General features: G+C 36.6%; 1 protein-coding gene across 1 annotated transcript; it reads right to left on the bottom strand.

Moving 5' to 3' along the window:
* Nucleotides 1–27,497: 27,497 nt before the first annotated feature.
* LOC129927400 (uncharacterized) lies at nucleotides 27,498–63,485 on the bottom strand. The gene is made up of 13 exons (XM_056036325.1): nucleotides 63,028–63,485; nucleotides 62,420–62,465; nucleotides 60,014–60,123; nucleotides 59,418–59,482; nucleotides 58,872–59,047; nucleotides 58,302–58,363; nucleotides 57,749–57,801; nucleotides 56,729–56,795; nucleotides 47,693–47,785; nucleotides 45,731–45,808; nucleotides 37,132–37,190; nucleotides 34,889–34,998; nucleotides 27,498–28,883 (listed from the first exon to the last, which is right to left on the bottom strand). The coding sequence occupies exons 1-13, from the start codon at nucleotides 63,145–63,147 to the stop codon at nucleotides 28,681–28,683; spliced, it is 1,242 nt and encodes a 413-aa protein (XP_055892300.1). The 5' UTR covers nucleotides 63,148–63,485; the 3' UTR covers nucleotides 27,498–28,680.
* Nucleotides 63,486–72,089: the final 8,604 nt, after the last annotated feature.

The raw sequence follows: 72,089 nt of genomic DNA, 5'->3' as shown, positions 1-72,089 counted from the left end.
ATATATTCCAAATCTTGCGTGAGGTTACCTGTAGAACTTTCGTCACTTTTTAACAAAGAAAAAAAATGCGATCTTAGACGATACCTCGCTTCTAAACAATAAGAAGCTAGTGTTAGAACTTCTCCCCCTTTTCTGGAAACATTGCAGAATAAACAAAACCAGCTTAAAGATCATTTGTGTCACCCAAGAGTACAGGTAGCATACAATCAAAGGGCAGTAATTGCGTCTAGTCGTAGCTCAGAGCTATTGAGACAGCAAGAAGTCATCAAGGACACAAAATGGCCACCATGACAGCCATGGAGGGAATCAGCGGAAAGCGAGGGGGGGGGGATATTAATCTTTTATCAATAACTATATCAATGAATAATGAGTCTACGCTTGATAGTCGCAGCTGAAAATGAAACACACACACACATGCACACACACACACACAAAATAAAATATGAAACTGTGGCCCTTGAATTATCATGGTTAGGAAATTATAAAAGAATTGTCTCCCTTTGTTCACGTCCAAAAACACGGCCATATTTGTCCGGGAGACCCGGACTTGGGGAGAGATGGAAACAGAGAGGGAGGGGGAGGAAGGGAAGTGCTGACTGCCAGAAGAGAAAACCTCTTGATGGATGGAGGACCGGTTATTACGGAGAGTCTGGGATGTAATGGACTCTGATGATAGAAACAAAGTAAAGTATGCTGAGAGATGGAGTGAGAGGCCCAGGAACTGAAACATAGAGAAAGTGCAAGAACTAGAGACAGAGAAAAGAAATAGAGAGAGAGACAGTGAAACAGAGAGAGACATAGATAGACAGAGAAAGAGACAGAGAAAGAAAGACAGGTAGAGACAGAGAAATAGAGAGAGATAAAGAAAGAGAGAGAGAGAAAGGGAGAGACAGAGGAAGAGAGACAGATCAATAGAGAGAGATAAAGAAAGAGAGAAAGGGAGAGACAGAAGAAGAGAGACAGACAGAAAAAGAAAGAGACAGAAAGAAAGAGAGGGAGACAGAGAGAGAGACAGAGGGACGATAGATAAAAGAAACACAGAATGGGAAAGAGACAGAGAATGAGAGACATAGAAAGAGAGAGAGAAAGAGACAGAGAGAGAGACTGAGAGAGATGAAATGAACTGAACTGAAAGAGACAGGAAGTTGGGTGTCAGAAATAAAGAAAGAGAGAGAGAGTAAGAGAGAAAATTAGAAAGATGAAGAGTTTAAGTATAAGACTTGTTAGTTGGAGGAGAAAGAAAGACGAGTATAAGAATTAAGGAGAAACAGACATAGAGAGAGAGAGAGAGGCGGCGAGATAATGTGTGAGAGAGAAATTGAAAATAAAACAAACACTATAGAAAAAAGAATACTTTTAGAAAACAAAGCTTATCTAAGGAACGGAATTGCTACGTACTGCCATTTATCTGACAATTACAGGGTTTATCTCCTATTTTACTAACTAAAAAATATATAATTGATGAGTATTAAATGATTTGCTAATTGGTTACTAATTTATGGGTTGATTCGTGTATAATGCAAAATTTCAACTTGATCCGACAATGAGAAGTGGGAGGAAGAACGTGTCCAACGTAATAAGGGGACTGAATACACTCACATCTCATTAAGTAGCATTTATTTTTCTTATTTTCAGAACAAACAATATAATGAATGACCAACAATTTACTAACTTAAATGTTTAATTTTGTGATTGATTCATGTCTTGTCAGGTTTAATGAATAATTGTGCAAAGTTTTAACTTGATCCAAGAATCAAGAATGGGAGAAAAAAACATGTTCAAACTTTTTATCAGACAGCCAGCCAGACAGACGCACAGACAGGCAAACAGAGTGAGTTGATATAAGCTTTGTAAAGAGAGAGAAAGAAAGAGAGATAACTTTGGAATGGGCTGTATTCTATAGGAAGTTGCAATCGTGATTGAAAGACCATTTCACACTGTTCTAGTTGGATGTCTGCATATACGAAGCTACAATCGTGATTGAAAGACCACTTCACACTGTTCTAGTTGGATGTCTGCATATACGAAGTTACAATCGTGATTGAAAGACCACTTCACACTGTTCTAGTTGGATGTCTGCATATACGAAGTTACAATCGTGATTAAAAGACCACTTCACACTGTTCTAGTTGGATGTCTGCATATACGAAGTTACAATCGTGATTGAAAGACCATTTCACACTGTTCTAGTTGGATGTCTGCATATACGAAGTTACAATCGTGATTGAAAGACCACTTCACACTGTTCTAGTTGGATGTCTGCATATACGAAGTTACAATCGTGATTGAAAGACCACTTCACACTGTTCTAGTTGGATGTCTGCATATACGAAGTTACAAACGTGATTGAAAGACCACTTCACACTGTTCTAGTTGGATGTCTGCATATACGAAGTTACAATCGTGATTGAAAGACCACTTCACACTGTTCTAGTTGGATGTCTGCATGTCTCACGTGCTTTGGCAGTAATGTCACATGAAACATTAACACATTGAGCACATGAGCGCATAGAACGCGAGGAACACATTGAACAAATTAAACACATTAAACACAATGAACACAGGAAACAGATTGAAAACACGTGGACCACATGGACCACATTGAAATTCATTGAATACATTGAACACATACAACACGACATATATTGTACAATTGCATTTTTTATTTTGTTCATTCCGTGTTATTGACCTTTTACAAAATGTATATGTACCTGTCCACAGCCTCTTATAGCAATGGCCACACACACACACACACACACACACACACACACACACACACACACAGAGAGAGAGAGAGAGAGAGAGAGAGAGAGAGAGAGAGAGAGAAAGAGAGAGAGAGATATATACTAAGTCAAAAAACAAATTATAAATGTTTTCTGCCATAGAAAAAAAATCACTTCCTGTTTCCATGTAGATGAGTCCCAGCCGCCGTCTTGCCACAGATTAAAACCTAGGAGCAGCAAGTAGTAGGCGTCTTGTCAATTAAATCAAAAGCTGTTTGAAATATTACAAGAGACAACAACAAAACAAACAATAAACTGCTAACAACAAACAAGAAAACATACAAGATGGAGTTGGATGGTCGATGTGTACGTTTGTTTTATAAGAAGATGGTTAAATCAAAGATTAATTCAATAGGAAAGTTTTCATTAATTCAATTAAATACGGTTTAAATAAAAAAAAAAATTTTTTTGTTAATGCAGCAGGGAAAGGAAATGTTTTCCCAAAATGTATTGTAAAGTAATTTGTGCAGTGTCAGGAGGCGCTGTGACTGAGCGGTACAGCGCTTGGCTTCCAAACCGGGGACCGGGGTTCGAATCCTGGTGAAGACTAGGATTTTTAATTTCGGGATCTTCGAGAGCCCTGTGAGTCCACCCAGCTCTAATGGTTTCTTGACCTTAGTTAGGGGAAAAGTAAAGGCGGATGGTCGTTGTGCTGGCCACAAGACACCCTTGTTAACCGTAGGCCACAGAAACAGATGCCCTTTACATCATCTGCCCTATAGGCCACAAGGTCTGAAAGGGGAACTTTACTTTACTTTTGTGCAGTGGCGTGTCTTCAGTGTCCACAGGGAAATTATTTTTTGTTAAAGGCAGCACGGAAAGAAAATATTGTTCCAAAATTTAATATAGTTGTTTGTCCTGTGGCAAGCTTTCCATGGACACAGGGAGCTATGTGGTTTTCCATGCACCCCCCCTCCACAAATGTTTTTAAAAGTTTCAAATAATCTTTTTTTTTCAACGGCTCTTGTATGATGTAAGGCCTTAATTAGCTTTGTCTTTCTGTCAAAATAAAATTTAAAAAAAAAATGAAAACACATTGAAAAGATTATTTCTCCTTTTAATAAACAAATAAATGTAATATAATCTGAAATGTCATTATCGATGATAAGCTGTTCATTGTTTTAAATTAAAATAACAATACCAAAACATTATGTAATATTTAGTTTTGTTGCCAAAAAGTCTAAAATTCTTTTTATAGATTATAGATTATTCGGTTTGTTTTTAAGTTTAAAGAAAAGTAAATGCCTATTGATTCCTTGAAATTCTATTACTTCAGATTATTTTTAAAAATCGTAGCTTGAATTTTTTTTTTGCCTATTGGCGGATTCTTTATGGGCCGCCTCTGAGTTTGTGTTAATAATACAAACTCGGTTTGTAATCTTGTTTTCCTTCTTCAGCCATCGTGATGTTTTCTTGTTTGTTTGTTGTCTACATCTATGTCAACATTGGAAAAAAAAAGGTACTTTAGAAACTCACTGACGTGGTGACTATGGCTTTGGGCAGGACATGATTAAAGATTTTAGTTGTAAATGAGTTGATGCTTTATGCAAATTTCGAGAACCACTTCTCTTGCAGCTTGATGTTTCTACTATCAGGGTGAGTGTGCTAGTTATTAAGGAGTGCGGTACTGTATGTGTGTATTGTATGATGAAACTTTCAGGAGGAGTGTCGAAGTTTACAAAAGAAGTAGAACTGAGAGGAGAGTAAGAGACGGAATCCCTGTTTTTTAATGCAGTGTTTCCCAAATTGTGTTCCGCGGAACCCTAGTGTTCCGCGAGGCCTGAATAGGAGTTCCACGAACTACTGGAATAATTAACTATTGGGTCACCACGTAAATTAGTCTCTCTAAAATATAACTAAAGTGTTCAGCTAAATACTCAGAATGTGCGAAGTGTTAGGTTTAAGACAAAGTTTGGGGTCCACTGGTTTAGTGAATGTTGAAATCAGTAGTTGTAAAGTGAGTTGAAGTATACTTTGGAATCATTTGACATCCTGTCATTTAATTACATAATTTTACACAGAAATTTAAAGCTTAAATAAAAGTCAGGTAATTACTATATTTGAAACAAGAAGTTTTTTGAACTTTTAAGTTTTAATATTAATTAATTCACCTACGAGTGTATGCTGGGATAGTAACCCTAAGTCACAACCCAGCACAGAGTCTTATCAACACTACTAATCTCACTTTTCTCGTTGTGACAGCGAAACATGTTAAAATGTGTTTATCTCTAACTTTTAGTTTTCGCTCAAGGAGATCTCCAACTTTTAGTAAGAAATCCCATCAACCGAGATTTGCTGAAAATAAGAATGTTGAATCCATTGCTCGAATTAATTCACTTAAAAAACGCAGTAGTTTCCCCTGTCTTCGTTTCTTCTCTTGTAATAAAAGAGAGTTCCATGCTGTTTACAAAGGTGATGACGTCATAGATTTCTGCGCCTTATCTTCGTGCCCATGTAATCGAGACAAGTGGTACTATTTGGTCGGAAGTAATTGTTTCGCTTTGTTTTTTCTTTGAAAGATCCGCTTCAACTAAACCACGACCAATGAGATGTTAGGTCACTGCCAAATGGTTTGGAGTAGAAATATAGGTGACATTAGGATATTGTTCAGTTGCTCTTTCTCTCTCTCTCTCTCTCTCTCTCTCTCACTCTCTCTTTCTTTCTCTCTCTCTTACTCTCTCTCTTACTTCGTCATTTGTTTTTACAAATATTCTCTTTCACATTCTTGTAATCTATTCTTACTTTTAGTTCAGTGTCTTTGACATTCCAGTCTGTCTCTCCTTACATTGAGTGTCTTTGACCTTCCTGTCTGTCTCTCCTTACATTGAGTGTCTTTGACCTTCCTGTCTGTCTCTCCTTACATTGAGTGTCTTTGACCTTCCTGTCTGTCTCTCCTTACATTGACTGTCTTTGACCTTTCTGTCTGTCTCTCCTTACATTGAGTGTCTTTGACCTTCCTGTCTGTCTCTCCTTACATTGAGTGTCTTTGACCTTCCTGTCCGTCTCTCCTTACATTGAGTGTCTTTGACCTTTCTGTCTGTCTCTCCTTACATTGAGTGTCTTTGACCTTCCTGTCCGTCTCTCCTTACATTGAGTGTCTTTGACCTTTCTGTCTGTCTCTCCTTACATTGAGTGTCTTTGACCTTCCTGTCCGTCTCTCCTTACATTGAGTGTCTTTGACCTTTCTGTCTGTCTCTCCTTACATTGAGTGCCTTTGACCTTTCTGTCTGTCTCTCCTTACATTGAGTGTCTTTGACCTACATATCTGTCTCTCCTTACATTGAGTGTCTTTGACACCCGAGTCTTTCTTTATATCGACTTTAGTGACTTCCACAAACGTCTAATTCCATTTCAAATGCTATCCACTAGAACAGTGATTCCCAAAGTGGTCCATATAGACCCCCTAGGGTCTACGAAGACTTCCAAGGGGTCTACGAAAAGGAAAACATAAATTGGGGGTCTATGCGATGTCCATGGGGGTCTACAATAAGATTTCATTTAAACAGGTCGTGACTTTAATAATTTTAACATCAAATTAATGTAATTCTTTCATACACTAATATATGATTTGTACCCGAGTTAATCCTTTAAATATTTATCCTGCTATTCAAGCGAAAAATTGTTATATCTAATTTAAATACTTATTTAAATAGCTTCATTTTGTCTACATGCAATCAATGTTTAACAAAAAGTATATAGACTGTATAGCGTTGATTATTTAAAATTGGTATTTATTCCTTCCTTGTCATACTAGCGGTTGCCTAAGTACCTTTTTATACCGATATGAAATTAATTATACTGGAGGATCATTTGAGGCATTGCCTGCACCCTGACAAAATAGATACAGATTTGAAAAACGTTTGAACAGTCAAAGATCAGAATAGACCCACACAATCTCTCTTCGACATTATAAAGAAGATAATACTTTGTGAGCGTCTTACAAAATCTCTTTACATATAGCAAAATACGGAAAACACTATAGGTAAAACATTGATTTTACCCGCCGTTGTAGTTTTAAATAACTGTTTTACACAAATCTACATCTGATATTTTTAAACGAATTTCTTTAATCAACAATACAGCTCAATGTCACATCTGTGGCATAAGTTATAAAATTAAAAGCTTTTTTTTTGTAATTCTTTCCAAACGACATACATACTGTTAGGGATCATCGGCGTCGCAGGCTCTGACAGGGTGTAGCGCTGTGTGATGCAAACTGCCTAAAGGGTCGCCGGCTCCTTATTTTTAACAGGGTTGACCCACAAAACCTTTCCAATGTTTGGGTATAGCTGCAAGACAGCACAGTTTTAATTTAAAAAATTCAATACAAGTTAAGTAGGGGGTCTACCGAAAGCCAGAAAACTTGGCAAGGGGTCTACGAGACAAAAAAGTTTGGGAACCACTGCACTAGAATGACTAGATCTCTATGTTAGATGATCTGAAAGGTCTCATTTATTTTAATATCAGTAAAGCTCAACGGATGTTTACATTGTTAAATTACTGAACTTTTTTATTTTTAAATTCTAGTTTTATGTTTGTCTGTCATACATTGCCTACGGAAGCTGTAACTTTACTGTCGTGCCCACGGAGTCTTCATATTTTCTGTATCTTTTCTGTATTGTTTCCACAGTCTGTATCTTTTTCTGTCCTGCCTACGGTGTCTTTTTATTGTCTATCAAGGCTACGGAGCAGGTATCTTTTTCGTGGCTACCTAAGCGACAAATGTTTATATAACGTAGATTTAGAAATTGAAGATCGCTAAATAAATTAATAAATAAAGAATTATTTTGACGCTAGTTACATTTGTTGGACGACAAATAAATTGCTTTGAAGACGCTAAATAAATAACTTATACGATGCTAGATTAATAAAAAAAAAAAAAACCATGCTAAATAACTAGCTTATAAGACGCTAAAATACTTTTTTTAGAACCTTAAAAATATATTCGTCGACAAGTAAATAACTTATATTAAAGAAATAGCATATAAGACGCTAAAAGTATATTTATTAGACGCTAACTAAATCTTTTAGGAGCTAACTAAATGAATTACGTGATGCTAAATATTGACGTTCAATTAGAGACCTACTAAATAATGAGATGCTAGGAGGTGTTGAGTTAATAAGAGATACGCAATCCCTACATCGTGCCTTACTAAATCAGATCTTTTGACAACCAAAGTATACAAGTACTTTTTTTTTTAAAGAACAAAGCTTATATTGAGTGTTTCAATTAATTTGGATCAGTCATGTGATTAAATTTGTTATAGATTTAGATTAACAATGAAAAAAAATTTGTGCGATAAGAAATATTTGTTTACCAACTGTTTTTGTTTAGCGCTATGTCATGCTTTTAGAGTTCTCACTACCCTATGATCCGATCACTTGTCTGGACCAGTTGGGAAGGGGTGAGGGGGAGAAAGAACAGAGTATCTGGGTGATCGCTTTTTAAATGTGTTTTCTTTTTAAAAGGGGGGACGGCCTGACTTCGAACTTCTTAAGCTTTACGTGGTAAACCCTCTACTAGCGAAGAGTCCATAAACAGGAAAGATTGTTTAGTTAGATTCTATTTCAGGCTTTGCGTTCCCTCAAGCGACAATCTAATATAAAGGGGACTAATTCAGCTTAAAGTCACCATTTCAGTCCAGTACTATTTCCTTCCCTTGTTTGAGATATTAAACAAAAAAATTTAATACCAATAGTTAATATTGGTTAATTTTTTTATAGCTTCTTGTGTTGTCAGGTAAAAGAAATAATTTTGTAAAATTTCAGCTTGATGTGAGCTTGGGTGTGGGAGAAATAACGTGTACAAACTTTTCACCAGACACACAGAGTGAGTTGATAGAAGCTTTGTAAAAACCGATTGAAAGTTAGAAAAAAAAAAAGAAAATAAAAAACATCCTGCCCTCTATGTCTTATTTTACTTCAAACAAAAAAGTTTCATCCGCAGTACCCCCCTCCCCCTTTTGATTTTGTCCGTTAGACACTAATTAGTGTCAACTAAAAGAAACATGACATTTAGAAGTGACTTTTTAAACAGCGTTTATGATTGAATAAATATTTCAGTTTGTTATAAAATGTAATACTTACAAAATAAAACAAACATACAAACAACAAAAACACAAGAAACTTAGGCTAATTAGTTTGCAATTTGAACATTTCTTTTTCTTTTTTTGTTTATTCAACCCTGATTGAGAAGTGATTTATACATGATATTAGACGCTAATTCTTCAATTGGCAGAGTTCTACGCCATACTGTAATGCAGTGGTGCTCAACCTGTGTTAATCTGGGGTTCTATAACTTTATGTTACGCGTAACAGAGGCATATACATACTAAGACTCTGAGCCTCCATCATGCACTGTGTGCATGCATTTCAAGAGCCCGGATAGCATCACAGCTGTAGCATTTGATTGCTAGATTTATCGATTTCCAACAAGGATTTTGAGAATCTCTTTATCTATAAAAACGTGTACATATGGATAAATTATTTTATTTAAAAAAAGTGTTTTGAAAACACTGAAAATTCTGATAATCTCGATTAAAGAAATTTTTTTTGTTGGAATTAATTGCTGGGACTACTTTTTCTTGGGCGTCTTCAAGTTTCATCGATTTCTTTTCCTTTTCTCTATTTTACTTCTTTGTTATGATAAATCTTTTTCTTTGTTTTATAATTTCTTCTTTCTTTCTTTTGTATTCACTTTCTTTGTATTTCTTCTTTCCTTTATTTCATTTTCATTCTTCGTCTTTCTACTTTTTTTCTCGCCGTTCTTCTTCTTATGAGGCGCGGTGGCTGAGTGGTAACGCGCTTGGATTCCGAGTTCAGATCCTGGTGAAAACTGAGATTTTTTAATATCGGGATCTGTTATTGTTAGAGTATAATAGTTTTTTTCTAGGCGCGGTCATGGGTTCAAATCCTGGGATTTTTAATTTTCGGGATCTTTGGGCGCCTCTGAGTCCACCCAGCTCTAATTGGTACCTGACACTAGTCGGTTGACATTAGTAATGGCTGTTAGTCGTTGTGCTGGCTACATGACACCATCGTGAACCATGAACCGTGGGCCGTATCGTCTGACCAATGGATCGCCTGGTCTGAAGTGAAATTTACTTTTTACTTCTTTTTCTGTACTTCTATAGAGTCCATGCAAGAACTTTAGGCAATCAGTTAACTACACTAAAAGGAAAACATTAAAATGCTGTTTCTTAAATTATGGGTGACTTCCATCTACCTGATATAAATTGAAAAACACTAACCATAGATAAACACCAAAACCTTAAGGACATAAATGAGCTTTTCATTGAAACTTTGCACAACCTAAGTTTAAATCAAATCATTAAAAAACCAACTAGATTAAACAACACATTAGATCTCTTCTTAACCAACAGACCTGGATTAGTAGTAGATTATAATATTATCCATGGTCTATCAGACCATGTTATTAAAATAAACAGTCAGATAAAAAACAGTAGCCAATATAAAACCCAAAAGAAAAATCTTACTCTAGAACAAATGCTACCTAACACAACTACACCAAGCTGCATTAAACTTTCAACTAAAAACGCAAAATACTTAAATGAAAAACTATCATGGAATCCCTTAATTGATGTAACTATAAAAAAAACTAATCAAAAATCAAATAAAGCATTATCTATATTTCTATAAATCAAATAAGATAAGATAAAATGTTATTTAATCATTGTTAGGCCAATAATAGAATATGCATCCTCTGTTTGGGACCCCTCAACTCAAGAAAACATTAAGAAACTGGAATAGACACAAAACAGAGCAGTGAGATTCATAACAAACGAATATTCACATTTGACTAGAATAACACCTTTAATTAAATCACTAAATTTAGAAAGCCTTCAGCAGGCATGTCAAGAACATTGAGATGTATGGACAACTTAAAAAACTTACTATGACCTGAGGGGCCGCAGCAAAAAATCAATTGCTAAACAGCTTACTAGTTTTATGTAAATTAGAAACAGTACAATAGAATACAATAATTAATGTCATACCTGTGCCTTAGTTAGCTACATATGTAGTACCATATTATATGTAAGAAGTTTGTTTGCTACTGACACTTTCATCACTGATGACAAATTTTGATCAGATAATCTCGAACGGTGAGGTGATTTGTAGCTTTCATTATGGAAAAGAACTGCTCACAGACATAAGTGCTTGCAAACAAAGCTAGAATTTTGGCTGCAAATTTCCGCAATTCAACGTACCGTTCAGGGTACATAACTGTAAAATTTTGGCACAGCCAATTCTATATACTTCGATTTCAACAAAAAATCTGACTGCTATTCTATCAGCTCTAGTTGCACATTACCAGCAGCAATTTCAGAATCAAATGAGAATGGAGATACTAACAACGAAAATTCTTGCTCGTACGGAACGAAGTCACGAAAACGGTCATTGAAAGCATCTACTAACGATTCCAGGTGTAAGACATATTTACCAAATGTTGTAGCCGTATCTTTTTAGTTCCTGACACGCATATTTAGTTTATCCACAGTCCTAACTTTGCTTGAAAGCACTTCACATGATTGCACGCAGTTGTCTTTACTTTCAAGTTTCAAATTCAAGTCTTGCGACCAGTGAGATCAACTGCTAATGTCAAATCCTGAACCCATTCGTCAACAGATTCACCTTTTAATGTTCAGAAACAATACAATGTCCTCACGCAGTGCAAGAAATCTCTTCAATATAACATAAACAGAGAGGCAGCGGACTTCTGTGTAGTAGGAAACAAAATCAAATTCGTTTCCAATGTCATCCAGAAACATTGAAAATTGGCAATGATTTAAGTCACGGGCACTAATAAAATTGAGAGCGACTGAAAACGGTCTTATGACATGTTCGAATTGTAATTGTTGTGTGCAGAATGTTTCTTGTTGAATGATGCACTGAAAATTGGCAAAATTAAAATTAGCATTAGTGTCTCTTAATTTTGTAAGTAGCTTCGCATCAAAACCATTTCATTTCATGGTTGGGGCAACATCCGTTGTTAGACTAGATAGCTTTACCAAAGAGAAATTATACTGCAATATCCCCTCTTGTTATTTCTCAAAAACATCCTCGCTTGTTGAGGTGTTATGTATAGAACAGAGCTCAAGTAGCTCCTCATGTATCTTAAAATTCCTATCACAGGCCCTTATAAATATAGCCAACTGTGCTACACCCGTTACATCAGTGGACTCATCGAGAGCCAATGAAAATAATTCAAAATCCACTATTTTGTTCTTTAATTGTTCACAAGCTGATTGACATGTCGTTTATTATATCTGCCTCAGTGTTCCTAGTTAACGCTATTTCTTTGAATGCTTTCACCTCTTCTGCACAAATTACTTCGGCTTTAACAACACACTCCTTCATAAAATCACATTTACTATTAGAGCATGGAATGGGTTGCCTGAGCTAGCCAGGAAAACCAGTGACTTAGCAGAATGTAGGTCATTGGTTAATAGGCATGACTAAATGCTTGACGCGTAGGACGTAATCATCTTCTTTTTTGAAGTAAGGTTTGTGTTATATAAGGTAAGAAGAAGATAATTCACTTTAATTCATCTTTTACCTTATTTTTATTTTTTTATATTAGTCTCAATTCTTTTTTCTGTTCAAGTTTGCTTTTCCTTTTTCCATTTTTAGCGGCCCCCGAAAGGGGAAAAGACGCTATTAGTTTTGTGCGAAATGTCTGTCCGTCTGTCCGTCTGTCTGTCTGTCCGTCCGTCCCGTTTAGATATCGTAAACTAGAAAAGATATTGAAAATCCGACATCACAATATTTTAGACCATTCAAAGTTCTGATGCAACGGCTACTTTTTTTTTTCTGAAAGCGAAAAATCTAATTTTAAAATCAGTTATGCAAGCAGTTTTTTAAAGAGAAAAAGCTAATTAGTATGCATTATAAGTTAGACCTAATTTAACACGAATAGTAATCTTGTAAATGTCATTTTCGTGCACATTTTAATTGCGAAGTTGTTTGTTCTTTTTTTTTTTTGTTTTTTTTTTCGAATAAGAGATTGAGCCTTTTCAAAACAATTATATCAATTATAAGACTTCAGTTAGGCTAGGAGAGGTGCGTTAGCTGAGCGGTAAAGCACTTGGCTTCCGAACCGGGGGCCCCGGGTTCGAATCCTGGTGAAGATTGGGATTTTCAACTTCAGAGTCCACCCAGCTCCAATGGGTACCTGATATTAGTTGGGGAAAAGTTGGTCGTCGTGCTGGCTACATGACAACCTCGTTAACAGATGAACTTTACATCATCTGCCCTATAGACCACAAGGTCTGAAAGGGGAACTAGTTAGGCCAGGTTCACATCTAACTTTACATTCAATTGCACCTATCCTTTGATCTGCTGTACCGTTGGGGCACTACACAAGATCTGTCAACCTTCTTTCTCCATTCTTATATCTCATTTGTCTTTGATATAATTTCATTTGGATGTTCTTTCTGAAAATATTGAAGCCTGCCTGGGTGGACCACTTCGGGGGCCGATTTTGAGTTTGTGTTTCCACACAAACTGTGTTTGTAATCTTGTCTTATGATTGTTTTGTGATATTCATTGGCTTTCCCTCGCGAATCTTCTTTTGTTCCACCTAATCAAAACAGCAACAAACTCTCTAAAGTTTAGTCAGTAAAACCATTTGGTCAATCCATTATTTGCTTCAACATGAAGTTTCACATTGCGGTTGCTGGGATGATTTTTTGAGAGGTCAGTGCCTTTAAAAACAAAAATGTTATTACATGATGTGGCTACAATGAACTCCACTGTCTCGATCACTAATCCATACAACATCACTTGGCTCCACTCCACGACCAATAGTCGAGCCAAGTGTTACAGACCAGTAGGACGTTGTTGGTTAGTGCTCTTTCATATACCCCCCACACCCTTAACAATCTGCAATGGAAGCAGTGGCGTACCAAGGGATTGGGGGCCCGGGGGCGTGGCCTCTTTAGGGGGTTTTCCACATTCGACATCATGACATGAGATAACCAATTTAATTTTTTTGTGTGTGTTTACGAAATTTCGGGATATGAATTATAAATAAAAATACGTTGTAATTGTCAACTCACTAACAACCCTCTGACAACCCACTGACAACCCACTGACAACCCAGGACAAGTTTAAAAGTGCATAAAAGTAAATATTCCTAAGCTTGCTTTAGACAAAGTCTCATAATAACAATGTTCAAAAAATATATAACGAATAACGTTATTTCTGTAATACTAATATTGAGTCGACTAAAACAGGATGACCAGTAGAGCTTTAAACGTTATTTCTGTAATACTAATATTCAATCGACTAAAACAGGATGACCAGTAGAGCTTTAAACGTTATTTCTGTAATACTAATATTGAGTCGACTAAAACAGGATGACCAGTAGAGCTTTAAACGTTATTTCTATAATACTAATATTGAGTCGACTAAAACAGGATGACCAGTAGAGCTTTAAACGTTATTTCTGTAATACTAATATTGAGTCGACTAAAACAGGATGACCAGTAGAGCTTTAAACGTTATTTCTGTAATACTAATATTGAATCGACTAAAACAGGATGACCAGTAGAGCTTTAAACGTTATTTCTGTAATACTAATATTGAGTCGACTAAAACAGGATGACCAGTAGAGCTTTAAACATTATTTCTGTAATACTAATATTGAGTCGACTAAAACAGGATGACCAGTAGAGCTTTAAACGTTATTTCTGTAATACTAATATTGAGTCGACTAAAACAGGATGACCAGTAGAGCTTTAAACATTATTTCTGTAATACTAATATTGAGTCGACTAAAACAGGATGACCAGTAGAGCTTTAAACGTTATTTCTGTAATACTAATATTGAGTCGACTAAAACAGGATGACCAGTAGAGCTTTAAACGTTATTTCTGTAATACTACTATTGAGTCGACTAAAACAGGATGACCAGTAGAGCTTCAAAGTGCTACGTTAGCAGCTTTCTATAATTCAATTCTGTAGTTCAAAATAGTTCATTATCCAAAATGTATAAACTGTGGGGGGGGGGGGGGGGAGGGGCAAAGCTAAATGTCTGCTACAAATAATACCATCAACCAGCTGACATGTTCATATCACTTAGCCGGGAGCAGGACATAATTCTCACCTCAATTACTTGTCAACAGTCATATTGTTTAGGGCAAACTTGTATAGAACAAATTGTTATTTTTAATACATAAAATAAAGCAATGAGCTTATCACTATAATTATTTGTCTGGCGAGTCTGCTGTAATTGACATCAGCTAAATATATTAGTACTAAATGACTGCAGCAACCCCCCCCCAGTCTTACAGTATGTACATTGATAAAAATAACTTTCACGAAGAAAAAAATAAACGATGTTTACTAGTCGACTCTCGTATTGTACGGGAAGTTGGTTGTCCAGAAAAACAGAACAGTTTCATTGGTGTTGCAACATGATCGTCCAATGAACTGTATCATGTTAACAAATGGCTCGATGGGGATCGCCCCGGGGAGTCTGTGACTTGAGAAGACTCAGACAAACAGCTGCTAAGTGCGCGCCGCGACATGGAGGAATAGAAATGATGAAAGTAGTGCATGTCTATAAACAGTAGTCATAACAACCAATTAGCTGAAAGTATAGACGTACCAAGCATCAGCAGACGTGGGTATTTTTTTTTGGTTGTAACTTACAAAAATAAAAATTTAAGAATATAAAAAAACAACAATGTAGCAAAGAATTACTAATAGAGATTGCGTTTCCACTCAAATTCTGGGCGACTCATGTGGTTTCTCTGTTCGGTAAGCTATTTAGGTCAAAAGACGGGTTTCGATGTATCTAGCGATACGAACATGAAATTAGATTCTAATAGATTTTAGTTATTTGTTAACGTTGACTTTCTATAGTAGCTATTGTAATTATAACATGAAAAGTATAATAAAAGTATAATAAAAAGAGACTTGAAAAAAATGCAAGGCTTATATTGATGAAATTCCATCAATTATTTTAAACAATCATATAATTAATTGTAGTAGATCTTAACTAACAATACTAAAGTGTGTGCTATAGAAAATATTTTTATGACTCGTTTTCGTTACTTTATTGCTAATAGCATGCTCAGTACGATATGGTCCAGTGACTTTTGTTGACTAACGGGAGAGGGTAGAGTGTGGGGGGTGAGTGTATTTAAAAGAAATATTTAAAAATTGATCTAGCCTCTACTTATAAAAGTCAAAGATTGTATAGTCTATTGTTAGCTTGGAAAATGTAGCGAACGACTTAATTCTTTACAAAAGGCTTATCTCCCCCTAGCAATGCAGGCACTAAACTTAGAAAGTACGACTTATTTATTAACTTATTGGTTCATTTTGTTTTTTGATTGATTCCTACGTTGTCACCGACCCATGAAGAGTTGTGCAAAGTTTCAATTGATCCGAGACTGGGAAGTGGGAGAAAAAAAACGCGTACGAGATTTCTATCAGAAAGACAGAGTGAGCTTTGTGAAAACAAAGCGAACTTTTGGACTTAAAAAGTCATAGTAAGCCTCTGTATGTGGCTACCAGAGACTATGAACTACAAACAACAATGCTTCATACAAATGTACATTTCAAATTGTATTTTAGTGAACATAAATAAAAAACCACAAACTCCTGAATATGCCCGGCCTGAATATCACAAGATTCTGTGCTTGTACATAAAGAGAGACAAAGACAAGACAATGCGAAACTATGATGTGGGCTGGGACAGTGTGCCTGCACAACCTGCACCCATTGAACCACTGTTACATAAGATCTGAAGGAAGTGGTCGTCTCCTTTCCATTAGGACTAAAACTGAAAGATTTAAAAACTCCTTTATCCCACCATCGGTCAGAGTGTTACAAGATCAGCTGTCGTCATTGAGAAGTACATAGAAGTCCAATTCGTAAAGCGCTGGTTGTGAATGTGTATATGTTTCGTGAGTGAATGTTGTTACGAATTTTTCATCCATATTGTTTTTGTAAAGTAGTTACGCTGAGGTTGTCAATTGTAATCAAACTGAATTTCCATTTGATTGGATCAATAAAATTATCTCATCTTATCTTAATACTACAAGTGGTTAAAGAAGTGCCTTATACATCTAGTTTTAGAAACTAGCTATTTGCATATAAAGTGCATACTCTGTTGTGTTTTCTCAATAGTAATGAGTAAGATTTTTGGTAATGATGTCACAAAACACACGGTACTTGTCTTGGTGTATAAATTAAACTAGTTTTAAAACAAACAAAAAATGAATATTAAAAATAATACCTCTAAAAGTTACACCCAAATATATAATTTCATTTTGATAACCACGATACCTATTAGATAATAATTACTGGAACATTTTATAAAGGCTTTAAAATCCTCATGAGAAAGTTGTAGGTCAGAAATGTTTTCAAATAACTAACCGTTGCACCTATCTTTAGCTTCTAAATATAACGATATCAAATGTTCGATAGGACTTTTAGTTTTTGAAACCTAGCACAACAGATACAACTACCTTCTGTTAGATTTGGAAGCTATTCCTCTTAGGATCTTTAAAAAGCCTAAATTAAGTAACTCTTTCTCTTCTTGTTTTTTTGAGTGATAAAACTTTCTTTAAAATTGAACCTTATTTTAAGTTTAGGTTCTTAAAGGTCAAAAACAGCTTATAGATTTCCGAAAAGGGGAACAACCTGTTATCAAAAGTTTAATAATTTAACCCATCGATCATCCTGGTACACAATATTTAAAGAGAAAAAAAATCAATCCTTGGCAGATGTTTTGTCATTCTGTGAGATTGTCTCCTCTTTAGTTTAAACCAAGGGGAATTCACTCCCTTGGCAATGCGAAAAAAAAAAATGGGGGGGGGGAGGGGGCTGTTGATTTACTGCTTGGACGGTGGATGCTGTTCGTCATAGTAAATACTGTGTTTAGAGACGTCTTGGAAAGGTTAAAATTATAGGGAGAAAGTCTTGGAGAAGGATATAATGAACGACCAGTTTCAAGAGAGACACAGGGAAATAGATATTGGAAATAAAAAATACAAACTTAGGTTCTGAAAAGGGATAAAGTATATCAATTATTACTAACAAGACACTAGCCAACTGTTAAAAATAATTGCAGATACGCATCCCACAATCTATCCCTGAATCCCGGTGGAGTTACTGCCCATGCAGGGATCTTGTCTGCTTCAACACATCACTCCATTCAGATTTCTACTGAGCCTTTCGTCTCCACGTCCGAACCCCAAGCTGTTGTAGATCTGCCTCAACATCATCAATCCATCGTATTCGTGGTTTGCCTTTGGGTCGCCAGCATTTTGTTGTTTTTTTGCCGGTATACAATGTTCGCTCCTCTGTTCTCTGACATTCTTTCAAGGTGCCCTGCCCAACGTAGTCAGTTCTTTTTTTTTCAGTCACTATCGTTGGGTCTTCATACAATTGGTCTATCTCATGGTTAGTGCGTGTCCTCCACCCCGTTTCATCTTGTACATCATCATGGATTTTCTTAAGAATTTTTCGTTCCCAAGTATTTAGTAAATATTCTACCTTGTAGAATACACACTTAAAGGAAATAAATATTTATTTTAAGAATAAAATGTAAGATTAGAAGACCTGGTTATTGGTACATTTATATGAAATTTTGGATTATTGAAGAAAGAGAATTAGACACATTAAGTATGTACAGCCTAAATATTGGAACATAAAGTAGGTATAAATACTTGAATATTATTTGTTTTTCTATTGTAATCTAGTATTTTTCTTTTTCCATGCTTACCGGAAGTGATGTTTCTCGAAGATATGCAGCAGGTATCTATGTTTAATAAATTATCAAATGACCTTTTTGGCGAAGTGTATTCATCAAAAAACGAGCAAGCGTAAATACAAGTCGGATAACATGGACGGAAGGACAACACTGGCCTATATCTCTAGAAACGCAGGCGGACAACACTGGCCTATATCTGTAGAAACACAGGCGGACAACAAAGTGACTGTTTTTATTTATGGCATGTTTACACGGGATCACGGGATATGTTGTAAGTCTCTGATAAGTGGTTCGGAGCACATGACCTTGAACGTATGTGTTTATTATACATGAACGATGAGCCTTTGTTTCACCTTGAACTCTTATTAACCCCCCCCACACACACACACACACAAAACCTCAAGGACGCTCCCACGTTTTAAAAATTTCTTTTTGTTTACATCAAATTTACGTAATTTTTTGTAAGCTCTACGTTTCCTAATTTTAAAGCTGATAACCGATTTGCAGGACAATATTAGTAATGAGTATCATAGATACAAAGACATGCTGTATAGTCTCCCTTGGCTCACCACGCTCCTTTTCTTCTTACATAGATGAACAATTTTAATTTGGAGAATGGAGAGCTCTCTTCCGGAAACGGAAATACCTCTTTCTATAATAGATATTACAATATGGTAGCGAAATAATATTTATAGGAATTGTTTCACTTCGATCATTGAGTTGTTTTTACCTTAAAAAATGTTTGGAAAAAAATATAATATTCCTTTATTGTTTGCCTTATATATTTTAGACGTTTCTTGCTGAGTTATTACGTCCTAGTCAAGACATTCTGCAGGGGAAGGGTTCAAACCGAGACCATTCGTCATAGAGGGCCTCAACACTGACTTGCAACGTCACAACCTGTGGGCAGTAAAAAACAAGAACTCGTTGCCACGTCGTATAGACCTATGAAGTGGCATTGGGTCTATTGACATCATACCACACGACCTTGCATACTACTGTTAGATGAAGCTTTTTATTAAACATCTCTCTTTTTTAAATCACGCTCATTTTGTATATATTTGTACAGCGTATACATTTGTTAGTAAAGTATACAAACAAATATTATTTGGAGATGATATACTAGTTTTGATCTCAGGGACTGACCGGTCAAGAGATGCTGGACTATTGTAGCATTTATGACCCTTTCTTTTATCACCACCACCGTTTGCTTCCCTTTGATGTATCAAGATTGGCTCCCCAAAACACTCTCAATTCTAGAGGGGAGAGGGGATAGAGGTTGGGATGTGAGGAGATGGAGTGATTGAACGGGAGGGGAGGAGACCATGAATGAAAACTAAGCTTAAAGCATCATACGGTTGTTTGATGTGCTGACCATAGGACACCCTCGTTGACCGCCTGCCATAGAAACAGATAAGCTTTATATCATCTGCTCCATAGACCACAGGGTTTGAATGGGAAGTTAATTTGTTTAACTTACTAGACATGTCTGAAGAGCTTGTAAGTAATTAAATAGTTCCAATCTCTAGTATGTTCATATCCTGCCTTGGTATTGTAGATTAACGAGAAAACGAAATATAGCTGGGTAACGAAATTAGCTTGTATGTATATTTTCACTTTGGTTCCTTGTTTATATTATGTCTTTTCTGTAAATAGATCAAAATATATGTAGTAAAATGGGTAATGGGGAATTTTCATAATACATTTTTAACATGATAATCTCTTTGTTTAGTTCCCGATGTTGAAGATACAATTCGGATTATGTAAGAAATAACACAATCATGAAAAAGAATCAAAAGAATTTGAAGAAATGTAAGGTAAATTAGAGGGAGTGTAAAAAGTAGAAGTATGAAGATTAGGAGAGATTTTGAGAGTCTAACAAAACAATTCCAAGCACGCCATGTTGAAAGATCTCTGGTGTGAAATTATTTTTGTTTGTTCTACAAGGGAAATAAGCTACTGCTGAAGAAGTGCACAAAAATTATCATCATATAGCTTTTCAAATACATCGCTTATCTTCCCCTTATTGTCTGTACACCGGAAACACAAAATAAGATAGCTATGTATAGCAGTGATGCCCAACCTTATTTGGTCTGCGGGCCATTTTAATTTTTGGCATTCGTGTCGCGGGCCATATCACCAAAAAGAAAAAAAATACAATAAGCTTCTTTAAATAGTTTTATTTGTGGAACTACTTTCATAAATTAATGTGATGCATGAAGTTTATTCAAAACCATCTCCTGAATATCTAGCTGCATAGAGGAAACAAAAGCTCTGAGCACTGAATCTAGATGTTCATCCGTGAGGCGATTACGTAACATGGTTTTCACCCGTTTCATCATTAAAAAAGTTTGTTCACACAAATGAGTGCTTGAAAACATTGTGATCATCCTTAACGTTTGTTTTCGAAGATTTGGAAACGTTTCTGCAGGTAACATGGAGTAGAAGTCAATGGTCTGCATCACTTGAAATTTGTCAATCAGGGATGTCTGGCTTTGTAAGTCAATCAGTTCCAGTTGCAGATCTGTCGGGGCACTTGACACATCGGCAGCAAACGGATTTTCAAAAAGACGGATTTCATTTTTTAAATTATGAAAATCTACAAATCTTTCACTGAAATTATTCATCAAGAGCCTCAGAAGTTGGATCATTCTTTCTTTTGGGAGAGACATATTTAGCTGCTTATCATTTCGTAGAGTGGTACAGGTTGGAGAGTGGACAAGATGCACACTTTCTGCCTCTTGAATGAAGAGTTGCAATTTTGTTTGGAAAGCGCTTATGTCTGCATACTCATGTGAAATCAATTTGTCTTTCCCTTGTAGTTTGGTGTTGAGTTCATTTAGATGTGATGTGATGTCACATAAAATAGCCAAATCCCAGAACCATGAGGGGTCGTTCAGTTGTGACACTTTTTTATATTTTTCATAAATATTTCAATTTCGTGTCTCAAGTAAAAAAAAACGTTTTAACACCTTTCCTCGACTTAACCAGCCCCTCACTTCACTGTGAAATAGAACGTCTTCATGTTCAGACTCTATTTCTGTCAGAAAATCTTTGAAGGTTCTGTGATTCAACGTTCTGTGATTTGATGAAATGTACAATGTTAAACACAATCATCTTTACATGGTCCAGATTCAAAACCTTTCCACAGAGATTTTGTTGGTAAATGATTCAGTAAAGCCGCAGGGGTTCAGTTCCATTTGACTCAACCACTTTTTAAATAACTTTTACTGTCAGTCCGCTGTGACATCCAACCATATTTCTAGCGCCATCAGTAGTCACTCCAAATAATTTATTCCAAGGAAGAGCAAGGTCCTCTATGATGGTTGACACTTCTTTGAACAGGTCTTCTCCAGTTGTAGTCCCATTCATGCTCTTCATAGCTGCTAACTCCTCTGTTATATAAAAAATTGCTGTTTGTACCGCAAATAAATACCAAGAAATGCGCGGTATCAGTTATGTCAGTGGACTCGTCAGCGGCAATAGAAAACATTTCGAATTCTGCTGATCTGTCTTTTAATTGTGAATGGAGATTTTTATCCATATTTTGAACTCGCCTTGTAATTGTCATGCGAGAAATGTTGACAGCTTCTACTGCATTCTTTTTTTCACGACACATTTCTTCCAACCCTGCTAACAAGCACTTTTTTTAAACATTCGCCATCGGAAAAAGGCTTCATTGGTCTACTTAAGATGTGAGAAACTCTGTAGCTGGCTGTTATCGCCGACTCATTTTCTTGTCTCTTTTTGTAATATATTCTCGTCAACCCCCCCCCCCCCCAATCTCTAGTCGTAACTTAGGAATCTAGTCTTCGCGGCTCAAACCAAGAATGCCACCATATGTGTTTATGTGTTTGGCTTCATAATGCCTTTGATTCTTTTGTTCTTTAAAAACAGCTACACTTTCTTTGCAAATCAAAAATGTTCGCATACTATCATATTAAACAAAAAAATAAAGATCTGTCGACTTTTCTTGAAAGTTTCTACATTCAGAGTCCACTTTTCGTTTCTTAGGCTCTCCCATTTCATTAAATCACAAACATTAAACAATACGGTACCAATCGCATTGATATCAAAAGAAAACGACCCAAAATTGTGCATCAGTGATACTCTCTGTTTCACACACAAGGTTTCAACGACAGAAGCGGAAATTTTCCGAAAATTAAAAATAGCTGTCAAGTCTTATCGTCATTGAAAAAAAAACAACACTTGTGTTCTTAAAATAAAAAAAATGTATTTACTATAAATATTAGAATACCAAACATAAAGATGGAATTCTTCAAGGAAAGAGTGAGAATATTTTTTCAACATTCTAATTTTGTAACATTTTTTTTTTACATTTTGTTCCAATGTTTTGGCGGGCCGGATAGAAGCGCGTCACGGGCCGGATTTGGCCCGCGGGCCGTAGTTTGGGCATCACTAATGTATAGTGTATAGCCATCCTCCGTAGATATAGATTTCAAATACATTGTGCTGGTTTTATATTATGTAACTAAACATTTTTGAATAATAACAAAAAATCTAAAAAGTACATTTAAAAAGCTTATACAAAATGTAAACAATAAATCAGTGCGTTTAATTATATTGTTACCAATTGCGTCATTTCATGCTTGTAACTTTCTCAATACGCTATGATCCTATCACGTGACTGGACCAGTTGGGGACATGGAGTGGGGCAGGGGGGGGGGAAGAAAAATAATTAATTTACTAATTTTGTGTTTAATTGATTCTTGTATTTTCATACACTATTGAATCATTGTGCAAAGTTTTCATCCAAGAATGGGAAGTTGCAGAATAAACAAAATGTCCAGACAGACAGACGGAGTGAGTTACTAGCAATTGTGTACCGACACAAAAATCTAGCTTTGAGTTTTGTGACTTTGAAGAGCTGGATTAGTTATTACAGTAAAGTTCCTCTTTAGTCCTTGTGATCTATGGGGCAAATGATGTAATGATCGTCTGTTTCTGTGTCGTGACGAAAGAGTCCAAAATTAACATTTCCTGTCTTAGAACCCCGGACCCCCATGTTCGGAAGCCAAGCGCCTTACCACTCAACCACCGCGTCTGAAATAATCTAGGGTAAAAATCACGCATTTTCATCCACAACTATAAATTATCTTTTGATACATGGTAGAGAGCTTGACAAGAGCTTCCAACGTAATCATCCAGGGTTCAATTCTGAGAATGTAGAATGACTGCTTTGCATTCTCTTATCTGACTGCTGTTAACTTATTGTTCGTCACTCGTTACTATCACAGGTCGTTGGTCACTGGTCATCGTAAAGTGTTAGCCTTTAAACAGCTGCTGATGGATTGCTTTCTTCTTCCTCGTTCTCATTTTGATGTTGGACAATTCCTACAAGTAGTCACGTATCTAAGATGAACTGCGCAGTGGTTTCCAGGTCAGGCAGCTCTCCATATAGTTTTTGTTCTATGGGATGGGGGGGGGGGACAGTGTCGGAATAAATTAAAAGTTTGTGGTGACATTTTTCATCCTCATGAGCCTGGGACTAAATAAAATCCTCTTTCATGGACCTGCTAAACTTCAGTACTTTTTAAAGCTATAAATGTTGCAAGTATTCCTTTACTTTAAAAATGTTCCTCTACAAAACTTTGCCAAATAGAATTATAGGTCAGCATCCTATGGCATTAGCTTGTGCACTTTTAGTGAAGAATAGAATCCATTTGAAAAGAGGAGAAAAAAATCTCTTGCTGAATTCTGTTGAGTTGAATTAAGGTAGCATGTGGCTACATGTACTCCATGTCTGGCTTTTGTTGTCCCCCACTCCTGTGGCTACAACTCCATCCACCTGTTTGCAGATCATCATGCAGACGACTGATTCTATCTCTAGTCAGGTAGGCCTACTGATCCGAACAATGTCCGGTCTGAAACTAGTTCTGAGATTTTAAACATTCATAGAGAGAGAGAGAGAATTTTTTGTAGTGTTCAGGGTGCTATTTGACAAAAAAAAAAGTTTTTGCAGAGTCTGGGTAGGGATAAGCATAATGTCAAAATAAAGATTTTGTATTAGAAAATATATTCTTATACATTTTTATTCAATGAGACTCAATATCTTTTAAAAAAAAAAAACGCGCGTACGATTGGCACCCCAAAATGACACTTTTGTCTATTTTTTGAGGAGATTTTAATAATTTCAGGAAAATTCCATGAGAACCTGGACAAATCAGAAAGTCTCGAAAAGCATGTTATTATTTATAAGTTATAATGGTCTAAGTTAATAATTTACACCTAGTATTTGCGCTGGGCCTATGAAAGTGCGGGCCCCCTGCGGCCGCATAGGTTGAAGTGGCCTAAGGAAGGCCTGCTCTGCTGACAACACATATGACAGCACATATGACAGCACATATGACAGCACATATGACAGCACATTTCTCGACAAGCATGTTATGGTCTGTTAAACCATGGCTCACTAAAATAGGTAGGACGCCTGGGGCCTTTACTACTAAACAAAAAAACAAGACTTCTTTACCACAATGTATGTATAAATCTAGGTCTTTGTAGAGGTCATCGACATTATCTGGGTAATATTATCACTTTTAACATCAACAATGTATTGATGTCATTTTCTACATTGAATTTATTGAATATTCTAATGCTTATTTTATTTAAATTTTTTTTTAAGAAATTTCAATTTTCTGTGTTTTTTTTTTTTTTTTTTACTCAACATTAAGCTCTATCGCGTTAAATATGATAATGAATCCTTGTCAGAAAGCTAACTACTAAGAGTTACGTTAGAGTTAGGGTTAATTATGAAAGAAACTTTAGATGAGCGGATATTTTATTCTCATTGTAAGTCTTAGCTCTTCCTTTAGTGAAACTTAAAGACACTTGACTTTGAGATGCAAAACACCATTCCATGTTTACTTTACTTTGCTTCATCCACCAATTAGGTTGAAAAAAAAATGTCATCACGTTATGAAACTATTACGTCATCAGTGGACTGACTCATATCCTTCTCATTATTTTAATTGCAATGTTATTGTAATTATGTTGTCTGTAACGAGGGGAAGATGGAATGTATGTCAAAACTGATTGAATTATTTAAAAATAAAGTAACTGACATAAATTTTTAAACGGCAACTAACATGCACACACACACATACACACGTATACATGCATTAATATATATTATATACATACATACATACATACATACATACATACATACATACGTACATACATACATACATACATATATATATATATACTTTTCCCCAACTAATTTCAGGTACCCATTAGAGCTGGGTGGACTCAGAGGCGCCCAAGGATTCCGAAGTTGAAAATCCCAGTCTTCACCAGGATTCGAACCCGGGATCCCGGTTCTGAAGCAAAGCGCTTTACCGCTCAGCTACTGCGCCTCTCCTGGCCTAACTGAAGTCTTACAATTGTGTAATTGTTTTGAAAAGGTTCAATCTCTTATTCGAATCCTCAAAAAAAAAAAATTAAAAAATTTCCGCGTTAAAAAAATCTTGAAGAAAATGCAGTTTATATATATACAGAGAGAGTGAGAGAGAGCGAGAGAAAGAGAGGGAGACTTTCCATCTGATCTCACAGATTAGATCTGTATCTAACATGCACTTCATAATAAAGATTAAAAGAGCAAGGGCAAAAAATTGGGGCAAAATCAATTCAAGGGAAGAGCACCGTGCACATTGAGAGTTTGAAGTGCAACATGAACGAATTATCTCCCACTGAGTATGACTCAAATTTGAGGGGGAAAAAACACACCATTTCGTGAATTGAAATCGAAATGTACATATACACATACTCACATGAATGCAAACTAATACAAAAAGCGAGTTAAATTTAGCCCTTTATATCCTCTTTGTTATTATTAAGGCCTTTATTATCATCTGTATCATCACCACTAACTTAATTGCTAATGATATTATTTTCAAACTATTTTTTTTTTTTTTATGATCTTGTCATCAGTGTTCTTTGTGGAACTTTTGAACTCTATAGAAAATTGGACTTCTAATAAAATTGGACCTCTATAGGAAATTTGACATTTATAGAAAATTAGACTTCTTTACAAATTGGACCTCTATAGAAAATTGGACATCTATAGAAAATTGGACATCTATAGAAATTTGACTTCTATAGAATATTGAAAATATACACAAATAAAAAAATTTGACCTCTTTAGAAGATAGGACTTTTATACAGAATCTCTTGGACAATCTTTTGAGCCAGTATCATCTCCCCCCCCCCCCCAGTCTTTGCGTTGCTCAGTACATTTCATTGACATGTTTTCTTTGGTCACTCTAATGTCTTGTGCTCTTGGCATTCCATTTTTTATTTGGCTTTTTCCGCATCTTGCCTAAAGGTGTCACCTATCCATTGTCGCTTAGTTTACAACATGTGCACTTCTGGATGAATAGTTGTGTGCGAGCCTATCTCCCACTGTTTCGTTCAGAGGGCGTGTGGACACTAAATGTAATGATGCACAACATTCTAAAGCGTGTTTATGTCCCTTTGGGAAGTGGGTGTTGTTCAGGTTCCTGCTTTACATTATAACTGCAGGAAATTTGGTACAGAATATAACAAGTATATGTGTGACAAAATACACTATCTCTTTCCTTACTTCAGGATATGCATGTGTAGAATATAAAAAACTTGTCTTCGAGTCCGAAGATTATCAAGGAATGCAGTATTCACGCGGCTACACAGCCCCAGCTGCGCCCTACATATTTTGCCATAACCAGAGTAAACATAATCAACCATTGTCTGTTGGTGGTCGATTTAGACTCTCTAAGTCTGTTCTCGACATTGAATTTTCTTTTGGGATCAAATGAGTATCCTGCGGCCTATGTGAGTGATCTACAGCTGTCTCGTTCTGAAGCCGACTGCAACAAAAGGTGCTCTCTTTTAAGTCAGTTAAAGCAAGTTGTACATATATTGTTGTACATTGTTATATTCTAATGTTATGATGAAAACACACTAGAAATGTTTGTATATATTTTATTTATACGACTATCGTAACAAAACAATCGCATCGTAAAAGATAATGGAACATTTTAGTTGTCTCTGTCATGTGTCATACAATATGACACCAGAATGACAACATCAATCTGTGAAACTCGTCAAAATAAATTTAGCATAAGTCTTTCATTCAGCCTTAAAACAAAAACATACACAACACCTATATCTATCTATTTATTTATTTATCTATTTATTTATTTTCTCTATTTATCTATCATCTTCCAAAGTGCGGAAGTGTTTAGTTTTATTTTTACTGGAAATACTTACAATACATTTATCAAGAAAATGACTGTTCTCAAGTGATTTCCCCACAAGGTGGACTACACTTGACCTGACAGTAACCATGGGGGGGGGGGATTGGGACTTAAGAAAACTTACTGAATGCTGTAGACCTGTGACTTTAAGAAGTCCTAAATGTTCCCTGTTGGTGTACTATTCTACAACTACATTGCTTTATTTAAAAAAAACACTGGATCCTGGTAGTGTGAGAATAAACCAAATAACTATTCATGTCATTGATTTAAAAGGGAGGAGATTGGGCGTTGGCTGCTATGTAAAGGGAGGGACTGAATTCATCTGATTTCGTGGAATCTAAGGAGACCTGGAGAGACAAAACTACGAATTTAATGTATGGTGGACCCAATACACAGAGAAACGTACAATTAAGTGAAATATTATGTAAATGTAAAAAAAAAATTCTAACAGAATGAATCCTAAATATATAATTTTATAACATTCAATCCCGCAAAAACAATTAGATTAAGTGTCTAATGAGCATTGAATCGTTGACTATTTTAAGTTCCTTCATGAAACCAAGATTCTGGAAGAAATGGAAAGAAAAAGTTGTTCGATAAAAATGTCAAGGCCAACCACGAGCTAAAATGATCTGAACTGTAACGTACTTCAGTTCTTTCACATCTGCAGGCTGGCTGACAGACGTCAGAATGAAAAGGAAAGACAAAACAAAAAGGACACATATGTGTATGACATTTAACAGACTCCACACAAGTGTAGGACACTCAACAGACTTCACACAAATGTAGGATCCATGACAGACTTCATGAAAAGAGACAGTAGCGACTCCAGACACAACGTTAAACACAAGACACTAAAAAGCAGGCCAAGTCTTCCGGTCAGTGTGTCCGATCACAACTCTGTGTGCACGTGTTTGTGCAAGATGACCGTGTCAGCTTTGTCTTCTTCTTTCAACTGTTGCTCTTTCGGCTGCGACTTCTTGGCATCTTTTGGTCTTGTCTTCTTTTCCTCAGCGTAAAGTTTGTCCAAGTTCTTAAAAAAGATGAGAATGTTCCTCTGTCTCTTCAAGTTTTCCTCTGTCTTGGTGGAGGTCTCTGTAGAGCAAATATCATGTTCAAAAATATCATGTTCAATACTTTTCAGATGAGAATAAAAGACTGTAGAAGGTTAGGATGAAGGAAATAAAGATTGAGAGAGAGAGAGAGATAGAGAGAGAAGAGAGAGATAGAGAGAAGAGAGAGAGAGAGAGATGTTCAAATTATTTTTAAACAGAGAAAACAATTTTTTTTATTTCTTGACCTGAACTAATCTCCTGTTATTTCTTTAAGCTAGATAATATTGAGAATGGCAATGTCTTCGATTCTGAAGATTAAAGATGAGTGTAGTGTTTCAAATGATTTTGGCTAAATACTTTATTTACATGACATGATTTCTACACACACTATCTTCTAGCCAGCTTTTCCGCTGTTTAGCTGTAGGCAATCAGTGAGTGTCATGGAAAAGTAGCGTGCCATATCTAGCTGCTCTACTTTGGTATGGAGGATGTTGGTTACGCTGGATTGTTGAGGTCTCGGGGTCTGTCTGAGGTGGAATGAGTTGGGACATTCAAATAAAAGTTATAGAACTATCCTGTTCGGCTTATGGTTAGTTCAAAGCAAGCGTCCACTCGCTCAGTAAATGTTTATGTATTCTTCCTGCGCTCAGCTATCATAGTTGATAAGTTAAAATTTTTCAATGCTTTCAGATCTGTAGGCTAACATGCAATGCTTACAAAGCGCAAATTCATGCCACTAAAGAGCTTCTCATAATGACACAAAGATAAAGGCACATTCCTCATCCCATATGCTAGGACTAATTTGTACAAATACTCCTTCTTCCCTAGTGCTATTAGAGCATGAAATGGATAGCCTGAGCTAGCCAGGAAAACCAGTGAATTTAAGTCTTTGGTTAATATGCATGACTGAATACATGACGCGTAGCACGTAATCATCTTCTTTTGGAAGTAACGTCTGTATTACATAAGATAAGATAAGAATGACTCCTGCATAAATCATCTACAACAGTAGGCTACTCATGTAATGTTGAATCTAACATTCTATTGTAGTATGTCTGTAAACTATAGATCTACATAAAGTAAAAAAAAAAGTAAAGTTTCCCTTTCAGACCTTGTGATCAATAGGGCAGATAATGCAAAGGTCATCTGTTTCTGTGGCCTACGGTTAACAAGGACGTCATGTGGCCAGCACAACGACCAACCGCCTTTACTTTTCCCCAACTAATGTCAGGTACTAATTAGAGCAGGGTGGACTTAAAGGCGTCCTAAAGACCCCGACGATAAAAATTCCAGTCTTCACCAGGATTCGAACCCGGTGTTATGGATTGTGTGTGTGTTTGTATGGTGATGGTGATTGGTTGTGAATAAGTCAAGATAAGTGGCATTGTCAAGTCATTAGTCTAAGTTAGGACAGACAACTCAAGACGTGAGATTATAAGGTTGTGTTATTGAAGTGAGTTTGATGTGGGAATAAAGCAACAACATTATTACTAAAACCTAGTACAATTATTTTATGTCATATTGTGTTGGTTTTGTCTATATTATAATAACTGTTATACTTAGTGCACAGCGAAATTATTCAATGCATTTCAAGTTTTTATTAGTTAAGATAAATTGCGCCTACAGCCGTTTAGTTGTCTACCCGCAGTTTTGTGCTATGTCAACGATTCTAGTAATAAAAACAAGCAAAATATACGATATTATTTAAAAAAACAAACAAAGCTTATACAGGGAAATAACCGCTCAATTATTGCCATTTTTATCAATACTGCAGTATTTATTTCATGTTTTTCTATAATAAAACAAATTAATTAATTATCACTAATTAATTTTAAAAAATGGATTAATTTGTTTATTGATTCATGTGTTGTCATCGACAATAAATAATTGCGTAAAGTTTATACTTGATCCGACAATGGGAAGTGGAAAAATAAAGGTGTAAAAGAATCAAGACAGACAGACAGCCAGACCGACAGACCGAGCTAATATAAGCTTTCTAAAACAAAATAAAACACGCCTGCATTCGTGGTTATCCTACTACTTTAAAAACAAAAAGGGAAACAAAACATGAACACCACTAAGCAGACGAGACGCGATTCAAAGAACGTCTTCACCTGTTAATGGAGAAACATTGTTAAGTGTTACCAAGGAGGTAGGGAACATTTCCCCAGGTGTTCTGGAGACCTGTTGCTCTGAAGAGAGGTGCACCTCTAAGGGGGAGGTTTATTGACGCGATGGAGGTTTATGTTTACGTCTGCCTCTGAGTTGTCTACATCGTAAAGTCTGTAATCTGGCTTTGAAGGTCACTAACTACTCCACCACACCATCCCACGCATTAACACAGTAGGTAGCAGGACCGAAAGAAAAAAAAAATTCTATATATAGATAAGTATAAATTTGGTACGTCCAAAACCCGAAATGGGTCAACCTTGGAAATGTCCACCTGATTGGTAAAGGACCCAAGGCCAACTTTCACTGGACTTGCCAGGTTTTCGGTACACGTTGTTTTTCCCTTGTCACTGTTTGGATTCAGCAGTTAGACACACATACACAAATAAATACATTTCTATACAGGCACACACAAATACGTTTTATATTCAGGCACACACACACACAAATACGTTTTATATATATACTTTTTTATATACTGTGACTTAAGATCTGAGTAAAAGGTTAAATATAAAAATACTGTTTATTTTGAGTAGAATTGCACCAATCATTTTGAATCTATCATAAATCTACACCATCGCCTAAGTTACTCTCCAGGTCATGCGACTTGTCTACGTCTCTTATCTTACATGTTGACAAGAAGCTGACTAGTGCTTTTTGTTTTTGGAAAAGGGGGGTGAGAGCACCGATCACGCGCTACTATATCTCTCAATATTGCAAGGCTTTTCTCCTGTTAGATTTGTATATTTTCCATATAACATAAAATTAAGAAATTACGATTGAATTTATTGCTTAATTTTTTTTTAAATTGATTCCTGTGTTGTGTTAGTGAATAAATGAGTGCGTGTGTGACGTTTCAACTTGCTCCATGACTAGGGACTGGGAGAAATTACGTGTACAAGAGTTGGACCAGACAAACAGATACAGTTTGATACAATCCAAGTAAACAAAAGAAAATAGGAGATCACCTAAGATGTGGACAACAGTATGGACATCTCGAGCTATAACATAACAACAACTAATGTTGCTATGTTTGTTTTTGTCCCACTGTCTCTCAATCTTGAGAATGGTTATTCCCCCCCCCCTTTTTCCCCCGTGAGATGTATAAAAGTAAAAAGTTTGAACATGTTTTTTTCTCCCAGTTCGCATTCTCGAATCACTTTTAAACTTTGCACATTTATTCATTGTACCTGACAATACACGAATCAATCAAAAAGTGAACCAATTAGTTAATTAATTACTGGGGATTAATTATTGTGTTTGATATCTAAATAAGGGGAATAAATGCTACTTAAAGGAAGATGTGTATGGGTATGTGCATATGGATTCAATCCCCTAGTTACGTTATGACACACCTTCTCTACCACTTTCTACGCTCGGATACAATTGAAATTTTGCATATTTATTCATATGCAATGGCAATACACGAATCAATAATTAATTTATTAGCACGAATTAATTAAAATTGTTTTATATAGCAGAAAGGTAGCTAAACCCTGCCATCATTAGATAAATGGCAGTATTTAGCGGTTCTTTCCCTTAGGTAAGCTATGTTTTATTTTAAAGTAATTTTTTTTTTCTATTGCTTGTTTTTAATATTCTAAAACAGATTGGGCTTTGGACAAGATGGCTTAGATCAATGTCAATTTAATATTCACCTTCTCATAGATCTTTGGCTGGGAAAACAGTATTCACGAATTGTTAGAAATATTTTAATATTAGAAACCAAGGCTATTTTCAAGTTGATTCAACCAATAGCCAAGTGTTTTACTGAGACCAGTGCAGTATGTCTTCAACACGGTCATTGGATGCCTAATAATGTGTTGAAGGGAAGAAGATCTTAAAGATTTGTTAATACACACGAGTGGCCAGAGGCGTATCACAGGATATAAGAAAAGGGGGAATTGGGACGTAGAAACATATGGAGTGTGTGTGTGTGAGTGTATTTTAGGGAGAGGGGGTGGACGAACCGAACTTAGCTCCTGGCACTCTTCTCGACCTTAGTCCAAGATGCCATTGAGTTTAATGACAAAAAGTTCACTAAATTAGAGAGAGCGGGAAAAAAAAAGGGAAACAGGTTGACAGGTTAAAAATAGATGTAGAAGTCTGGCGTAAATATTGACGGAACAGAATCTAAAGTGCTTGTTTATAACCCAGGAGGGGTTGAGCTCTGACAGAGTCCGTGAGGGTTGATGCTTGTGAGTCTGTTTGAGCTGTGCGTGTGTGTGTGTGTGTGGAAAGATGACTGTGAACATGTGTGTGTGTGTGTGCGTGTGAGCATATGCTGCCAATAAAAATGGATTTCTGTGTGTGTGTGTTTTGTGTGGAGATGGAAGCCAACTAAGGCTAATGCCATTGAATGGTATGCCTTACATGTGGGAGAATGTGGGGGCAAATACAAATTTCACGTGACACAATTCTTCTCGAGGGAATGGTTTGTACTGTCAATTATGAGGCATATGTTGTTTTTTTCTAAGATTGAAATGTATGCAGTGCTTTTTTTGTGACGATACGCACCGGCACCTTTTTCAATGTAGGGAATAATTATTACTTTTATTGTATTGTAACGTTTATTAATTTATTAGTAGTTAAAAGTTAGGCAATCCATCACCGAGTACTAGTGTTAATTCTTTTTTCTTTTTAAGAAAAAGAGCAGTGGATGTATGTATCATACTCTTGGGTGAAGTACAGATAGTTATGTATATAAACATTACTGTCGATAGTCTGATGATTATTTGAAAACATGTGTAGGTAATATCTTGAAAGAATTCACTTCATGAAAAGTACACTAGTGAGTACTATATAAACAAAGTACTTTATACAACATGAGGACTCTGTGAATTCAGCATTTTTATTTTTTTTTTTGGATGGACACGCTCTTTTTTTTCTCTATTTATTTATCTGTCAAGTTATCTCCCTCGACAAGGGCGATGACATGTGCAAAAAGGAAAAGTGAATCTTCTTACACGGTTACCTCTCTTACTTTGTTTGTTTTTAATTCTTAACAGGTAGTTTTTAAATTGTTATCAGCATCTGTGTGTGGAAAAAGAGAGAGAGATACAGACAGAGAAAGGGAGAGAGAGAGAAAGAGAAAGAGAGAGAGAGAGAGAACGAGTCAGAGAGAGAGAGAGAGAGAGGATTTAGAAAGCTTAGCGATGTAATCTGTCAGCTTTTTCTCTTGGACTCGAAGATGTCTGAGTAAATATGTTGGTCTAAAGATTGAAAAAGTGTAGTTAGGTCAGAGGTTCTCAAACGATTCTCACTGACGATTGTTAACCAGTCTAGATAGATCAATGAATGCAAATAGTTCGTGTTTTCATCTTGTCATTTATCCCTTGTTGTTAACAAACAAAGAAAAGCGATCTCGTTAGCTGACAGGAAGTTTGCTGCGTTTTGAAACTACTGACCACTTTCACACACACTCACAGACTCAACTACTGACCACTTTCACACACACTCACAGACTCAACTACTGACCACTTTCACACACACTCACAGACTCAACTACTGACCACTTTCACACACACTCACAGACTCAACTACTGACCACTTTCACACACACTCACAGACTCAACTACTGACCACTTTCACACACACTCACAGACTCAACTACTGACTACTTTCACACATACTCACAGACTCAACTACTGACCACTTTCACACAAACTCACAGACTCAACTACTGACCACTTTCACACAAACTCACAGATTCAACTACTGACCACTTTCACACAAACTCACAGATTCAACTACTGACCACTTTAACAAATCTCACAGATTGTTGATTATTTTGTGTTTGGTAAGGCTAATCCTAGCGACATAGTTGCTTTCTCTGTGTTTGGTAAGGCTAATCCTAGGGACCTAATTGATTGTTACCTTGATGTCCAAACAGAGTGTCCTCAATACCATGAATCAGATCGTTCACCACAGTCACACGACCTGATATGGCGATACTGTCTATGATGTACTGATAGAACTCCACTAACCTAAGAGAAGGAAATATTCAATTAATGATCAACAGAACTGATACAATGAGATAATGACGTTACATTTCTTGTCATGTCTACTATTTACCTTATCTATTAGCATTCCAGTTGTTACATTTTATAAGCTCTTTCGTTTGTTACACAAAATAATTTCATTATGGATCACCGGATACGCCAAAAAGCTAGCTATTTATAGTTTTTCCGCCATGTAGGACAGGGGCGCATCTTATCTCCCTTTCTCTTCCCACTAGCCATCGACTACATAATGAGGAGAGCAATGAATCAGACTGACTTTGGTATTTCATGGCGTGAACAACTCCGATTGACGGACTTGGACTTCGCCGATGACGTTGCGAGTGGGATGTAAGGCAAAGGGTGCCCCCGTCAGATTTGGCGAGTCACAGCTTGAAGAGTTGGACAAGTTCACGTACCTTGGCAGCATCATGACAAACGATTGGGATGCCTATCACGATATAGAATGCCGAATAGGAAAGGCATGGAGCATTTTCCAAAGGCTTCAGCCTATTTGGACAAACAAAGCCATTAGTCTTGAGACTTAAGTACACCTTCTTTACACAATTGACATCCCAGCAGTAACATATGCATGTGAAACATGGAAGTCAGCTGCCAAAATTGAGAATAGACTAAATGTGGCTCAACAAAAATGGCTGAGACGGATTTTGGGAGTCAGTTAAACAGATCGGGTCTCAAACAAGGAAAGCCTATGCCGAACCGGGAGTCGAACATTTAGTGAGGTTGTGACAGAGCGTCGCGTTTGCGGGACATGTTCTCCAACAAAATGAATTACGCACACCAAGAGTTGCGATGACGTGGAGGCCAATACGAGGAAAACGCAAACAGGGACGTCCTGGTACAACTTGGCGCCACACCTTCATGGAGGACCTCAGAACAGTGGACACTAGGTTGGAAGGGGCTTCAGACATTGCCAGTGACAGATCTTTGTGGAGACAGCTTGCCGCCCAAAGCACCGAACGGCGTGGGAGGACTAAGTAAGTCTCAGTAAGTCTTTCTCTCTGACCTCAAACTTATATCAAATCAATGGGTAACTAACTAGCGGGAATAAGGGAGACTTGAGAGCAAGACCAACTGCCAAGCGTGACCTATGTATTAAAAGTTATAGCACAGTTCTTTTTTAGTTAGTTGGCAACAGAGAAGTTCAATTCAGCGTCCTTGAACTTGATTTGGTGAAATCGTGAAAATCTCCAATTACAAGAGTTGATTATCATACATTTTGCACATATGAAACTACCACTTCAAATAAGCACGTGAAAAAAAAGTAAAATAAATGAAATTACTAAATAAAAAAAAAGGTGGGTAAAAGTAACAAACTTGTCCCTGAGTGCTGAAATCGGAGCCAGTCTTATGCCACTGCAATCTATGCGGCCGCAGTGGGCCCCGCACTTCCATAGGCCGCGCGCGAATTCTAGGTGTAAATTATTAAATTAAACCATTTTAACGTATTATTGAAGGGTACCTGTAATTCTGAAATTGCAAAATATACACACACAAAAAGTCACGAAAATCTCCTGTAGGACCGGCCCTGGCTGAAATAGTGTGATTATTTCTATTATTGTTAAAATCTAAGTCGTACTTATAGACTATTTTAACAAGCACTTGGAAAATATGAGAAAATTTTGAAAGTTTTATTCAAATTCATAAATTCTGCCAGTTTAACTTTTTATGTTAATTATATATTGTTCATTTTTATTTCAAAAACTTTTTAAGAAATGTGAGAAACAAAAAAAGACGTGTTTCAGGATCATAGAGAGAAAAAGATGGACTGGAATCTATTTCAGATTTAGAAAATGAACGGAGATACAGTTTGCGCGATAAATTCCCATGTACTAACTAAGTATGTTGTTCCAGAGGGGGCGTTAAGTGACGCAGAGTGTTGGCGTGGCAATAGATGTCTTTGACAGACTGACAGACTATAATCTTCAGCTGTCAGACGCCAATAGGAAAACCCATAATATCCGTGACCTAAATTCAACAAGAGGTTTTTATCTGACAGCTTTCTGGCATACAACTTAACACCGAATTGTGAGCAATTATTGTGAATCTAGTCGGCCTCCTTCGCCTAGTTATTTAGCCTAGGTCAAGGTCGATACTCACTCTTGCTGACGTGGGTCCAGAGAGTCTCTCAGCTTGGTCAACTCGTTGGTAACGTTTTTCTGGTGAGCAAGAAAAAAAAGATGAGATGTAAAGTATTTCTTACTGTGACAAGACAACACAAAGATGGGAACTAGAATTTGTCGTGTGAGGACCATTGTACATTGAATGCTCTTCGAGTTTCTTTAGACAGGACATAATAAAACACACCTTCAAATTGTATTTAAATAATATTTAGTACAGGTTGTTTTTTTATTTTGAAACTGTCTTTCCATCTAGTCTCATTTGAAAGATGACTTCAGTTTGAGTCCCAGACTCTACAGAAAGTTAAATAGATGCTTGACCAAATGATCGATCTAAATTTGTCCATTTAGATTTTTATCAGACAAATGTGTTTATAAGTTATGTAGAAAAATAGTTATATGAGTATTACTGGAATGTAAAGTACACTGGTTGGTTTAGTTCAAATCCCTACTGGTTAATGACGTAAAAGCGGCGAATCTTTGAGATGACAACAAGAACACTTCTGGACTAGTTCGTTACAAATAACCCTTACCTCAGACTATTCATAGTTCATAGTCAATAATCTTTTATCTTTCTTCTGCGCCAACTCATTGGTAAAACGACTCTGAGATCTAGTTCACTTTTGATTACTTTCTTATCGTATCTAAAGATTTTGGATACGCCAGAAATGCCCATAGAGGATAATGTTATCTTATTTTTTTTTACCTACCCAATGACTGTTACCCCCAAAGTCCCCCACTCCTTTTGCCAAAAATAAAATGACAACAGATTTGTACTCCCACCAGGTCGTAATGTTTAGAAAAGAAAAAAATCCTACAACAGAGAGTCACCTTGAGAAATGTATATTCATGGCGGTAACTGGCGTGACAGAAGATTTCATTACAAAAAGACAAATCTCTAAGTTTCAGCTGTTAGGAACTGTTATGAACTAGACGAGAGTAACGAGAAGTCATACATCGAAGACGTCATAAGATTGAAACCAATGTCTACAGTAACTGTGGTGAACGTTTTAGCGATTTTTTCAAGTCCAGGATTCTAGAATATTGTTTTGAAAGAAATACATACAATTTGTGAACACGCGAAGGAATTGTTTCTTAAATATGTTATAGCGTAGGAAGTAGTAGACAATCAGAGGAGTTGTGTCTATACACAGGGCACTTTGATAGGATATTAGCCTACAAGACTTCAGTACATTGTACACATATAGTGGTAGAGAGGATATTAGCCAACAAGACTTCAGTACAATGTACACATATACTGGTAGAGATGGTATTAGCCTACACGACTTCAGTACATTGTACACATCTAGTGGTAGAGATGGTATTAGCCTACAAGACTTCAGTACCTTGTAGATATTTAGTGATAGAGATGGTATTAGCCTACAAGACTTCAGTACATTGTACACATCTAGTGGTAGAGATGGTATTAGCCTACAAGACTTCAGTACATTGTACACATTTAGTGGTAGAGATGGTATTAGCCTACAAGATTTCAGTACATTGTACACATTTAGTGGTAGAGAGGATATTAGCCTACAAGACTTCAGTACATTGTACACATTTAGTGGTAGAGATGGTATTAGCCTACAAGACTTCAGTACATTGTACACATTTAGTGGTAGAGATGGTATTAGCCTACAAGACTTCAGTACATTGTACACATCTAGTGGTAGAGAGGATATTAGCCTACAAGACTTCAGTACATTGTACACATTTAGTGATGGAGATGATTATATTAGGTGCATTCGGCAGAATGTTATTTACACAAAACTAATGAGGCGTTTGTCCAAGTTTACACTAAACAAAATGTTTAAAATAAAGTTATAAAAAAATCAAGTTCCAATTTTAAAATTCCGGGAAGTTTTACAAAAATTTCAGAGACGTTTTGACATATTGTTGTAAAAATCTTTCCTACAAGCAGAAAAACTTTCTTGACTTATTGATTATAGAAATTTGACAGTTTTTAATTTGACAGTTTTTAATTTGACAGTTTTTAATTTGACAGTTTAAAATTTTTAGTTTTTTTTTCTGTACTGTAATATGAAATAAATGTTGAAGTTTTCCTCCACAAGATAACCTCATGTGATTAAAAGTCGATCTAAATGAATAGATTTTTTTTCGTCATTATTACAAAAATTTTAGCAACTCACTCTGTCTGTTTGTCTGTCTGCGTATCTGTCTGTGTGTCTCTCTGGTGCAATTTGTACGCGCTATTTCTCCCATACCCAATCTTGGATCATTTCGCAAAATTATATTTTTGTACCAAACATAACAAGAATCAAGTGAAGAAAAAAAAATTAATTAACTATTAATAATTATTTTGTGTTTGGTGACGAAGAAGGGAAAGAAATTGTACTTGACAGATGTGGCGGCATATGCTGAATTTTCCGTTTATAGCGTGAAGCTGTGAGTCTCGGAGCCTCAAGATTTGAAGCAGGAAGAGTGGCCAGGGCGAAAGAGCGCAAAACCAACAAAAAGCTGAGAGAAGAAGCAGGCCTGTCTGCAACTGACCAAACTAACCCATGCCACGTATGCGGCCGGCTTTTTAAATCGAGGATTAGACTTTAAGGCATCTTCGAGTCCTAGGAAATGAGAAATGTGCTCAGCTTCAATCACGAAGGAGGAACTATAGAGTGTATTGACTTGAAGTGGCTTGAGTCTTTGAGTTCGACTTCAAGTGTTAAAACTTTTTTTGTAATGCATTGAAAAAGCGATCACGGAAACGTTCACATAAATACACTCCTCCTTCCTTTCTTTTCCAACTGGTCCAGACAATCGATATTATCATAGTGCATTGAGAAAGTGATAGGATAACAGCGCAATGAGAAAGTGATAGGATCATAGTGCAATGAGAAAGCGATAGGATCATAGTGCATTGAGACAAGTGATAGGATCATAGTGCATTGAGAAAGTGATAGGATCATAGTGCAATGAGAAAGTGATAGGATCATAGTGCAATGAGAAAGTGATAGGATCATAGTGCAATGAGAAAGTGATAGGATCATAGTGCAATGAGAAAGTGATAGGATCATAGTGCAATGAGAAAGTGATAGGATCATAGAGCATTGAGAAAGTGATAGGATCATAGCGCAATGAGAAAGTGATAGCATCATAGTGCAATGAGAAAGTGATAGGATCATAGTGCAATGAGAAAGTGATAGGGTCATAGTGCATTGAGAAAGTGATAGGATCATAGTGCAATGAGAAAGTGATAGGATCACAGTGCAATGAGAAAGTGATAGGATCATAGTGCAATGAGAAAGTGATAGGATCATAGTGCAATGAGAAAGTGATAGGCTCATAGTGCAATGAGAAAGTGATAGGATCATAGTGCAATGAGAAAGTGATAGGGTCATAGTGCAATGAGAAAGTGATAGGATCATAGTGCAATGAGAAAGTGATAGGATCATAGTGCAATGAGAAAGTGATAGGATCATAGTGCAATGAGAAAGTGATAGGATCATAGTGCAATGAGAAAGTGATAGGATCACAGTGCAATGAGAAAGTGATAGGATCATAGAGCATTGAGAAAGTGATAGGATCATAGTGCAATGAGAAAGTGATAGGATCATAGTGCAATGAGAAAGTGATAGGATCATAGTGCAATGAGAAAGTGATAGGATCATAGTGCAATGAGAAAGTGATAGGATCATAGTGCAATGAGAAAGTGATAGGATCCGGGGTCTCGGGTTTGTATCCTGATGTAGACTGAAGATGTTTAATTAAAGATCTTTGAGCGCCTCTGAGTCTACCCAGTCCTAAAGGGTACCTGAAATGAGCAGAGTAAAAGTAAAGGCGGTTGATCATTGTGCTGGTCACGTAAGACTCTCGTTAACCGTGGGCCACAGAAACAGATGACCTTCACATCATCTGCCCTATAGATCGCAAGGTCTGAAAGGGAAACTTTACTTTTTCTATACACAGAAACACTTGCAATGATACATACAAGATTTTTGTAGTGAATAAAATTATTCTGTTTGTAAAGTTGCTTCATTGTACCAGCGTAGACAATTGGTCCATTATGAGTTAGATCGTATTCATTCTAACAACGTAGACAATTGGTCTATTATTAATGGAGCGTGTTCAGAGTATTTCGAAGCGATTTTTTCTTCCACGACGACTCTCCGGTGAGTACCCGACAAAAACACCTAAAGATACCCGTCTCAAAGGTGAGCACGTCTGCCCAAGTGCTTTCTCACGTCAGGAGTGCCATGTCAGTTTGGCAGACCCGTAGAGTGGCGGCAGGAATATGGGTCACATAAACCAGCTATCTCCTGGTTTAACCACAGAACGATTTTTTTTTATGAGTCTTATTAATGCCATAAAATGGGAGTGTTTATGAACAGTCAAGAGATGCTGCCAGATTTATGACTCGGAAACAGGGAGAGAACGAGATGCAGTTGATATTGTTCATGTGTCAGCTTATTCAGAGAATCAAAGACGACAGTATTACACGAATATTTCATAGTGTTGTTCTCTCAATCAGAGGCAAGATATTTTGTTTTGTAAAGAGATAGCATGTCTGTGACAGTCTGTCTGTATGTATCAAAGACCGCAGCACAAACAAAGAGATAAGAAACAGGATCACAGCGGCGATTGGGCTCCACGATGACCTGCTAACCAATGTAAAAAAAAAAAACAACGCAAAACTAAATCTTTATGGCCTTATCACGTCCTCAGGGCTAGCAAAAACCTTCCTGCAAGGAACAGTACAAGGAAAAAGAAGAGACAAAGAGAGAGATGGACAGGCCTTTAATTTAAGAAATTCTATCCAAGGCAAAAGACAGAAGAAATTGTGAACAACAGTCGTGGTACCCCAACGGGTCATCAGACTCAGGGAAAAGTGAAGGTGAATTTTAAAAATATTTTTTTTTCCTATATCAATTCACTAATTTTAATTTTAAAAAAAAGAGCGAAAATAGAATTCATGGAAACAAGAACGGGGAGTTTACCCCCCTTAGAGATATTTGAAAAGCAAAGTACCAAAGCTCCTATGTTTGAATCTAGTTGGTTGGGGTAAGGAAGAGATATCAATAATAAAGGCTGGGTGTGAGTGAGGATTAAACAGAGATGACTGTATTCGAAGGTTTCCAAGAGCTCAGCACAATTAAGTTTCAATCGTCAATGTAACCCATTGCAAGAGTTCATCCCCAGATCACAATGAAGCGCAACGTAAGTGACCTTTAGTCTGTAGGTCATTGACTGAATTACCTGATGAGAGTGTGTCAAAATAGCCAAATATACTTCTAAAGACTAAGGTTATTATATTTTAAACATGTAAAACAGTCAAACCCAGAGCTTTCACAGTGTGGCCAAATAGCTAGAAATGTTGTTTTTTTCCAAAGATAGATAGATATATATATAAATTGTCAGATTTCTAGATGAAATCGTTAGAGCCGTTTTCGACCGTCAAGTGTCTGGGTTCCAGTGTCCACCCATGAAGTGTTTGTAAGTTGATAGAGGAAAATAAAAAATATATTTTATGTTGAACTTGTACAGTTAGGTTAAGATTTTTAAATATATATATCGGCAAGGGGGGAGTACTTTACCTATATTTGCGGTAAAGGAGTGTACTCATAGTTGAAAGGTCAAGTGTCACAATGAATAAATGACAGGAGTATTGATATATGTTTAGTTTTTCATGGAGACTTTAATTGGCACGCTTAGCAGATGCTATAGTTTAAGATGCTAGTTAGTGGTATATACACTGGTGTCTGCTACTTAGTGATGTATGCACTGGTGTCTGCTAGTTAGTGATGTATACACTGGTGTCTGCTAGTTAGTTCTGTATACACTGGTGTCTGCTAGTTAGTGATGTATACACTGGTGTCTGCTAGTTAGTGATGTATACACTGGTGTCTGCTAGTTAGTGGTATATACACTGGTGTCTGCTAGTTAGTGGTGTATACACTGGTGTCTGCTAGTTAGTGCTGTATACACTGGTGTCTGCTAGTTAGTGCTGTATACACTGGTGTCTGCTAGTTAGTGATGTATACACTGGTGTCTGCTAGTTAGTGATGTATACACTGGTGTCTGCTAGTTAGTGCTGTATACACTGGTGTCTGCTAGTTAGTGATGTATACACTGGTGTCTGATAGTTAGTGATGTATACACTGGTGTCTGATAGTTAGTGATGTATACACTGGTGTCTGCTAGTTAGTGCTGTATACACTGGTGTCTGCTAGTTAGTGCTGTATACACTGGTGTCTGCTAGTTAGTGCTGTATACACTGGTGTCTGCTAGCTAGTGCTGTATACACTGGTGTCTGCTAGTTAGTGATGTATACACTGGTGTCTGCTAGTTAGTGATGTATACACTGGTGTCTGCTAGTTAGTGCTGTATACACTGGTGTCTGCTTTAGCCCTTCAGTCATCAGTTACATTTCTTTATTTTAAAAAAAGGGGAGATAATCAAAGCTTGTTTGTAATGCTAGTTAGTGGACCTATTAGAACAGCGACGAAATGTTTGTTTAGATGCGGGCTGGTTGTCTGCACTTGGTAGTTTTACAAAGCCAGAAATAAAAGACAACTACTGTGATTACATAACTTAGAGACTAGGGTCACGCTGACATGTTTATGGCGTACGTAAGAGTTGTCTGAGCCTGATAGTGTCAGGGCTTCCTTAATGATGGTGTGGGGGTCGCTAAGAGAATGTGTCTGTGGTGAGAGACAAGCTACGTTTGGGAACCACTGACCTGGGCAATACCATCTCATTCTCTGCTTACGTCTGTAGATATACATTCTCCTTTCTTTCTTTCTTCTAACCATTCCTCTCTCTCTCTCTCTCTCTCTCTCTCTCTCTCTCTCTCTTTCTCTCTCTCTCTCTCTCTCTCTCTCTCACTTTTCAGTTCCTCTAAGCCACTCTCTTTCTATCTTTTTCTTTCTTTTTTTTTTGTTTGTTTTTTTTATTTTCTTTTTTAATCTTTTCTTCCCTAAGTCTCTCTCTCTCTCTCTCTTTTCTTTTGTTTTCAATTCCATTCCATTTCTCTATTACTTTCTACATTAGTTTCTTTATTTCTTTAATATCCATTTTTTTAAACCCTGCCTCTCTCTCTCTCTTTCTCTTTCTCTCTCTCTCTCTCTCACCCAATCTCTTCTGCTCTCTCGTTTTCTGTATTAAACTTTCTCTAGTTCTTTCCATTTCCACTTTCTTTCTTCCCGTTCTCTCTATCTCACCCACACTCTCTCTCTTTTTCTCACTTGCCCTCTCTATCTTTTTTTTCGCTACTCTCATTTATGTTACTCTAATTCTCTTTTATTTTATCTCTTCTTCTATCTTCCTTCTCTTTTCCTCTCTTTCCTTTTTTTCTTTTCCTTTTTTTTCTTTTCCCATCTCATTCGTCTCTCTCTCTCACTGTCTTTTTTTTTTTCTGTATAATATTTGTATGAACTAGAGATTAACAAATAACAAAAATATACAAGAAACCTTTACGGTAAGAATAACAACAGCAAAGTAGCAGACGTACGGCTAGGTAGCAATGAAATGTTTACATCCAGTCTTTCATGACTTCTATAATTCTCTGTGAGATTCATTTATGAGTAAATCAGTAAATTTCAAGTTCAACTAGATCTTTACTCTTGACTTCTCAACACTTTAGACTTTATGATCTAAGAATTTAGACTTTATGATCTAAGAATTTAGACTTTATGATCTAAGAATTTAGACTATATGATCTAAGAATTTAGACTTTATGATCTAAGAATTTAGACTATATGATCTAAGAATTTAGACTACATGATCTAAGAATTTAGACTTTATGATCAAAGAATTTAGACTATATGATCTAAGAATTTAGACTACATGATCTAAGAATTTAGACTACATGATCTAAGAATTTAGACTATATGATCTAAGAATTTAGACTTTATGATCTAAGAATTTAGACTTTATGATCTAAGAATTTAGACTATATGATCTAAGAACTTAGACTACATGATCTAAGAATTTAGACTACATGATCTAAGAATTTAGACTATATGATCTAAGAATTTAGACTTTATGATCTAAGAATTTAGACTTTATGATCTAAGAATTTAGACTATATGATCTAAGAATTTAGACTACATGATCTAAGAATTTAGACTACATGATCTAAGAATTTAGACTATATGATCTAAGAATTTAGACTACATGATCTAAGAATTTAGACTTTATGATCTAAGAATTTAGACTTTATGATCTAAGAATTTAGACTATATGATCTAAGAATTTAGACTACATGATCTAAGAATTTAGACTTTATGATCTAAGAATTTAGACTTTATGATCTAAGAATTTAGACTATATGATCTAAGAATTTAGACTACATGATCTAAGAATTTAGACTTTATGATCAAAGAATTTAGACTATATGATCTAAGAATTTAGACTTTATGATCTAAGAATTTAGACTTTATGATCTAAGAATTTAGACTTTATGATCTGCGTTATTTTTTTTTATCTGAACCACACAATTTCTCTTTCATTTGTAAACTCATCAAGAGGACATAACTGCTCAAATATTTACTAACTAATCTATTCATCTGGAAAATGCATCAAATAGTTTTCATATTTGTTCAAAAAAAAAACGTTGCACTTACAAAAACGTCTTGTTGACCTTCAGCCAGACCTTCAAAATTGTTTTGTATAATGTCGTCTGCTTCTGGCAACCTTCCGGCCTGCAAATCAAGGGAAATAAGAATTGTTGTTTTATTCCGACTCATGTCTAAACAAAAGTTTTAGTAGAGTGACGTCATTTTGTTTACCTTAACTGACAGAAAGGAATGCACTCTTTCAACAAACCCTTGTTCATTTATCTGATGGACATTTACATTTTGATCTTATCACCAAAACTGTTTTTTTCGACAGACTATTTCCCTTTATCGGAAATTACGTCAGAGAATTGAGCATTACATTTCTTGAACTAGCGGACGAGATAAAAGTAAAGTTACCTTTCAAAATGTGTGATCTATGGGGGTAACTAATGTTAAGGTCATCAGTTTCTATGGCCGACGGATAAGGAGAGTGTCGTTTGGCCAGCACAACGACTAACCATTTTTACTTCCCAAACCTAAGTCAGTTGGTAAGAGTTGGGTGGACTCAGGGGCGTCCGAAATACAGCGAAGTTCAACTCCCTACTCTTCATTAGGATTCGAGCAGATTTACCCCCTTGGCCTTCATATGACATGGCATAACAGATGTTATATTTAAACATATAATTCAATTGATCAGATGTTTATTTAGAAACTATTGATTAATTAATAATTGTGTTTATATATAGCTCCTCTTTTGTGATTGAAGATGAGCACATTTCTCATTTGCTACGGACTCGAAGATGAGCACATTTCTCATTTGCTACGGACTCGAAGATGAGCACATTTCTCATTTGCTACGGACTCGAAGATGACTGTAAAGTCCGATCCTCGCTTTACAAAAGCCGTCCGCATACGTGGCATGGATGGGTTTGGTCATTTGCAGATAGGCCTGATTCTTCTCTCAGCTTTTTGTTGGTTCGGCGCTCTTCAACGCTGGCCACTCTTCTTGCTTCAAATCTCGAGACTCCGAGACTCACAGCTTCACGCCATGAGGAGCGATCGAGAGCTAGAGCTTCCCAGCCGTGAATGTCGATATCGTATTCCTTGAAGGAGCTCTTGAGTGTGTCTTTATAGCGCTTGTATTGACCTCCCTGGGAGCGCCTTCCTGCACACAACTTCCCGTACAGAAATCGTTTTGGAAGGCGATTGTCTGGAATGCAGACTACATGTCCCGCCCATCGAAGATTTCTGTGCCTGGTATGTGGTCGGACCAACGCACCTTATGGATACTCCTTAGACAGCGTAGGTGGAAGTTTAACTTTTTGATGTGGCGGGAATATAGGGTCCAGGACTGATGCATATAGGAGTGACGGGAGAACTACAGCACTGTAGACTTTCAGTTTTGTGATTTTGACAGCTGTCAGCTTCTTGTTCGAATGATGCTACCCACCCATTAGGCCAGCGGGCATTGTATAATAGATTAATTATTTATTGATACATCTATATAGAACTAAATATAGATTTCTGATTTAGAAATCTTAAGATCTAGTCTAGATCTAGAATGCAGATGTAAATGTAATCTCTGTTAGAATTACTTTAAAATATAAGCAACGCTTAGATAATCGAAAAATAAACCTAAGCAACTATACATTTAATAAAGAAAACTCATCAGTACACCACGGCTGATTCTGCCATGTGTTTTTTACTCCAATATATAGCTAAATTTAAATATATATATTTTTTTTAAATATTATAACGGTCAAACCAGAGTTTTCCCCGTGTGGCCAACGAGCTATTAACTATTTTCTCAGTGATGTACTGTTAAACTCTAGGAAAACCGTTAGAGCCTATTTTGAGATCGGCATCTCCACCTTCCAGGAAGTGCTGACTTGAATAGAGGTTTTGTAACAAAATAAAGAATGCTTTTTGATACATTCTTGCATCTACAGTTTCTTCACGATCATTTAATGACTGTTATATTTTGTCTTATGTTTGCTATACTCTCCCAGGTCAAACAAAAAAGCTTACGTCTGCCAGCATTGATCCATCCTGGTCTCTGTTCAGACCGGTTCTTTCGTTGACAAATTGGACCAACACCTCGTCAGAGAGAACGCCTCCAAACTGTTGGAATACACAAATACATTTAGCGAAAGGTTAGTTAAATAAAGAGTCCCATACCAAAAAGACTATAGACTCTATTTTGTACAAGATGTAACTTATAACTTTTTTTTTTACTATTACAGACATACTACTTAAAGTACTGTACAGACTTGGGAGAAGTCTGAGACTCATTATTTATATATTCATTGAAAAACAATACAAAAACAAGAAAAAAAAATACATTTTTTAAAAAAAAAACAATACCTCTTTTTAGCAACTTTTAGATTAGAGGGATTATATTTCTCTTAATTACTAATGAATATTACATTTAAAAAAAAATAGAACATTTTTAGCCCGTTCCATCCCCCCACCCCACCCCGGTAAGGAGTCCTGGTTAAGCGAATGTATAGTTCTGCTAAACTTTACAGTATTCTAATAAGGGGTGTATATCACTTAATTTGAGCAATAAAAGTTTTGAATGACTATTTATGTATTCTTTGATGCCCTAACCCTAACCCAGACACATGTGACTAGCTTTCTCGTTCTCTTGTTGGTTACTCTTTGGAGTATGACACATTCAAACTTAACTTGCAAGATATAGTCTTTAGCTAAACTTGAGATTGAAATAAGTCAGAGATTTGTATAAACGGAATCATGAGCAACACAACTAAAACAGGACATCAACAGCTGTTTAGAGAGTCAGGTGTTTAGAGATAGGAACTTTTGATGGCAATAACAATACAAGGCAATCAATTTTTTTTTAAGTCAGCTACAAAAATGTCGCTTGTCGCTGTAAATTTTGAGAAACACTCAAATGAACATCATGAGCCTAAATCCTTACATGATCAGTGTCCGTCGCTGAGAGGGTGAAGAACGAGCTTGAAAAAACATGTCAGAACAAAGCAAGAGTGCAAACAAAACAAACAATGTCATATGTAAGTACAAGCACAACAACAAACAATGTCATATGTAAGTGCAAGCACAACAACAAACAATGTCATATGTAAGTACAAACACAACAAACAATGTCATATGTAAGTACAAACACAACAAACAATGTCATATGTAAGTACAAACACAACAAACAATGTCATATGTAAGTACAAGAACAACAACAAACAATGTCATATGTAAGTACAAGCACAACAACAAACAATGTCATATGTAAGAACAAGCACAACAACAAACAATGTCATATGTAAGTACAAGCACAACAACAAACAATGTCATATGTAAGTACAAGCACAACAACAAACAATGTCATATGTAAGTACAAGCACAACAACAAACAATGTCATATGTAAGTACAAGCACAACAACAAACAATGTCATATGTAAGTACAAGCACAACAACAAACAATGTCATATGTAAGTACAAGCACAACAACAAACAATGTCATATGTAAGTACAAGCACAACAACAAACAATGTCATATGTAAGTACAAGCACAACAACAAACAATGTCATATAATAGTGTAAACACAACAAATATCTTCATTTGTAGGTGCATACAAACTATTCGCGTATATTTCTAGACATTAAAATATTTTTTATTTTTTTTTATATTCTTTTTGCGAAAATAAGCCTCTCCTTTGATGTGGAAAAAAAAAGTTTCTTAGGTCAAAATGGCTGAATCATGTTTAAATGTAGGCTAATAGCCAAACTCTATTCAACACCAACTTCAAATGTTCAAGAAATGAATAAAGAACCGGATGTTTGGTAAGTTTCATTCTTAATACCTGAGCCATTAAAATGTCAAAAATTCTTATTTAATACTGAATTGAAATCTTTCATGGAAATAGAGCAATATGAACTTTTTTTTTCTTTCCCTTTTTCAATATCTTATTATTTGTATAATCTAAAACAAAATATATATCTAGTATTATTTCTATCTGATAAACTGTAAAAAGTAGAGATGGGAATCGAACCCAACTTTTAAAGTTCGGGTTCGGTTCGGTTCGGTCAGATTTAAATTCGAGTTCGGTTCGGTTCGATGACGAGTATAGTTCGGGTTCGGTTCGGTCAGGTCTAAAGTTCGGGTTCGGCTCGGTTCGATGTTATGAAATTATGCAATAGCAAAATTAAGTTATAAGGTTTAATGCAATTTATTAGTTAAAACTTTTTTATTTGAATTTTTACATAAAACAAATACTTTGCAATATATAATAGGCCTATGGGCAATACTTTTTCCAAAATAATGTTGCCTACATACATTTAAAGCCTAAAAATTTCTTAATGGAGATAGAAATGAAGATGCGGTAGGTTTTCTCTCAAGTCGGCAAGTGGTTTAATTCAGGGCGTGACTCGGCGCTAAGCAAATTTTTTTAAAAGGCTAATATCGATGTGCTTTCTTTCAGAACGCACTATTCATCATAATAAAAAAAAAAGTCGAGGGCCATATTAAATCTAATAATAAAGAGGCAGACCTGGCCAATAGAATTATGCAAGGGACATTCTAGGTAGGCCTACATATTGCGCACGTACTTCTATAATGGGCGTGATCTTTTTAAAGAAATATTCTTCGTGTAAAAACTCTCTATCGAGGATTTTTTTTTCACACATAAGTCGTCACTATTATAAATTGCAATATACGAAAGAAATTCGACTATTTTGAGCCAAAAAAAAATGCAAAAGAATCACATTAGCGGAGATATTTTAAAATGTTTTCTTCAAAACGATTTGACCCATATTGTGCATACGCGCCTCGCAAAAAGCAGTCTTCAGTTGACAAGGACTTATTAGAAGATAAAATGACATCTCCACTTAATATATTTTAATTTTTAAACATGTAATTATACTAATATTCATATAAGTTACACTAAAAATAAAACTTTTTTTTCGATGCCCCCTCTCTTTGTTTCTTGGTCGTTGGTTTGTCGCTTACAAACAGCTAGTACAATTGAACCAATATAGGCGTTTTATATTTTTACCGGTAAGGATAGTATAGAGGGATTTCTTATGGTCCGTAACAGAGGCGCCCCACGGAAACGCTTCAAAGACCAGCTTAGGCGTCAACTTTGCTTAGCTGACATAGAAGAGAGCAGCTGGTTGCATGCGGCCTTAGAACGAATCAGTTGGAGTTCACTCCCGAAGGCCGCAGGATACACATTTGAGACCAAAAGAAAATCAGCTGCCGAGGACAAACGCAGACGCGAAAAGAAAAACTAAATCGACCACCTGCGAACAGTGGTTATGCTTGCCCTGGTGGTGGCAAAATATGTAGGTCACAGCTGGGCCTGCGCAGCCATGGGAAAAACTGCATTCCTCACTAATCTTCGGACTCGAAGACAAGCCTTATAATAATATATAAACTTAATAAACTTTAAAATAAAGTTCTAATGTGAACAACTCAATATAGCCTAACTGTTATTACAATATTCACATATTTAACTTGAGATAGAGATGTAATATTAATGAAATATACTGATATTTAAACAAAATCTAGATCACCACAAAACAACGTCTTTACTCTTTCATGTCTCAAGATTGTTTGCCGTTTCACATTTGCATTACGCTAATTTCATCATCCTTAATGCATAAACACCAATCAATCGCTTAACCTCTTCTTACCGCCACCAGAAAACACACACACACACACACACTCTATGACACCCCTTTTTGTCAAGAAGTTGCGTCTCCTCATTCCCCAATTCAAGGTACTAACCATCCCCACCCACGGGAGAGGACCCAAAGTTTGAGAAACGCTGCATTAAAAATACTGATGATCAATAATGCAAAACAGAATAATAGTAAAAATATTCAGGGGCGTAGATAGGAATTTTTCATCATTTGGGGGCCCGGGAGGGGCTGGACCTCTTTGGGGGCCCCTGCATTTTGCGTAATATTGAATATTTATTGTAAAAAACACTAATTTGGGGCCCCCCTCAAGTGGGGGCCCTGGAGGATTTAACATTTCTCACCCTCCTCCCCCACCCTTGCTACGCCACTGATAATATTCCAATATGGAATACTTCACAATTTTGTAAAAATAAATCACTTAATAGAAGATAATTAAAATTTATTTTAAACTAGAACACAAATGAACTTATTGTAGATTGATATCTACACTCTCTAATCGGCAAATAATATTCTACTCTCAACTGACAGTCATCTCAAATAAAAGTGACAATATTTTAATGTTGACTTTCTACTTACTAGGAACTTGAATCTAGATCTAGATCTAATTAGAGGGCGCCTATTCGACTCAAAACCAATACTGCAAACAGCCCGCGAACATTCAAGGTTAGGGGAGAGTCGGCACGTACGGAAAAACCCATGGGAATTAAAAGAGCGCCGCTTTTTTTTTTTTTCAAAATACCACCACCCCCCTCCCAAGTTTTCAAAGTATAATGGAATCATTAGAATTAAAATAAAATATTTAAGTAATTTTTTTTTTAACCCAAAATATAAAAAAGAGATGTAAAAATTGCAAAATTAGTTCGGTTAAGAAAATGAGGGTTCGTTCGGTTCGGTTCGTACCAAGCAGTTTCAAAGTTCGGGTTCGGTTCGGTTCGGTCATAAGTGAGGTTCGAGTTCGGTTCGGGTTCGGTTCGTTTCCCATCTCTAGTAAAAAGTCCATTTCAAATGCAAGAACATTATCTACTAAACTCTAAAATAATTTATTGTCAGAAAAAAAGCCACGAATGAAAACACAATTGTAAACTTCTTTTCTAGGAGAACTCGTCTTTCTTAATTTCCTTCAAACATAAATCACCCAGGGACACCCAAAATTCATCTGACTGGTAGTTAGCCCCCTGCTTCCTCCCGTTCACTCCCCCCTCCAAACACACACACACACACATACATGATGACGAAACTGATTATATGTTAAGCCTTTAGCTTCTAGATATATGTACTAGACACAGCTCTAGATGCATGTACTAGACACAGTTCTAGATGAATGTACTAGACACAGTTCTAGATGCATGTACTAGAAACAGTTCTAGATGTATGTACCAGACACAGTTCTAGATGAATGTACTAGACACAGTTCTAGATGCATGTACTAGACACAGTTCTAGATGCATGTACTAGACACAGTTCTAGATGTATGTACTAGACACAGTTCTAGATGCATGTACTAGACACAGTTCTAGATGCATGTACTAGACACAGTTCTAGATGTATGTACTAGACACAGTTCTAGATGCATGTACTAGACACAGTTCTAGATGCATGTACTAGACACAGTTCTAGATGTATGTACTAGACACAGTTCTAGATGTATGTACTAGACACAGTTCTAGATGCATGTACTAGACACAGTTCTAGATGTATGTACTAGACACAGTTCTAGATGTATGTACTAGACACAGTTCTAGATGCATGTACTAGACACAGTTCTAGATGTATGTACTAGACACAGTTCTAGATGAATGTACTAAACACAGTTCTAGATGTATGTACTAAACACAGTTCTAGATGCATGTACTAGACACAGTTCTAGATGTATGTACTAAACACAGTTCTAGATGCATGTACTAGACACAGTTCTAGATGCATGTACTAGACACAGTTCTAGATGTATGTACTAGACACAGTTCTAGATGCATGTACTAGACACAGTTCTAGATGTATGTACTAGACACAGTTCTAGATGTATGTACTAGACACAGTTCTAGATGTATGTACTAGACACAGTTCTAGATGAATGCACTAGACACAGTTCTAGATGCATGTACTAGACACAGTTCTAGATGAATGCACTAGACACAGTTCTAGATGTATGTACTAGACACAGTTCTAGATGAATGTACTAGACACAGTTCTAGATGCATGTACTAGACACAGTTCTAGATGTATGTACTAGACACAGTTCTAGATGTATGTACTAGACACAGTTCTAGATGCATGTACTAGACACAGTTCTAGATGTATGTACTAGACACAGTTCTAGATGCATGTACTAGACACAGTTCTAGATGCATGTACTAGACACAGTTCTAGATGTATGTACTAGACACAGTTCTAGATGCATGTACTAGACACAGTTCTAGATGTATGTACTAGACACAGTTCTAGATGCATGTACTAGACACAGTTCTAGATGCATGTACTAGACACAGTTCTAGATGAATGTACTAGACACAGTTCTAGATGAATGTACTAGACACAGTTCTAGACGTATGTACTAGACACAGTTCTAGATGAATGTACTAGACACAGTTCTAGATGTATGTACCAGACACAGTTCTAGATGAATGTACTAGACACAGTTCTAGATGTATGTACCAGACACAGTTCTAGATGCATGTACTAAACACAGTTCTAGATGCATGTACTAGACATAGTTCTAGATGCATGTACTAGACACAGTTCTAGATGAATGTACTAAACACAGTTCTAGATGCATGTACTAGACACAGTTCTAGATGTATGTACTAGACACAGTTCTAGATGCATGTACTAGACACAGTTCTAGATGTATGTACTAGACACAGTTCTAGTTGCATGTACTAGACACAGTTCTAGATGTATGTACTAGACACAGTTCTAGATGCATGTACTAGACACAGTTCTAGATGTATGTACTAGACACAGTTCTAGATGTATGTACTAGACACAGTTCTAGATGCATGTACTAGACACAGTTCTAGATGTATGTACTAGACATAGTTCTAGATGCATGTACTAGACACAGTTCTAGATGCATGTACTAGACACAGTTCTAGATGCATGTACTAGACACAGTTCTAGATGAATGTACTAGACACAGTTCTAGATGTATGTACTAGACACAGTTCTAGATGAATGTACTAGACACAAATCTAGATGTATGTACTAGACACAGTTCTAGATGAATGTACTAGACACAAATCTAGATGTATGTACCAGACACAGTACTAGATGAATGTATTAGACACAGTTCTAGATGTATGGACATAGCATTCACCATTTTCTTTTGTATTTATTTATTTTATTTTTATTATCTATTCGATGTACAACATAGACCATTGAAACGTTCGATTTGATCATGTACAACAATGGATCTCAAATGGTTTTCCGGGATCCGTGTTACTTCCGTAGGGAGGTCCACATAAAGATGATAGTTTACAACTAAAATAACTTCTTCGCTAAAATCCAGTTTATCTGATAGGATAGTTGTAATAATAATCCCCTCGCCCCTCATTACTGTTTCATATGTTTATTACGTACTATTCTATGACGAAGTCAGTCTTCATCACCATATTCCCGACTGGGTATTAAACGTTTTAGCGCGAGGAGAAACTCATGACCCAATCACAGATAAATCCACACTAATAAAGTCGCAGCTTATTGAAATATCTACAAGCAAAGGATTGAAACCAATGTTTGAGCAAGGAGACCACAAATTCTGGTTACAAAAACATTCTCAATAAAGTATTATTATTGTTTTTTAATTTCTAGGTTATATACATTTATGTAACTTTTTTGTTTACTTAGGGGTCCTTGGGCAAGTTTTGACTAATAAAAGGGGTCTCTGAGTAAAAAGAAATTAAGAACCACTGATGTACAACATAGACCTCTGACACATACCAATTGGACAATGTACAACATAGACCACTAATACAGCCCATTATACAAGAACAACATAGACCACTGATGTACACATACACCACATCCCATTAGTACAGATCATGTAAGACACAGAGCACTGGCATTGATTACTTCAGATCTCTAAGCATGTTTGTTGTACATGGAGAAGTCTTGTTTTGTACATGTAGAAGTCTTGCTTTGTAAGCGGAGAAGTCTTGTTTTGTACATGGAGAAGTCTTACTTTATACATGGAGAAGTCTTACTTTGTACATGGAGAAGTCTTGCTTTGTACACGGAGAAGTCTTGCTATGTAGGCTCCTACACGGAGAAGTCTTGCTTTGTACACGGAGAAGTCTTACTTTGCACGCGGAGAAGTCTTGCTTTGTACATGGAGAAGTCTTACTTTATACATGGAGAAGTCTTACTTTGTACATGGAGAAGTCTTGCTTTGTACACGGAGAAGTCATGCTTTGTACACGGAGAAGTCTTACTTTGTACATGGAGAGTCTTGCTTTGTACACGTAGACGTCTTACTTTGTACATGGAGAAGTCTTGCTTTGTACATGGAGATGTCTTGCTTTGTACATGGAGAAGTCTTGCTTTGTACATGGAGAAGTCTTGCTTTGTACATGGAGAAGTCTTGCTTTGTACACGGAGACGTCTTACTTTGTACATGGAGAAGTCTTGCTTTGTTAATATTGTTAGAAACCTGGTGGTGGCACAAATGGGGGTAGTGGTGTGTGTGTAGTCAGCCGACGCAAATCGCCCCAGGCCAGCGCTAGACGAGCGGTCAACCGTGACGAGTTACGACTGTCAGCCGAGACGAGTGTCAACAGGACAGTTCGGGAAGAATCGCCGTCGTGAACAGAGCTCAGGAGCTTCACGAGAGTTGTAGTCATCTGACCACCTAGAAACGTCGAGCGGCGTTCTGTCCGGTTCGAGAAGGCCAGTAGGGACCCTATATAAGAGCGGAGGTGTCGCAGTCAAGACGGTTCACGGCAGGGGTTCAGAGCCCGGTTCACTACAGTCCGGTCGACTACAGCACAGTTCAGCGGTGTGGTTCTGTACGGAGCATTACGACGGTTCAGTGCGGAGTACTGTCAAGTACAGTTGAGACGACTGGCGTCTTGATCTTGGTCTGCGATCGAGTCCGACACAACGAACCTAGTGTGTGAAGTCAGTCCTGAACTGTTGAACCCAGCGCAAGCCCGGAACGAGACGGAGAGGCCAGTGCAAGAGTTGATACGGCGGTACGGTGTTATCGGAGAGATATTTGTACAGTGTACGTGTTGCCAATTGTACAGTATTGGCTGTTATTTATTCAACTATTAAAGTGTTACGTTACTATGGAGCCCTGAGTTGTCAAGTTCAATAAGTTGGTGGTGTATGGTGCAGTTAGCAGAGAGCCTGGATAGTGAGATTCGTAACAATATGTAACCTCTACTTACACGTTTGGGTGCCGACTTTTCATTCTGTCCCATCCATATCACAGCTGGAGTCTCCCTAGTTTTAAATCTGTGGTACAAAATTATTTATATTATTAGTAGTGGACTCCTTCATTATTAGAGACATTTAGTAACCCTATTGAATTAAAAGCAATGTTGGCGTACCTGAGTAATACTGAATTCTTCTCCATGGAACTAGTTAATACATTTCAGAAATCGCGGACACGATTACAAGAAATGTATTTGTGGTGTGCGTTATTTTTATTCGCCATATTTAATTTACCGATTTCCTCAATATTGATAGTTCTATTTCTGCCTTGAAAGTCAACAAATGGAAATAATATACATTTCTTGACAATCATTTGGCTTTGCCAAGGGAAGTTATCGTTTATAGAAAAAAAAATTGCATTCGTTGAAGTTACCTCCCTTTTTTTACACTGCGTTTCAAATTCTCTGATGGGTGATTATATAATAAATGTACTATGTATATTGAAACTTAACCAATCGGCACTGTAATTGGCACCACAGAACCTTGAGTGTGTACAAGGTGTAAATAAATTTGCATATTTTGATTGTATATGAATTTTAGAAATGTGTAGATAAAGCTTACTATGTTTGTCATTAGAATATAATCTGTTTATGTAAAAACCTTTAAAAAATACAATATCACAAGTGTAGTGACTTCTTTTTTCGTAATAACATAAGACTATTGATAGAACATCAATGTTGATTCTTTCACAACCTTATGTTTTCTGTTATACCCAAAGAGTCTGTAAAAAGAAATCAGGTCCAAATATCAACTCATCTTCAAGGTAAAAGTCATTTAAATAGACCAGCATTCATTCGTTCAATGTAGCTCCAGCGTAGAAAGAGTTTAACATTCATTAAAAGTATTTCATTTCTAGTGCCCGGCTTAGGTTGTAAGAATCAGCAGTGGGAGCCCAGGCTTCTTTGGTGAAACAGAGCAATACAGGCAATTTATTGATTATAGCCAAAATATAAATATATATTGAAAATACTTACTTTTGGTCACGTAACAGCCCGTACTTCTTGGCATCCAATGTAGCAAACAGAATCTGTGATTGACAATTGGTACAGTGTTTAAAATAGTAACACCATCATCTTAGAAACCCTTGTCTATTAACATGAAGTCTCTAAAGGAGATAATTTGCTATGAGATGGGAGCTAGGGAAAGTAACTATTTATTCTGTTTTAAAAGTTACTAGATTTATAACCACTACTATGATAAGTAATTCGTAGGACGTAATCTTCCTTTTGAAGTAACGTCTGTATTTGAAAAGATAAGATTACAAAGATAATGGTGATAACTCTTTATCAACAAATGATATTATAGAACTGGCTGAGAGCGCATTGATCTTGACAGCGTTAATTTATATAATGTTTATATGCACGTATACTTATGAATAGCTAATGACTTTTTTTTGTTAATGTGTTTATTTCTTCAAAGTTTCTCGCACTGGTACATTGTACAACTGCACAGTGAAATGAGCCCCTTGACTATGTACTAGTATTTATTCTAAAGAAGAGGTCCCTCCATCTGAACTGAGTTACTCACCGCGTCATCTTTACGGAAGGCGTAAGCGACTTTCTCAAAAGTGTCAATAACTTCTTTCTCTTCTGTGTTGGGGGAGGGGAAGGGGTAGAAATAAAACAAGACTATATTAAGACAAAAAAAATATTTTCAGACTTGGAATGACATAAAGTTTTAAATTCACTAATTAGTAACTTAATTAAAACACAGGTAGGTGTGTAAAAGAGAAAAGTACGCTCATGGAAAGAGACAAGATGTAGTGGCATCAGATGACATCCAAAATGTACATGTTTTTACAGGCACGGGTACCCGAGTAATACCATCTCAATGACATCATTGAATATCTGTAACAACAGACCTAAATAAGATGTTTTTACAACTACGTGGAAACGTCTGTTCCACTTATTTTAATCTAGCATTCATCACTTATTGAGAGAAAAATAATTGCTCTAAACGATGTATAAGGCGATATTGTCTTCAAAAAAAGTATTTTTTAAATATTTTTCTTGTTAAAATGATTATATTAGTTTCTGATTGCATTCATGTATTTCTCCACGTCTGGCTCTCAACAGTCAGAAGGTTTACAATACTTACCTTTAGGTTTGGAATAGATCAGCAACAGGACGTTTTGTTTTGGCGTCACAATCAACTCGTCGTAGTTTTTATCATTCAAGTGGGCGGTATAGGAGCGGCTCAAGCCCGCGAAGTTTCCCTGTAGGACTCTGGCTATCTGGTCCATGATGTCATCTACGGTGATGTCAACTGGCATACTGACAAGTAAGATGGCATTGAATTAGACAACTTTCATAGAGTGGCTGAAGAGTTAGACCACTAACAGATCATTTTATTAATACGTGTAAATAGATTTAATAGATGCAAATAACGCCAAGAACTTTCAAAAAGATCAAATATTAAACTTTTAAAGTCAAGGAATTTTTGTAGAGCTGGCCCTGGGTAATTTAAAAACATTTATAACCTAATATTCTATGTTTGTGTCTTTGCACATCACTTGGTCAATAATGTTTCAAGGGTTCAACTCTTGGAATATGGACGATAAGGTGCTACAATCTATTTAAGACCAAAAATAAATGCTTCTATACTTCTATTGAAATGAATGGAAGAGTCAATTAGTGTACATACACTTCGTAATTAGATATTCCATCTCTGTGGTAGATTAAGGCAGGTAACTCTGTAACTCCCCAATCCTAGAGAAAACAAAAAAGCATGCAGAAATATTTTTAAAATATTTGAAAGTACTAATTAGCTTTGCTAATGACATAAAACAGAAGTTGTAAAAGTGACACCGAGAATGGGGGTGTGGCACAAACCCCTTGGCTACCTAACCAGGGGGCTAGAGCTTGAATCCTGACTCGAGCAGAGTTGTGTTTGCAGCATGGAAACCTCCCAGATATCCCCTCCCCACTGGTCTACACATGAGATGGGACCACAGCGCACTGAGCTTGCTGTGAAAGCAGTGCTGTACATAAAATTTTGTTTGTTTTTTAATGTGAATAGCAAAACTCTGATTTCAGTCAAGACTCTATTAGTATGAGAAAAAAATATTTCCTGTCAACATACTATTATAAAAAAATAATAGATTCAGATAAGAAAATATATTACTTTTAGAAGAATGCTTCAAATTGTTAAATTTGTTGAACTAATATTCAAACTAAAGCAGACGACCCATGAATGAACAGCTAAGAAAAAAAGGATGTCCCAGAATTCCAATGACCTACCATCATCAGATTCTTGTCGTGAGTTCGTGTAAAGAAAATCTCCGGGTCATGAGGAAAGATCTGTGAGGCCTGTACGTAGAAAGGAAACAAGACTCGACATCTGGAGCATGCTGAAAGAGAAACACTTGACTAGAATATAACAAATAACAGATTCACAATAACAGAGAATCACATCAAGACTTTCAAGGCAGCTTAACTAGATTTGCAAGTAGAGGTCTAGATGCTTTCAACTTTTTTTTCATCGAGTATTATGCTGGATATCAGATACCACAAAAAATACCACAAAAAAACTCTTCTCTATTAAAATAAATAGGACCCAGTGTCACGGAATGTTGTACTAATGATGATCTTATTGAACAGAACATTCTGGAGAGCTCAGTGCTGATTGTTCAATGATAATTCATCTGATTCGCTAGACGAGTGACTAAAACAACGACCCAGTGTTCGTACCAAGGAATTATTTCCCTCCAGATGATGACAACATTCATTTTAATTATTGCACTCGGCGGAAATAAAGAAAACAAAAATCCGCGGGTTATAACGAAAGAAAAACTTAAAAATGAGAATCTCTTTAAGTTGAAGTGTGCAAAACAAAATAGTATATATTTCTAAATATTAAGATTAACATCATTTTTGAGTGAAGCAAAAAAGAATCCCCTTTGGGGTGCCTAAGGACAGAGTCCATAGGACTGGTAGGGAATAATCCTGGGATATGAGCCATTGGTAATATGAATGTAATAATTTACATTTTTTGGACCATTCTGAGACAGAAGTTTGATGAGACAATCAGATGAAGACAAGCTTCTATAAGCCTGGAGTTCTAGGAGTCATAGACTCAACTGTTAGGACACTTAGAAGGAAGGAAGAAAGAAGTACACCCTTGACAGGAAACACCAACAATATATTTACAACTCTGGGAGAGACGGAGCAAAGACTATCATATTCAATTAACATTACCCCTTATACTTATTGTTGACCTAACATGTCCACCCATGACCCAAAGGCACATTAGGTAATACCCTTGAAGTGTAATTCATTCATAACATTCATTCAAAACATCAAGAAACGAGAACAAATACAAAGTAGAGCAGTGAGATTTATAACAAACGAATATTCAATTTGATTAGAGCTATTAGACACCATTAGTAAAATCACTAAACTTAGAGACACTTCAGGACAGAAGAATAAAAAGTATAGTAGCTATAATACATAAAACACTAAACTATAATTTACAAATAGAAAAACAAAACCTAATGAAATACTCAGAAAGACACAAAGTGTCTACTTCTTTTAAACTTCTTCCACAGTTCCATTAGAGAATGAAATGGGTGGCTTGAATCCGCGAGGAGAACGTACGCCAGCAGTTGAAGTCATTGATTAACATGCAGGACTAGATTGACGCATGAAATGCTTAGGACGAAATTATCTACTCTTTTAAAGTAACGTCTGTAATACATGCATTCTATAGTACCAGTGCGTTTCCTAAACACAAGCGTAAGTTTCAATAGTAAACTTTGGTTAACTTTGGCAAAGACTTTGTAAATTTACCCAATGTCCAATATTTCAAGAGAGATAATAACACAGACTTATTATGTTTGCTATTTTCTTGGTTAACTCCCCTTTATTTTCACTGTTACCAAATTATTTTATGAATAGATTTTAAAAATTCTTTGGACCGGACCGAACCGAACCGATATATCTAATATTATTGAACAGGAATGTTTAAACATTTTCGTGTAGTGCTTATTTGTGTAGCGGCGGCGCTGGAGTGCTTAGTCAGAGGTGAAACATCCGTTTATAAAATATAGAGATAGCATTTATTTGTAATGTCATGCTGCCGAAAAAACGAATAGTTTTTAAGTGATCGTCTCAACATTCTGTGTATTTGGAAACCAATGGGACAATGTTAGTAACTGAAGTTATAATACATGATCAATTTACTACTATTTAGTTTATTATAAACAATACATTTTTATAAATATGTTATATTGCGTTCTTTTTATCGTTATAGGTCTAAGAAATTGAAATTATGAATATTATACATAATTATTTTGGGTTATTTGTATTTAAAAATAAATTTCCTAAATGAAAAATTTATTTTAGAAATATCTTTAGTGTACATTCCTGTTGGAAAAAAAAAAGCAAAAATTAATAATTTCTGAATTGTTTTTAACCGGTAGGATTAAATTCAATTTCAAGAATTTAGCATTCTTTTAGAACCTGAGTAGCTGACAAAATTGCACTATGCATACCATACATAATGTCTTAGACATTGTTTTGATATCCGACAACGGTTGTATCATACACAAGTAAAAACATGTCTCTACAAACGTGTACAGCTAACTGTACACATCTTTACTAGACCCACACGTTGGATTTGAAAACAAAAACAAAACATTTACTTACTCGGTGAATCAACGAATGTCAAAACAAAAAGTTTGCCCTGGAGAAACTGTGGAAATTAAATGAAACAAATCAATTCTAATACACCACCTGAGTTTGATATATCTATATTCTATTGTATACAACAAGGCGGAAGAAAGAAAGAAATCTAATATTTCCGATATGTCTGTATTTCGAAACCCAGATCTTGTTTGAAAAACATTTCAATAAGTTTACTGAATCTCCTAATGATCTTAATCATGTAGATGTGTAAACAGTCTACCTTTGAAGAATCCACAAATCAAACAACGACATCGAAATGAAATAAACATTTATAATTGTTACTAAACCCATTTTAAATTTTTGGAAGTGACAAAAAAAAAATCATTAAAATAATTAGTGAATGTATTTGGAACACTGCTGACACCCAACATGTAGCCATCCTATTTGATGAGTAGATATGCATGTATTGGTTTTAGACCACCACGTCTTAGTCTAATTTGAAGGAAATTCAGTTTTAGTTTTAAAAATAGATCTTAATGGATCTTTTTTAACATGCTTCTTAAAATAGAGCTAGTGTCATGTAAAAAAATTAAAAATGAGACAATAACTTCCTGCAAAGAAAAGTTTACCTTTTTAAGTGAGCCTTTATTTATTTCATGTACAAGACTTTCACTCGAATAAAAACAAATGGACAAAACAAACACCACAGCAATGGCAAGTTCGAGTGGCTTCTGGTGGACGGCAGCCATTTACAACCCAATTAAAAGTCAAATCTAAAGCAAGAAAATAGTATGTTCGATTTATGTAACAAGATTCGAATCACTTAACTTGTCTTTGAACTTGTTCACGTTTTAATATCTGGTCTTTTCATTTTGTTTTAAAACAAAATCTACTCGTTTGACAGCAAGCATTAGCCACACTGTCATCTCCTGGTCATAGCATAAACACACACCCAGAAATAATCGTATTTAGTATTTCCAATATATATAAAACACTATGACTCTAGACACACTAGTTTGTACTATCGATGTAAGTTAGTAATGGGTGTCAGGTCTCTGTTCAACTCTGTCCTGTACCACACAATCCCTGAGCACAACGTGTACAGCTAAGACGTGTTCACAAATAACAATTTCAAATCGATTGTTGGACCAACAAAACCTTTTTTTTTAAATGTCTACTTTCTACATGGACATTTGTTGGGGGGGGGGGGAGATAATCTATGATTTCACTCAAGGTATGGCAGCTGGAGCGGATTAAGACCACGTGACGGATATGACGACAGCTGTTTTTTTTTTTAAGATTGAAAACTGTAAAATGATATAAGTTCAGCACAAAAACGAACATTTTATGTTCATGAAAGTTTCGTCTGGGACCATAGACTTGAAAAATAGACACATAGACATATATTGTTGACTGCGTGTTATGCGCTGAGGGCAGCCGTCACGAAGGTTCTAGTTCAAAACCCCGTCCGTCGCCATCCCCTGACAGCCTGCAGCAAGTTTGCGACGCAACTTAATGACTTTCCCAACTGAAGGCACGTCTCAAACTTATTATTTTGTTAGAAACGAACGAGTATTCATCATCATTATTAATATTATGTGCTAAGGTCTGGTATCTAATTACCGAGAAGTCCATCTTCCGTAGCCGTTCAACATTGCACCTCCGTGCCAGCCGTGGAAACGTCTAGTGCTGGAACCAATGACGGGTAGAAAACAAAACACAACGCGTAGGACGTAATCATCTTCTTTTTTGAAGTAACGTCGGTATCATATCAAGATAAAACCTCCTTTGCGTTAACGTGGTTGAGCTTTTTTTAAATTACTTCCGGGGTGAGGGTGGAACTTGACAACCCATTTCAACAAGTCCACCACATGTCCACGAGGGGGCATCAACTAGGCAAGCTGGTATGGCAGTCCCGGAGGATTCGAGCTACCCGTCCTCTCAGCGTGGCGCCTCCGTGGAAACGTCTAGTAGTAGAACTAGATAGGCTAAGTACGAGTAGAGAACCAGGCCGCCCGGCCGGGCTTCCATGGGTGAGCTTTTGATTTTTTTTTCTCTCACTCGGGGTTGGGATGGAAAAAACGCCCGGGACCCAATCCATAAAGTCCGCCACGCCGTTCCACAAAGGGGGCCGTCATCAGGACACGTGGCTGGAGTAGCGGTCCCTACACGGAACAGTGGCGGTTACAGTATAGGAATATGAGATAATCTCCCCGCAGTTAGCACTGTTCTCGGCCATTTATAGTGGGGCCCAGGAACGGGGACGGTGCGCTGTGTACGCGGTACGGTGCGCTGTGTACGTGGCACGGCCCGGTCTGGCCCAGTCAGTCACTATAGCCGCTTACCGCTGGGAACTCAGACAGGACAGGGGTGAAGAGCCCCATGTCCAGGCCTGGTGGTTGGATAAAAACCTTTCTAACAATCCACGGGATAATGGCGCCTTAGGCGCCGATTCATTACTTGACTTTTTTAAAGGTATGGCAGTCCAGCCACGGGTTGAGGCGGTTACAGAAGAGGAATATAAAAAAAACAAACTCTGTGGTTAGCGCGACCTTCGGCCACTCATAACGAGTGTACTGGATCCGGAGGCCGTGAGCCACATATAAGATACGATCCAATAACCAGTTAAACATAGGGTTTCCACGGCTGCAGGATCCTATTATATGTTGTTCAGCATGTCTCTACGATGATAAAGAAAATATTTGTATGAAATATTTGGGACGTGTGAACAGACTTCTACTGGAGCAGATTGAAGTCAGCCCGACTTAAACAATAAAAGTTCGTTTTAGTGGAGTTTTCAGTGTAGCTATTATACTAGCATCTTACAATAATAATATTTCTAGCAATTAAAATAAGAAATGTATGTAGACCAGTCACTTACAGAGAGGGATCGATATTCATTTAGATTTAAAAAAAAAAACTTATCTAAGGATAAAGAAAAGACCCCCCCACACACACACACACACACACAAACAAACAACCCCAAACACTACATAATAACATTAATACAATTGTATTTTAATCTTTGTTTAGGAGAACCACGAAGGTCAAAAGACAGAATGACCATTGAACTTTGTCTCCTATCAGGACAAGGACTTGTTGATGTAACACTGTGTCAACAACTTACATTCAGATTAGCTAAACAGTTGAATGTGTCAGAAAAATAAAAGTGACCTATATTTTAGGCTCGCAAGGAGTCCCAGTGTTTCCAAAGTTACAAGAATATCAGCCTCACTTTACTCATTGTCTTTAAGATGAATATAAGTGCGTGTGTGTGTGTGTGTTTTCTAACCAATGATCTATTTATTGGACAAAAAAAGACGCGACCCTAAAACATTTACGACTTGACAACTTTAACGAGACCAATCGTCACAGAAGGCCTGAACACTGACCTGTAACGTCACAACATGTGGGCAGTTTAGACCAATGGCGTGTTGCCACGTCACAGGCATGTACGACGTTGAAGCTAGCTATTGTCTCCACGGCCCACAGATTACGACGTCGCAAGTCAAAGGTGATGTCTTCTATAACGAGTGGTCTTGTTGTTATCTCCTAAAGATCACTAGTTATGTACAAAAAAATAAAAATAAGTGTGTTTTATAAACGTTGCACACTCTGTTTAGTACACCATTCGCACACCATTTACACACCATTTCTAGCGCATCCATGAGGTCAAAAGCCTTTAAATTACTATTAAACTTATGCAGTCTGATTGCGACTGTCCGTTCGACTGTGAGTCACTTCTACAGCTCAACAACTAAAAAGAGCAATGAAAATCTGATATCGTCTATAATATTGCATCTTAATTTCCTGTTGGTGTTTTAAAACTGGTTGTCAGGAAGTGAGACAATCGATAGAATGTTTTAGCATAATCTTGATCAATGCGAACTCGTTTATCATTGTGTCTATTTCAAATCTGATAAATATCATATCATTGTCTATTTCAAATCTGATACATATCACATCATTGTCTATTTCAAATCTGATACATATCATCATCATCATCATCATCAAACTCCATTTGAGTGAGGTCTTGAGAGGCTCAAATCCTCTCTTGCAAAAGCCCTGGACAAAAACCCTGCTGTCTTGCGTAGTGCATGAATGTCGCCATACAGGTCGAGAATTTTGGGTTTCCCAGACCTGTCGAGACGGAGATCAGCAAGTCTGGGGCAGTCAAACAGAATATGAGGCACGGTTTCCTCTTCTTCCCCGCAGCGAGGGCACCGTGAATCGAAATTTGGCCATAGTCGCGAGAAATATGAGCCAACAGGACAGTGGCCTGTCCTTCACTCTGCTATAATAGCTTGCTCAGGCCTGGACAGCCTCCACCACGGGGAAGTGCGGTCAGGGCGCCTCATGCGCTCCCAGACTCCACGGGCTTTTTGGGACTTGTCCCAGCACTCAAACCACTTTTCCATTTCTGTTTTTTGTATTATAGCCAGGGCTTGATGAAAGCTTACAGCCTGATCAGTGGGTGGAATTTGCCCTCCCTGGTGGGCCAAAGAGTCTGCGATTGTGTTACCAGTCACACCTATGTGACTCGGTACCCACTGCATTATTACAGGGGTGCCATAGCGTTGTTTGATGTTATGTGAAGCCATGATGACAGTGTTGATATTGGGGGGGCTATGGTCCGGGGCTTTGCAAAGCATGTAGTACAGCTTTTGAGTCAGTGACCACAACAATCTGTGTTGCCCTCAAATGTCCCTCGCCGAGTTGAGAGTCAATTACTTTTAAGGCTTCACAGACTGCCATGGTGTCCGCATCAAAACTGCAAACACTACCACATGGTCCAAAGATTTTGACTGTGTGAGAGCCAAGAAAGTCGATGTAGGCTCCATAGCCTGCTCTTCCAGAATCTATTGATGCCGACCCATCAGTGTATGCAAAAATAGCACTGGGCTTGAAGGTATTAATGGTCTCCAGAGCTAGGATTTGAAGGTCGTTAGATGAACGGCTTTGCTTAGTGGCATTAGGGTCTACTAATTTCAAGCGTATGTCTGGGGTTGTTGGGCGACACCAAGGGGGAAGGGGATGAAAGCGTTGAACATATCACATCATTGTCTATTTCAAATCTAATACATATCACATCATTGTCTATTTCAAATCTGATACATATCACATCATTGTCTATCTCAAATCTGATACATATCACATCATTGTCTATTTCAAATCTGATACATATAACATCATTGTCTATTTCAAATCTGATACATATCACATCATTGTCTATTTCAAATCTGATACATATCACATCATTGTCTATTTCAAATCTGATACATATCACATCATTGTCTATTTCAAATCTGATACATATCACATCATTGTCTATTTCAAATCTGATACATATCACATCATTGTCTTTTTCAAATCTGATACATATCACATCATTGTCTTTTTCAAATCTGATACATATCACATCATTGTCTTTTTCAAATCTTATACATATCACATCATCATATTCTCTCGTTCAATCCCTGCTATGTCAGTCTGTAGGCCTACCATCGCTACTCGTTAACCACGAACGTGATAAAGACTTTGGTGTAGAGTTACTCAATGAACTTCTCTGTGTGTTGTGTTTATTTTCTTTTGTGGGATGCTCTCGTTGCTGTTGTTGTTTTTTTATTGAAAATAAAAGAGTTCTTGTTATCACAACAAACTTTCGATTAGGATCAATAGAGCAAAAATAAAACCTACAGGATATGGTGTCAGAAGTGGGACAACATCTTTTGAAATAGGAACTAAACCTTTTTAAATGAAACAATGAAATGAGATTCTGTAGGAAATAAAAACTTTCAGTGGACACTCTATAGAAGAAAATACGTAAAAGAAAATCCTTTGATCGCAACTGAGAGAAAACACTTCAGAGAAACTCTTTAAATAAAAACTGCGAAAGCCAACTTTGATAAAGTCAACTTTGTGAAAGGCAAATTTTAAATAAAAACTTAAATATTGATTTAAATAACTGATTATTGCCATTTTAAAAGCTTAATAAATATTTTTTTTCCTTATTCTGTCTACTTGCATTTTGTAAAATGTTTGTAAAATGTTTTATATGTTTCGGATGTTCCTTCAGAGTTGAAGATGGTTTACTTCCTAGTCCAAACCTCCCGCAGGACGACGGGGGATGGGAGCAGGCAGGGTTTGAACCATCGACCGTCGATAAATCCGAACGACAGTCCAGCGCGCAAACCGCACGACCAGGCAGCCTTGAATATAATATAGAATAAATTGAAATTAATTGGGTTAATGTTTTTAAACTAATTAGCCACAATAAGAAATTTCCAGTTCCATTGCTTTTTTTAAAATGCGAATATTGGTAATATTTGGTAATGAATAAAGATAATAATGCTTCCCACCTACCCCGGCTTAACCTGATAGGTCCTCTAGGTCTAAGTATGCCACGCTCCACTGACCTTTAAACGCAGCCCGAGTTACTGTGTGACTCTGCACTACGTCACGTCTTGTCCCTGGAGCGAGCTAGTCAACAAATTGTTTCTCGGCCAATCAAGCCCTAGATCAGGAGAGAGGCCGCATGTGGAGATTGACCTCGTTATCAGGGGAGAACACTCCAGAAAAAAAAAACATAGGTATTTCCTCAAGGTCAGGTCACTGTCTGTAATTTGGTCCACAAATCAGATACTAACATAATGAATGTAGATTACTAGAATACCCCCGTCCGCCGCCCCCTTTTTTTCCCCAGTCGATCTTAATCTCCCTCTAACATTCATATATCTATAACATTTCCAAGGCCAAAGGGTTAAGCGGGTACGTAAGCACACACACACGAAAATGGACAAATTGCAGAATTGGTTATGCGTTTAAATATCTAGACCAGAAGGACTTTGAATATACCAGTATATAGATAAGTTATCCCTCTTTATACATTGAATTCTAGTTATAAGCTCACTAAACCCCAATAGGCTTATAACTACATGGTCGTGCTGTATGCACTCCCCACTGGCGACACTATGGTCCCCAGTTCCAACCTTCTCCTCCCATATTATAGGAATCTTGATTTAGGACGTAAAAATGGAATTGCTAATGACAAACCGTGTCACACGGATGTAGATTAAATAAATATAAGAATAACAATAATCCATTTACAACTGGAGATGGCCTTAGTTCTTGGTATAAATGTTTTCACGCTTTCTCAGTCAAAAGTGTTTTTTTTTTTTTAAAACAATACCACTATTTAGCTAACAAAAAAGTATGGGCACTGTGTGGGTGGATTGATAGGTAGGTGGACGTGGTTCTCGAAAACGGCTCTAACGATTGTCCTAGAAATTTGACAGTTAAGGAAAGAATCACTAACTATTTTGGCCACACTGGGAACACTCTAGTTTAACCGTTATAAGAATTTTTTTAAAATTTGTCTAGAGCAGGGGTGGGCAAATTTAGACCCGCGGGCCACATGCGGCTCGCCGGAGTGTTTTATGCGGCCCGCGGACATAAACAGAAATCAGGTGTGCCCAAAGATTATAAAAAATGCAAGTATATTTAAAAATAAAATAATTTTAAATATTTTTATATACCGGTATATTATTGAAACTTCTGATTCTTATCACTTATGATGCAGAGGCTAAAGAAGCATTGTTTCTACATGCCATTCTAAAACGTTTTAAATAAAACAAGATTATTCTTATTGGCAATATTTAGAAATATTCAGCCAAAGACACAAACTCAGGCTAGTATTTATTAGTGCTCTGAAAAACTGTGTTGAAAGGGTTTGGTTGGCTTGATGGAATCCGATCTTCGACTGAGAAAGAGTTGGTTTTTTTTTTAATAAATTAAAAACAATATCCCAATCATAAACTTCAAACGGAAAGTTTGAATCCAGCTGCATTGAATATATAACATATTGTTGACCCAGCTATCTAAGTGATCAAATTTTTCAGAGATAGGGGTCTTAACCACATACAGTTCCGAAAAGTAGGAAACTACCTGGGTACTTGGAGATTTGGAGAAAAAAAATTTCCAATGTTGGGTACCACAGCAGAAAGGCTTAGAATGGGTAAGGTATTGAGAAGATTATTGGATTACTGTTTTGACCCTCGATTCGAAGGATATTAATGACTGTGACATTGTAACTAATATTTGTAATGAAGATTGAAAGAAAGACGTCATGTTTTTCAGCGGCACTATTACAATTGGTTGTTTTCACAAAGCTTTTCCATTTCTCTAGCCAAGCAATTGATAACAGCTTTTCTTTGCTGAAAAGTGAAACGATTTCTAGCGAAATAGTTGAAAAGTACACGATTTATTTTGATTCTTTGATTGTAAAATTTGAAATCATTTTTTAAGACATCAAGAGAGGGCACACTTCAAAGCAAATTATGACCTGAAAGAGAAGTTCCATTGCAGTCAGTTCTTTCGCGGGAGTGTTATGGGTGCCTAAGCTGTATTTCCGACCTCCATCAACAGATGTCTGAGAAATATCTTAAAAATACACTGGTACAACAAGTAGAAAACACCAAACTGTGGGAGATGAGTGGGCAGAAATATATAGAGAAGTGCAGATCTTAGAGAGGAAGTGAAGATGGATTGGTCACACCCTTAGAGCTAGACAGGCCTTAGAGTGGAACCCCCAAGGAACAAGACGTAGAGGAAGACCAAAAAGAACATGGCGACGCAGTATACTAGATGAAGCCGAGAGGACAGGAAAGAGCTTGGAAGCCATAAAAAAAATTAGCAAGAGACCGTGGAGAGTGGCGTGTTTTTGTCGAGGCCCTATGTTCCATGAGGAACGCAAAGGAAAGATGATGATGATGATGAAGAATCTGTATTTCCATACTTAAAAAAATTGTAAGAACAGGTCGATACTGACTGACTGTAGTTACAAGAATAACAATCAGTAAGCTAGTTCCACAGTTCCGGAACATCTTGCACGAGTGTAAACATTTCAATACTTCACATTAAGTAAAATTAAACATTTGTGGTGTAATGTTGGGGTGCAAAACAGACAATAACAAAATGTTTAAATAAATATTCGTAAAATTAGTTTCAGAAATTGCCAACTTTTGTTGTGATTCCTCAATTGGGAGCGTAAAGAATGAAATTTAAATGTAAAGTACATTATACACAGTTAGCTAGCGTATTTTTCAAAAGTTGTAAATATGCGGCCCGACATTCCCAAATTTTTTTCAATGCGGCCCTCGATACAAAAATATTGCCCATCCCTGGTCTAGAGGACTAGAAAAACGTTATCTTGACTAAATTGTCCGGATGAGTTAAATACACTAATTGACTTTAAGAAACATGTTGCGCACCGTCTTGTAAGTCTAGATCTACCGTATAAGCGTATTTGTATATAGCCTACTAAGTCTAGATCTACCGTATAGGCCTATTTGTACATACTAAGTCTAGATCTACCGTAAAGGCCTATTTTTATATACTAAGTCTAGATCTACCGTATAGGCCTATTTGTCTAAGTCTAAGAATCTGAGTAGATTTATACTTATTCTTATCCAGGATTTGTTTTCGTGAGGAGCGAAAATTGGGGCGGGATAGAAAATCTTCCATTATTTTAAAATCTATAATTTATGTGTTATTTAGAGTAAAGCATTCGCTTCTACGAGACAGTCTACAGCTTCATAAAGAATATAGGGTCTCAAAAATGTTCTTTTTTAAAATTATTTTTAATTTTTTTTTTGCTTTGTTACTCTTTTCCCTAGTTTATGATTGTGTAATA

Source organism: Biomphalaria glabrata, chromosome 7 (genome assembly GCF_947242115.1).
Source record: "Biomphalaria glabrata chromosome 7, xgBioGlab47.1, whole genome shotgun sequence".
NCBI classification, from domain to species: domain Eukaryota; kingdom Metazoa; phylum Mollusca; class Gastropoda; family Planorbidae; genus Biomphalaria; species Biomphalaria glabrata.
Note: the sequence above shows the minus strand (reverse complement) of the source record. Positions and strands in the feature narration are given on the sequence as shown.

Excerpts from the sequence above, each read along its gene's own strand:
- LOC129927400 (XM_056036325.1), bottom strand. The coding sequence starts at position 63,147 with ATGGCTGCCGTCCACCAGAAGCCACTCGAACTTGCCATTGCTGTGGTG. Across the intron at positions 59,048-59,417 it reads GGAATATCTAATTACGAAGT|TATGCCAGTTGACATCACCG; the intron begins GTATGTACACTA and ends CTTACTTGTCAG. Across the intron at positions 37,191-45,730 it reads AAGGTCAACAAGACGTTTTT|AAAAACGTTACCAACGAGTT; the intron begins GTAAGTGCAACG and ends CTTGCTCACCAG.